Source organism: Heterodontus francisci, unplaced genomic scaffold (genome assembly GCF_036365525.1).
Source record: "Heterodontus francisci isolate sHetFra1 unplaced genomic scaffold, sHetFra1.hap1 HAP1_SCAFFOLD_323, whole genome shotgun sequence".
Taxonomy (NCBI): Eukaryota; Metazoa; Chordata; class Chondrichthyes; order Heterodontiformes; family Heterodontidae; genus Heterodontus; species Heterodontus francisci.
This window is the reverse complement of record NW_027141078.1, coordinates 1,325,875-1,397,963: the sequence shown is the minus strand read 5'-3', so window position 1 is coordinate 1,397,963 and position 72,089 is coordinate 1,325,875.

Below are 72,089 nucleotides of genomic sequence, written 5' to 3'. Positions count from 1 at the left end.
GACCCCAGTGAGAGTCAGTGTGTGTGAATGTCCCGTACCCCAGTGAGAGTCAGTGTGTGTAAATGTCCCGTACCCCAGTGACAGTCAGTGTGTGTAAATGTCCCGTACACCAGTGAGAGTCAGTGTGTTTAAATGTCCCGTACTCCAGTGAGAGTCAGTGTGAGTAAATGTCCCGTACCCCAGTGAGAGTCAGTGTGTGTAAATGTCCCGTACCCCAGTTAGAGTCAGTGTGTGTAAATGTCCCGTACCCCAGTGAGAGTCAGTGTGTGTGAATGTCCCGTACCCCAGTGAGAGTCAGTGTGTGTAAATGTCCCGTACCCCAGTGAGAGTCAGTGTGTGTAAATGTCCCGTACCCCAGTGAGAGTCAGTGTGTGTAAATGTCCCGTACCCCAGTGAGAGTCAGTGTGTGTAAATGTCCCGTACTCCAGTGAGAGTCAGTGTGTGTAAATGTCCCGTACCCCAGTGAGAGTCAGTGTGTGTGAATGTCCCGTACCCCAGTGAGAGTCAGTGTGTGTAAATGTCCCGTACCCCAGTGAGAGTCAGTGTGTGTAAATGTCCCGTACCCCAGTGAGAGTCAGTGTGTGTAAATGTCCCGTACCCCAGTGAGAGTCAGTGTGTGTAAATGTCCCGTACCCCAGTGAGAGTCAGTGTGTGTAAATGTCCCGTACCCCAGTGAGAGTCAGTGTGTATAAATGTCCCGTACCCCAGTGAGAGTCAGTGTGTGTAAATGTCCCGTACTCCAGTGAGAGTCAGTGTGTGTGAATGTCCCGTACCCCAGTGAGAGTCAGTGTGTGTGAATGTCCCGGACCCCAGTGAGAGTCAGTGTGTGTGAATGTCCCGTACCCCAGTGAGAGTCAGTGTGTGTGAATGTCCCGTACCCCAGTGAGAGTCAGTGTGTGTAAATGTCCCGTACCCCAGTGAGAGTCAGTGTGTGTAAATGTCCCGTACCCCAGTGAGAGTCAGTGTGTGTAAATGTCCCGTACCCCAGTGAGAGTCAGTGTGTGTAAATGTCCCGTACCCCAGTGAGAGTCAGTGTGTGTGAATGTCCCGTACCCCAGTGAGAGTCAGTGTGTGTAAATGTCCCGTACCCCAGTGAGAGTCAGTGTGTGTAAATGTCCCGTACCCCAGTGAGAGTCAGTGTGTGTAAATGTCCCGTACCCCAGTGAGAGTCAGTGTGTGTAAATGTCCCGTACCCCAGTGTGAGTCAGTGTGTCTAAATGTCCCGTACTCCAGTGAGAGTCAGTGTGTGTAAATGTCCCGTACCCCAGTGAGAGTCAGTGTGTGTAAATGTCCCGTACCCCAGTGAGAGTCATTGTGTGTAAATGTCCCGTACCCCAGTGAGAGTCAGTGTGTGTAAATGTCCCGTACCCCAGTGAGAGTCAGTGTGTGTAAATGTCCCGTACCCCAGTGAGAGTCAGTGTGTGTAAATGTCCCGTACTCCAGTGAGAGTCAGTGAGTGTAAATGTCCCGTACCCCAGTGAGAGTCAGTGTGTGTAAATGTCCCGTACCCCAGTGAGAGTCAGTGTGTGTAAATGTCCCGTACCCCAGTGAGAGTCAGTGTGTGTGTAAATGTCCCGTACCCCAGTGAGAGTCAGTGTGTGTAAATGTCCCGTACCCCAGTGAGAGTCAGTGTGTGTAAATGTCCCGTACCCCAGTGAGAGTCTGTGTGTGTAAATGTCCCGTACCCCAGTGAGAGTCAGTGTGTGTAAATGTCCCGTATCCCAGTGAGAGTCAGTGTGTGTAAATGTCCCGTACCCCAGTGAGAGTCAGTGTGTGTAAATGTCCCGTACACCAGTGAGAGTCTGTGTGTGTAAATGTCCCGTACCCCAGTGACAGTCAGTGTGTGTAAATGTCCCGTACCCCAGTGAGAGTCAGTGTGTGTAAATGTCCCGTACCCCAGTGACAGTCAGTGTGTGTAAATGTCCCGTACCCCAGTGAGAGTCAGTGTGTGTAAATGTCCCGTACCCCAGTGAGAGTCAGTGTGTGTAAATGTCCCGTACCCCAGTGAGAGTCAGTGTGTGTAAATGTCCCGTACTCCAGTGAGAGTCAGTGTGTGTAAATGTCCCGTACCCCAGTGAGAGTCAGTGTGTGTAAATGTCCCGTACTCCAGTGAGAGTCTGTGTGTGTAAATGTTCCGTACGCCAGTGAGAGTCAGTGTGTGTAAATGTCCCGTACACCAGTGAGAGTCAGTGTGTGTAAATGTTCCGTACCCCAGTGAGAGTCAGTGTGTGTATATGTCCCGTACTCCAGTGAGAGTCAGTGTGTGTAAATGTCCCGTACCCCAGTGAGAGTGTGTGTGTGTAAATGTCCCGTACCCCAGTGAGAGTCAGTGTGTGTGGGACCCATACACCAGTGAGAGTCAGTGTGTGTAAATGTCCCGTACCCCAGTGCCAGTCAGTGTGTGTAAATGTCCCGAACACCAGTGAGAGTCAGTGTGTGTAAATGTCCCGTACTCCAGTGAGAGTCAGTGTGAGGGGGACCCGTACCCCAGTGAGAGTCAGTGTGTGTGGGACCCGTACCCCAGTGAGAGTCAGTGTGTGAACCTCCATGACCCCAGTGAGAGTCAGTGTGAGTAAATGTCCCGTACCTCAGTGAGAGTCAGTGTGTGTAAATGTCCCGTACCCCAGTGAGAGTCTGTGTGTGTGAATGTCCCGTACCCCAGTGAGAGTCAGTGTGTGTAAATGTCCCGTACCCCAGTGAGAGTCAGTGTGTGTAAATGTCCCGTACCCCAGTGCCAGTCAGTGTGTGTAAATGTCCCGAACACCAGTGAGAGTCAGTGTGTGTAAATGTCCCGTACTCCAGTGAGAGTCAGTGTGAGGGGGACCCGTACCCCAGTGAGAGTCAGTGTGTGTGGGACCCGTACCCCAGTGAGAGTCAGTGTGTGAACCTCCCGGACCCCAGTGAGAGTCAGTGTGAGTAAATGTCCCGTACCCCAGTTAGAGTCAGTGTGTGTAAATGTCCCGTACTCCAGTGAGAGTCAGTGTGTGTAAATGTCCCGTACCCCAGTGAGAGTCAGTGTGTGTGAATGTCCCGTACACCAGTGAGAGTCAGTGTGTGTAAATGTCCCGTACCCCAGTGAGAGTCAGTGTGTGTAAATGTCCCGTACCCCAGTGAGAGTCAGTGTGTGTAAATGTCCCGTACCCCAGTGAGAGTCAGTGTGAGTAAATGTCCCGTACCCCAGTGAGAGTCTGTGTGTAAATGTCCCGTACCCCAGTGAGAGTCAGTGTGTGTAAATGTCCCGTACCCCAGTGAGAGTCAGTGTGTGTAAATGTCCCGTACCCCAGAGAGAGTCAGTGTGTGTAAATGTCCCGTACCCCAGAGAGAGTCAGTGTGTGTAAATGTCCCGTACCCCAGTGACAGTCAGTGTGTGTAAATGTCCCGTACCCCAGTGAGAGTCAGTGTGTGTGAATATCCCGTACCCCAGTGAGAGTCAGTGTGTGTGAATGTCCCGTACCCCAGTGAGAGTCAGTGTGTGTAAATGTCCCGTACCCCAGTGAGAGTCAGTGTGTGTAAATGTCCCGTACCCCAGAGAGAGTCAGTGTGTGTAAATGTCCCGTACCCCAGTGAGAGTCAGTGTGTGTAAATGTCCCGTACCCCAGTGAGAGTCAGTGTGTGTGAATGTCCCGTACCCCAGTGAGAGTCTGTGTGTGTAAATGTCCCGTACCCCAGTGAGAGTCAGTGTGTGTAAATGTCCCGTACCCCAGTGAGAGTCAGTGTGTGTAAATGTCCCGTACCCCAGTGAGAGTCAGTGTGTGTAAATGTCCCGTACCCCAGTGCCAGTCAGTGTGTGTAAATGTCCCGAACACCAGTGAGAGTCAGTGTGTGTAAATGTCCCGTACTCCAGTGAGAGTCAGTGTGAGGGGCACCCGTACCCCAGTGAGAGTCAGTGTGTGTGGGACCCGTACCCCAGTGAGAGTCAGTGTGTGAACCTCCCGGACCCCAGTGAGAGTCAGTGTGAGTAAATGTCCCGTACCTCAGTGAGAGTCAGTGTGTGTAAATGTCCCGTACCCCAGTGAGAGTCTGTGTGTGTGAATGTCCCGTACCCCAGTGAGAGTCAGTGTGTGTAAATGTCCCGTACCCCAGTGAGAGTCAGTGTGTGTAAATGTCCCGTACCCCAGTGCCAGTCAGTGTGTGTAAATGTCCCGAACACCAGTGAGAGTCAGTGTGTGTAAATGTCCCGTACTCCAGTGAGAGTCAGTGTGAGGGGGACCCGTACCCCAGTGAGAGTCAGTGTGTGTGGGACCCGTACCCCAGTGAGAGTCAGTGTGTGAACCTCCCGGACCCCAGTGAGAGTCAGTGTGTGTAAATGTCCCGTACCCCAGTGAGAGTCAGTGTGTGTAAATGTCCCGTACCCCAGTGAGAGTCAGTGTGTGTAAATGTCCCGTACCCCAGTGAGAGTCAGTGTGAGTAAATGTCCCGTACCCCAGTTAGAGTCAGTGTGTGTAAATGTCCCGTACTCCAGTGAGAGTCAGTGTGTGTAAATGTCCCGTACCCCAGTGAGAGTCAGTGTGTGTGAATGTCCCGTACACCAGTGAGAGTCAGTGTGTGTAAATGTCCCGTACCCCAGTGAGAGTCAGTGTGTGTAAATGTCCCGTAACCCAGTGAGAGTCAGTGTGTGTAAATGTCCCGTACCCCAGTGAGAGTCAGTGTGAGTAAATGTCCCGTACCCCAGTGAGAGTCTGTGTGTAAATGTCCCGTACCCCAGTGAGAGTCAGTGTGTGTAAATGTCCCGTACCCCAGTGAGAGTCAGTGTGTGTAAATGTCCCGTACCCCAGAGAGAGTCAGTGTGTGTAAATGTCCCGTACCCCAGAGAGCGTCAGTGTGTGTAAATGTCCCGTACCCCAGTGACAGTCAGTGTGTGTAAATGTCCCGTACCCCAGTGAGAGTCAGTGTGTGTGAATGTCCCGTACCCCAGTGAGAGTCAGTGTGTGTGAATGTCCCGTACCCCAGTGAGAGTCAGTGTGTGTAAATGTCCCGTACCCCAGTGAGAGTCAGTGTGTGTAAATGTCCCGTACCCCAGAGAGAGTCAGTGTGTGTAAATGTCCCGTACCCCAGTGAGAGTCAGCGTGTGTAAATGTCCCGTACACCAGTGAGAGTCAGTGTGTGTAAATGTCCCGTACCCCAGTGAGAGTCAGCGTGTGTAAATGTCCCGTACTCCAGTGAGAGTCAGTGTGTGTAAATGTCCCGTACCCCAGTGAGAGTCAGTGTGTGTGAATGTCCCGTACACCAGTGAGAGTCAGTGTGTGTAAATGTCCCGTACCCCAGTGAGAGTCAGTGTGTGTAAATGTCCCGTACCCCAGTGAGAGTCAGTGTGTGTAAATGTCCCGTACCCCAGTGAGAGTCAGTGTGTGTAAATGTCCCGTCTCCCAGTGAGAGTCAGTGTGTGTAAATGTCCCGTATCCCAGTGAGAGTCAGTGTGTGTAAATGTCCCGTACCCCAGTGAGAGTCAGTGTGAGTAAATGTCCCGTATCCCAGTGAGAGTCAGTGTGTGTAAATGTCCCGTACCCCAGTGAGAGTCAGTGTGTGTAAATGTCCCGTACCCCAGTGAGAGTCAGTGTGTGTAAATGTCCCGTACCCCAGTGAGAGTCGGTGTGTGTAAATGTCCCGTACCCCAGTGAGAGTCAGTGTGTGTAAATGTCCCGTACCCCAGTGAGAGTCAGTGTGTGTAAATGTCCCGTACCCCAGTGAGAGTCAGTGTGTGTAAATGTCCCGTACCCCAGTGAGAGTCAGTGTGTGTAAATGTCCCGTACCCCAGTGAGAGTCAGTGTGTGTAAATGTCCCGTACCCCAGTGCCAGTCAGTGTGTGTAAATGTCCCGTACCCCAGTGAGAGTCAGTGTGTGAACCTCCCGGACCCCAGTGAGAGTCAGTGTGTGTAAATGTCCCGTACCCCAGTGAGAGTCAGTGTGTGTAAATGTCCCGTACCCCAGTGAGAGTCAGTGTGTGTAAATGTCCCGTACCCCAGTGAGAGTCAGTGTGTGTAAATGTCCCGTATCCCAGTGAGAGTCAGTGTGTGTAAATGTCCCGTACCCCAGTGAGAGTCTGTGTGTGTAAATGTCCCGTACCCCAGTGAGAGTCAGTGTGTGTAAATGTCCCGTATCCCAGTGAGAGTCAGTGTGTGTAAATGTCCCGTACCCCAGTGAGAGTCAGCGTGTGTAAATGTCCCGTACCCCAGTGAGAGTCAGCGTGTGTAAATGTCCCGTACCCCAGTGAGAGTCAGCGTGTGTAAATGTCCCGTACTCCAGTGAGAGTCAGTGTGTGTAAATGTCCCGTACCCCAGTGAGAGTCAGTGTGTGTGAATGTCCCGTACCCCAGTGAGAGTCAGTGTGTGTAAATGTCCCGTACCCCAGTGAGAGTCAGTGTGTGTAAATGTCCCGTACTCCAGTGAGAGTCAGTGTGTGTAAATGTCCCGTACCCCAGTGAGAGTAAGTGTGTGTAAATGTCCCGTACCCCAGTGAGAGTCTGTGTGTGTAAATGTCCCGTACCCCAGTGAGAGTCAGTGTGAGTAAATGTCCCGTACCCCAGTGAGAGTCTGTGTGTAAATGTCCCGTACCCCAGTGAGAGTCAGTGTGTGTAAATGTCCCGTACCCCAGTGAGAGTCAGTGTGTGTAAATGTCCCGTACCCCAGTGAGAGTCAGTGTGAGTAAATGTCCCGTACCCCAGTGAGAGTCTGTGTGTAAATGTCCCGTACCCCAGTGAGAGTCAGTGTGTGTAAATGTCCCGTACCCCAGTGAGAGTCAGTGTGAGTAAATGTCCCGTACCCCAGTGAGAGTCTGTGTGTAAATGTCCCGTACCCCAGTGAGAGTCAGTGTGTGTAAATGTCCCGTACCCCAGTGAGAGTCAGTGTGTGTAAATGTCCCGTACCCCAGTGAGAGTCAGTGTGTGTAAATGTCCCGTACCCCAGTGAGAGTCAGTGTGTGTAAATGTCCCGTATCCCAGTGAGAGTCAGTGTGTGTAAATGTCCCGTACCCCAGTGAGAGTCTGTGTGTGTAAATGTCCCGTACCCCAGTGAGAGTCAGTGTGTGTAAATGTCCCGTATCCCAGTGAGAGTCAGTGTGTGTAAATGTCCCGTACCCCAGTGAGAGTCAGCGTGTGTAAATGTCCCGTACCCCAGTGAGAGTCAGCGTGTGTAAATGTCCCGTACCCCAGTGAGAGTCAGCGTGTGTAAATGTCCCGTACTCCAGTGAGAGTCAGTGTGTGTAAATGTCCCGTACCCCAGTGAGAGTCAGTGTGTGTGAATGTCCCGTACCCCAGTGAGAGTCAGTGTGTGTAAATGTCCCGTACCCCAGTGAGAGTCAGTGTGTGTAAATGTCCCGTACTCCAGTGAGAGTCAGTGTGTGTAAATGTCCCGTACCCCAGTGAGAGTAAGTGTGTGTAAATGTCCCGTACCCCAGTGAGAGTCTGTGTGTGTAAATGTCCCGTACCCCAGTGAGAGTCAGTGTGAGTAAATGTCCCGTACCCCAGTGAGAGTCTGTGTGTAAATGTCCCGTACCCCAGTGAGAGTCAGTGTGTGTAAATGTCCCGTACCCCAGTGAGAGTCAGTGTGTGTAAATGTCCCGTACCCCAGAGAGAGTCAGTGTGTGTAAATGTCCCGTACCCCAGAGAGAGTCAGTGTGTGTAAATGTCCCGTACCCCAGTGACAGTCAGTGTGTGTAAATGTCCCGTACCCCAGTGAGAGTCAGTGTGTGTGAATGTCCCGTACCCCAGTGAGAGTCAGTGTGTGTGAATGTCCCGTACCCCAGTGAGAGTCAGTGTGTGTAAATGTCCCGTACCCCAGTGAGAGTCAGTGTGTGTAAATGTCCCGTACCCCAGAGAGAGTCAGTGTGTGTAAATGTCCCGTACCCCAGTGAGAGTCAGCGTGTGTAAATGTCCCGTACACCAGTGAGAGTCAGTGTGTGTAAATGTCCCGTACCCCAGTGAGAGTCAGCGTGTGTAAATGTCCCGTACTCCAGTGAGAGTCAGTGTGTGTGAATGTCCCGTACCCCAGTGAGAGTCAGTGTGCGTGAATGTCCCGTACACCAGTGAGAGTCAGTGTGTGTAAATGTCCCGTACCCCAGTGAGAGTCAGTGTGTGTAAATGTCCCGTACCCCAGTGAGAGTCAGTGTGTGTAAATGTCCCGTCTCCCAGTGAGAGTCAGTGTGTGTAAATGTCCCGTATCCCAGTGAGAGTCAGTGTGTGTAAATGTCCCGTACCCCAGTGAGAGTCAGTGAGTGTAAATGTCCCGTACCCCAGTGAGAGTCAGTGTGTGTAAATGTCCCGTTTCCCAGTGAGAGTCGGTGTGTGTAAATGTCCCGTACCCCAGTGAGAGTCAGTGTGTGTAAATGTCCCGTACCCCAGTGAGAGTCAGTGTGTGTAAATGTCCCATACCCCAGTGAGAGTCAGTGAGTGTGAATGTCCCGTACCCCAGTGAGAGTCAGTGTGTGTAAATGTCCCGTACCCCAGTGAGAGTCAGTGAGTGTGAATGTCCCATACCCCAGTGAGAGTCAGTGAGTGTGAATGTCCCGTACCCCAGTGAGAGTCAGTGTGTGTAAATGTCCCGTACCCCAGTGAGAGTAGGTGTGTGTAAATGTCCCGTACCCGTGAGAGTCAGTGTGTGTAAATGTCCCGTACCCCAGTGAGAGTCAGTGTGTGTAAATGTCCCGTACCCCAGTGAGAGTCAGTGTGTGTAAATGTCCCGTACCCCAGTGAGAGTCAGTGTGTAAATGTCCCGTACCCCAGTGAGAGTCAGTGTGTGTGAATGTCCCGTACCCCAGTGAGAGTCAGTGTGTGTAAATGTCCCGTACCCCAGTGAGAGTCAGTGTGTGTGAATGTCCCGTACCCCAGTGAGAGTCAGTGTGTGTAAATGTCCCGTACCCCAGTGAGAGTCAGTGTGTGTAAATGTCCCGTACCCCAGTGAGAGTCAGTGTGTGTGAATGTCCCGTACCCCAGTGAGAGTCAGTGTGTGTAAATGTCCCGTACCCCAGTGAGAGTCAGTGTGTGTAAATGTCCCGTACCCCAGTGAGAGTCAGTGTGTGTAAATGTCCCGTACCCCAGTGAGAGTCAGTGTGTGTAAATGTCCCGTACCCCAGTGAGAGTCAGTGTGTGTGAATGTCCCGTACCCCAGTGAGAGTCTGTGTGTGTAAATGTCCCGTACCCCAGTGAGAGTCAGTGTGTGTAAATGTCCCGTACCCCAGTGAGAGTCAGTGTGTGTAAATGTCCCGTACCCCAGTGAGAGTCAGTGTGTGTAAATGTCCCGTACCCCAGTGCCAGTCAGTGTGTGTAAATGTCCCGAACACCAGTGAGAGTCAGTGTGTGTAAATGTCCCGTACTCCAGTGAGAGTCAGTGTGAGGGGGACCCGTACCCCAGTGAGAGTCAGTGTGTGTGGGACCCGTACCCCAGTGAGAGTCAGTGTGTGAACCTCCCGGACCCCAGTGAGAGTCAGTGTGAGTAAATGTCCCGTACCTCAGTGAGAGTCAGTGTGTGTAAATGTCCCGTACCCCAGTGAGAGTCTGTGTGTGTGAATGTCCCGTACCCCAGTGAGAGTCAGTGTGTGTAAATGTCCCGTACCCCAGTGAGAGTCAGTGTGTGTAAATGTCCCGTACCCCAGTGCCAGTCAGTGTGTGTAAATGTCCCGAACACCAGTGAGAGTCAGTGTGTGTAAATGTCCCGTACTCCAGTGAGAGTCAGTGTGAGGGGGACCCATACCCCAGTGAGAGTCAGTGTGTGTGGGACCCGTACCCCAGTGAGAGTCAGTGTGTGAACCTCCCGGACCCCAGTGAGAGTCAGTGTGAGTAAATGTCCCGTACCTCAGTGAGAGTCAGTGTGTGTAAATGTCCCGTACCCCAGTGAGAGTCAGTGTGAGTAAATGTCCCGTACCCCAGTTAGAGTCAGTGTGTGTAAATGTCCCGTACCCCAGTGAGAGTCAGTGTGTGTAAATGTCCCGTACCCCAGTGAGAGGCAGTGTGTGTAAATGTCCCTTTTCCCAGTGAGAGTCAGTGTGTGTAAATGTCCCGTACCCCAGTGAGAGTCAGTGTGTGTAAATGTCCCGTACCCCAGTGAGAGTCAGTGTGTGTGAATGTCCCGTACCCCAGTGAGAGTCAGTGTGTGTAAATGTCCCGTACCCCAGTGAGAGTCAGTGTGTGTAAATGTCCCTTTTCCCAGTGAGAGTCAGTGTGTGTAAATGTCCCGTACCCCAGTGAGAGTCAGTGTGTGTAAATGTCCCGTACACCAGTGAGAGTCAGTGTGTGTAAATGTCCCGTACCCCAGTGAGAGTCAGTGTGTGTAAATGTCCCGTACCCCAGTGAGAGTCAGTATGTGTAAATGTCCCTTTTCCCAGTGAGAGTCAGTGTGTGTAAATGTCCCGTACCCCAGTGAGAGTCAGTGTGTGTAAATGTCCCGTACCCCAGTGAGAGTCGGTGTGTGTAAATGTCCCGTACCCCAGTGAGAGTCAGTGTGTGTAAATGTCCCGTACCCCAGTGAGAGTCAGTGTGTGTAAATGTCCCGTACCCCAGTGAGAGTCAGTGTGAGTAAATGTCCCGTACCCCAGTGAGAGTCAGTGTGTGTAAATGTCCCGTACCCCAGTGAGAGTCAGTGTGTGTAAATGTCCCGTACCCCAGTGAGAGTCAGTGTGTGTAAATGTCCCGTACCCCAGTGAGAGTCAGTGTGTGTAAATGTCCCGTACCCCAGTGAGAGTCAGTGTGTGTAAATGTCCCGTACCCCAGTGAGAGTCAGTGTGTGTGAATGTCCCGTACCCCAGTGAGAGTCAGTGTGTGTAAATGTCCCGTACCCCAGTGAGAGTCAGTGTGTGTAAATGTCCCTTTTCCCAGTGAGAGTCAGTGTGTGTAAATGTCCCGTACCCCAGTGAGAGTCAGTGTGTGTGAATGTCCCGTACCCCAGTGAGAGTCAGTGTGTGTAAATGTCCCGTACCCCAGTGAGAGTCAGTGTGTGTAAATATCCCGTACCCCAGTGAGAGTCAGTGTGTGTAAATGTCCCGTACCCCAGTGAGAGTCAGTGTGTGTGAATGTCCCGTACTCCAGTGAGAGTCAGTGTGTGTGAATGTCCCGTACTCCAGTGAGAGTCAGTGTGTGTAAATGTCCCGTACCCCAGTGAGAGTCAGTGTGTGTGAATGTCCCGTACTCCAGTGAGAGTCAGTGTGTGTAAATGTCCCGTACCCCAGTGAGAGTCAGTGTGTGTAAATGTCCCGTACTCCAGTGAGAGTCAGTGTGTGTAAATGTCCCGTACCCCAGTGAGAGTCAGTGTGTGTAAATGTCCCGTACCCCAGTGAGAGTCAGTGTGTAAATGTCCCGTACCACAGTGAGAGTCAGTGTGTGTAAATGTCCCGTACCCCAGTGAGAGTCAGTGTGTGTAAATGTCCCGTACCCCAGTGAGAGTCAGTGTGTGTAAATGTCCCGTACCCCAGTGAGAGTCAGTGTGTGTGAATGTCCCGTATCCCAGTGAGAGTCAGTGTGTGTAAATGTCCCGTACCCCAGTGAGAGTCAGTGTGTGTGAATGTCCCGTACCCCAGTGAGAGTCAGTGTGTGTAAATGTCCCGTACCCCAGTGAGAGTCAGTGTGTGTAAATGTCCCGTACCCCAGTGAGAGTCAGTGTGTAAATGTCCCGTATCCCAGTTAGAGTCAGTGTGAGTAAATGTTCCGTACCCCAGTGAGAGTCAGTGTGTGTGAATGTCCCGTACCTCAGTGAGAGTCAGTGTGTGTAAATGTCCCGTATCCCAGTGAGAGTCAGTGTGTGTAAATGTCCCGTACTCCAGTGAGAGTCAGTGTGTGTGAATGTCCCGTACCCCAGTGAGAGTCAGTGTGTGTAAATGTCCCGTACCCCAGTGAGAGTCAGTGTGTGTAAATGTCCCGTACCCCAGTGAGAGTCTGTGTGTAAATGTCCCGTACCCCAGTGAGAGTCAGTGTGTGTAAATGTCCCGTACTCCAGTGAGAGTCAGTGTGTGTAAATGTCCCGTACCCCAGTGAGAGTCAGTGTGTGTAAATGTCCCGTACCCCAGTGAGAGTCAGTGTGTGTAAATGTCCCGTACTCCAGTGAGAGTCAGTGTGTGTAAATGTCCCGTACCCCAGTGAGAGTCAGTGTGTGTAAATGTCCCGTACCCCAGTGAGAGTCAGTGTGTGTAAATGTCCCGTACTCCAGTGAGAGTCAGTGTGTGTAAATGTCCCGTACCCCAGTGAGAGTCAGTGTGTGTAAATGTCCCGTACTCCAGTGAGAGTCAGTGTGTGTAAATGTCCCGTACCCCAGTGAGAGTCTGTGTGTGTAAATGTCCCGTACACCAGTGAGAGTCAGTGTGTGTAAATGTCCCGTACCCCAGTGAGAGTCAGTGTGTGTAAATGTCCCGTACCCCAGTGAGAGTCAGTGTGTGTGAATGTCCCGGACCCCAGTGAGAGTCAGTGTGTGTAAATGTCCCGTACCCCAGTGAGAGTCAGTGTGTGTGAATGTCCCGTACCCCAGTGAGAGTCAGTGTGTGTAAATGTCCCGTACCCCAGTGAGAGTCAGTGTGTGTGAATGTCCCGTACCCCAGTGAGAGTCAGTGTGTAAATGTCCCGTATCCCAGTTAGAGTCAGTGTGAGTAAATGTTCCGTACCCCAGTGAGAGTCAGTGTGTGTGAATGTCCCGTACCTCAGTGAGAGTTAGTGTGTGTAAATGTCCCGTACCCCAGTGAGAGTCAGTGTGTGTGAATGTCCCGTACCTCAGTGAGAGTCAGTGTGTGTAAATGTCCCGTACCCCAGTGAGAGTCAGTGTGTGTAAATGTCCCGGACCCCAGTGAGAGTCAGTGTGTGTAAATGTCCCGTACCCCAGTGAGAGTCAGTGTGTGTAAATGTCCCGTACCTCAGTGAGAGTCAGTGTGTGTAAATGTCCCGGACCCCAGTGAGAGTCAGTGTGTGTAAATGTCCCGTACCCCAGTGAGAGTCTGTGTGTGTAAATGTCCTGTACCCCAGTGAGAGTCAGTGTGTGTAAATGTCCCGTTTTACCTGAACAGATCTGCATCACCTGCAGCAATAGGAAACATCTGCACAGCATGTTTTCACCGTCTGAGTCGGACTGTGACTGCCTGTTCCCTCTCAGCCAGCTTTATGTCAGTGTCTGGGCAGCTCGTCAGCCTTTTGATTGGACAGATACCCGAGTCCTGATAGCGAGCACTCTCTTTGATTCTGGGTCGGGACTGTTTGTTACCAAGCTTGAACAAAACAACGGGATGTGCTCTAAACAGTAATGTTGTGAGTTCCACTGGCTAGTTCCTGATGCTGGTCAGAATGATGATGTCAAGACTGTGGAAATGAACTGTTTGTATCGAATTGGGAATGTGGGAGAGAATTACCCCTGATCGCATTGTCCTTCACACCAAGGACCCTGAACAGCAGCAGTATGTCAGATTAATGTACACTGAACAGAGAGACAGCACCTCGGGTAAACACAGACTGAACAGAGAGACAGCACCTCGAGTTAACACAGACTGAACAGAGAGACAGCACCTCGAGTTAACACAGACTGAACAGAGAGACAGCACCTCGGGTTAACCCAGACTGAACAGAGAGACAGCACCCCGGGTAAACCCAGACTGAACAGAGAGACAGCACCCCGGGTAAACACAGACTGAACAGAGAGACAGCACCCCGGGTAAACCCAGACTGAACAGAGAGACAGCACCTCGAGTAAACCCAGACTGAACAGAGAGACAGCACCTCGGGTAAACCCAGACTGAACAGAGAGACAGCACCTCGGGTTAACCCAGACTGAACAGAGAGACAGCACCCCGGGTTAACACAGACTGAACAGAGAGACAGCACCTCGGGTTAACACAGACTGAACAGAGAGACAGCACCCCGGGTAAACACAGACTGAACAGAGAGACAGCACCCCGGGTTAACACAGACTGAACAGAGAGACAGTACCTCGGGTTAACCCAGACTGAACAGAGAGACAGCACCCCGGGTAAACCCAGACTGAACAGAGAGACAGCACCCTGGGTAAACCCAGACTGAACAGAGAGACAGCACCCCGGGTAAACCCAGACTGAACAGAGAGACAGCACCTCGAGTAAACCCAGACTGAACAGAGAGACAGCACCCCGGGTTAACACAGACTGAACAGAGAGACAGCACCCCGGGTAAACTCAGACTGAACAGAGAGACAGCACCCCGGGTTAACACAGACTGAACAGAGAGACAGCACCCCGGGTTAACCCAGACTGAACAGAGAGACAGCACCCCGGGTTAACCCAGACTGAACAGAGAGACAGCACCCCGGGTTAACCCAGACTGAACAGAGAGACAGCACCCCGGGTTAACCCAGACTGAACAGAGAGACAGCACCCCGGGTTAACACAGACTGAACAGAGAGACAGCACCCCGGGTTAACCCAGACTGAACAGAGAGACAGCACCCCGGGTAAACCCAGACTGAACAGAGAGACAGTACCTCGGGTTAACACAGACTGAACAGAGAGACAGCACCCCGGGTTAACACAGACTGAACAGAGAGACAGCACCACGGGTAAACCCAGACTGAACAGAGAGACAGCACCCCGGGTTAACACAGACTGAACAGAGAGACAGCACCCCGGGTTAACACAGACTGAACAGAGAGACAGCACCTCGGGTAAACACAGACTGAACAGAGAGACAGCACCTCGGGTAAACCCAGACTGAACAGAGAGACAGCACCCCGGGTTAACACAGACTGAACAGAGAGACAGCACCCCGGGTTAACACAGACTGAACAGAGAGACAGCACCCCGGGTTAACACAGACTGAACAGAGAGACAGCACCCCGGGTTAACACAGACTGAACAGAGAGACAGCACCTCGAGTTAACCCAGACTGAACAGAGAGACAGCACCCCGGGTTAACCCAGACTGAACAGAGAGACAGCACCTCGGGTAAACCCAGACTGAACAGAGAGACAGCACCTCGGGTAAACCCAGACTGAACAGAGAGACAGCACCCCGGGTTAACACAGACTGAACAGAGAGACAGCACCTCGGGTAAACCCAGACTGAACAGAGAGACAGCACCTCGGGTAAACCCAGACTGAACAGAGAGACAGCACCCCGGGTTAACACAGACTGAACAGAGAGACAGCACCTCGGGTAAACCCAGACTGAACAGAGAGACAGCACCCCGGGTTAACCCAGACTGAACAGAGAGACAGCACCTCGGGTAAACCCAGACTGAACAGAGAGACAGCACCCCGGGTTAACACAGACTGAACAGAGAGACAGCACCTCGGGTAAACCCAGACTGAACAGAGAGACAGCACCCCGGGTTAACCCAGACTGAACAGAGAGACAGCACCCCGGGTTAACACAGACTGAACAGAGAGACAGCACCCCGGGTAAACACAGACTGAACAGAGAGACAGTACCTCGGGTAAACACAGACTGAACAGAGAGACAGCACCTCGAGTTAACACAGACTGAACAGAGAGACAGCACCTCGGGTAAACCCAGACTGAACAGAGAGACAGCACCTCGGGTTAACCCAGACTGAACAGAGAGACAGCACCTCGGGTTAACACAGACTGAACAGAGAGACAGCACCTCGGGTAAACCCAGACTGAACAGAGAGACAGCACCTCGGGTAAACCCAGACTGAACAGAGAGACAGCACCTCGGGTTAACCCAGACTGAACAGAGAGACAGCACCTCGGGTTAACACAGACTGAACAGAGAGACAGCACCTCGGGTAAACCCAGACTGAACAGAGAGACAGCACCCCGGGTTAACACAGACTGAACAGAGAGACAGCACCTCGGGTAAACCCAGACTGAACAGAGAGACAGCACCCCGGGTTAACACAGACTGAACAGAGAGACAGCACCCCGGGTTAACACAGACTGAACAGAGAGACAGCACCCCGGGTTAACACAGACTGAACAGAGAGACAGCACCCCGGGTTAACACAGACTGAACAGAGAGACAGCACCCCGGGTTAACACAGACTGAACAGAGAGACAGTACCCCGGGTTAACACAGACTGAACAGAGAGACAGCACCCCGGGTTAACACAGACTGAACAGAGAGACAGCACCCCGGGTTAACACAGACTGAACAGAGAGACAGCACCTCGGGTTAACACAGACTGAACAGAGAGACAGCACCTCGGGTAAACACAGACTGAACAGAGAGACAGTACCCCGGGTTAACACAGACTGAACAGAGAGACAGCACCTCGGGTAAACACAGACTGAACAGAGAGACAGCACCTCGGGTTAACCCAGACTGAACAGAGAGACAGCACCCCGGGTTAACCCAGACTGAACAGAGAGACAGCACCCCGGGTTAACCCAGACTGAACAGAGAGACAGCACCTCGAGTTAACACAGACTGAACAGAGAGACAGCACCCCGGGTTAACACAGACTGAACAGAGAGACAGCACCCCGGGTTAACCCAGACTGAACAGAGAGACAGCACCCCGGGTTAACCCAGACTGAACAGAGAGACAGCACCTCGAGTTAACCCAGACTGAACAGAGAGACAGTACCTCGGGTAAACACAGACTGAACAGAGAGACAGCACCCTGGGTTAACACAGACTGAACAGAGAGACAGTACCTCGGGTTAACACAGACTGAACAGAGAGACAGCACCCCGGGTTAACACAGACTGAACAGAGAGACAGCACCCCGGGTTAACCCAGACTGAACAGAGAGACAGCACCCCGGGTTAACACAGACTGAACAGAGAGACAGCACCTCGGGTAAACCCAGACTGAACAGAGAGACAGCACCCCGGGTAAACCCAGACTGAACAGAGAGACAGCACCTCGAGTAAACCCAGACTGAACAGAGAGACAGCACCTCGGGTAAACCCAGACTGAACAGAGAGACAGCACCCCGGGTTAACACAGACTGAACAGGGAGACAGCACCCCGGGTTAACACAGACTGAACAGAGAGACAGGACCCCGGGTTAACCCAGACTGAACAGAGAGACAGCACCCCGGGTTAACCCAGACTGAACAGAGAGACAGCACCCTGGGTTAACACAGACTGAACAGAGAGACAGCACCCCGGGTTAACACAGACTGAACAGAGAGACAGTACCTCGGGTTAACCCAGACTGAACAGAGAGACAGCACCCCGGGTAAACCCAGACTGAACAGAGAGACAGCACCCTGGGTAAACCCAGACTGAACAGAGAGACAGCACCCCGGGTAAACCCAGACTGAACAGAGAGACAGCACCTCGAGTAAACCCAGACTGAACAGAGAGACAGCACCCCGGGTTAACACAGACTGAACAGAGAGACAGCACCCCGGGTAAACTCAGACTGAACAGAGAGACAGCACCCCGGGTTAACACAGACTGAACAGAGAGACAGCACCCCGGGTTAACCCAGACTGAACAGAGAGACAGCACCCCGGGTTAACCCAGACTGAACAGAGAGACAGCACCCCGGGTTAACCCAGACTGAACAGAGAGACAGCACCCCGGGTTAACCCAGACTGAACAGAGAGACAGCACCCCGGGTTAACACAGACTGAACAGAGAGACAGCACCCCGGGTTAACCCAGACTGAACAGAGAGACAGCACCCCGGGTTAACACAGACTGAACAGAGAGACAGCACCCCGGGTAAACCCAGACTGAACAGAGAGACAGCACCCCGGGTTAACACAGACTGAACAGAGAGACAGCACCCCGGGTTAACCCAGACTGAACAGAGAGACAGCACCTCGGGTAAACACAGACTGAACAGAGAGACAGCACCTCGGGTAAACCCAGACTGAACAGAGAGACAGCACCCCGGGTTAACACAGACTGAACAGAGAGACAGCACCCCGGGTTAACACAGACTGAACAGAGAGACAGCACCCCGGGTTAACCCAGACTGAACAGAGAGACAGCACCTCGGGTAAACCCAGACTGAACAGAGAGACAGCACCTCGGGTAAACCCAGACTGAACAGAGAGACAGCACCCCGGGTTAACACAGACTGAACAGAGAGACAGCACCTCGGGTAAACCCAGACTGAACAGAGAGACAGCACCCCGGGTTAACCCAGACTGAACAGAGAGACAGCACCTCGGGTAAACCCAGACTGAACAGAGAGACAGCACCTCGGGTAAACCCAGACTGAACAGAGAGACAGCACCCCGGGTTAACACAGACTGAACAGAGAGACAGCACCTCGGGTAAACCCAGACTGAACAGAGAGACAGCACCCCGGGTTAACCCAGACTGAACAGAGAGACAGCACCTCGGGTAAACCCAGACTGAACAGAGAGACAGCACCCCGGGTTAACACAGACTGAACAGAGAGACAGCACCTCGGGTAAACCCAGACTGAACAGAGAGACAGCACCCCGGGTTAACCCAGACTGAACAGAGAGACAGCACCCCGGGTTAACACAGACTGAACAGAGAGACAGCACCCCGGGTAAACACAGACTGAACAGAGAGACAGTACCTCGGGTAAACACAGACTGAACAGAGAGACAGCACCTCGAGTTAACACAGACTGAACAGAGAGACAGCACCTCGGGTAAACCCAGACTGAACAGAGAGACAGCACCTCGGGTTAACCCAGACTGAACAGAGAGACAGCACCTCGGGTTAACACAGACTGAACAGAGAGACAGCACCTCGGGTAAACCCAGACTGAACAGAGAGACAGCACCTCGGGTAAACCCAGACTGAACAGAGAGACAGCACCTCGGGTTAACCCAGACTGAACAGAGAGACAGCACCTCGGGTTAACACAGACTGAACAGAGAGACAGCACCTCGGGTAAACCCAGACTGAACAGAGAGACAGCACCCCGGGTTAACACAGACTGAACAGAGAGACAGCACCTCGGGTAAACCCAGACTGAACAGAGAGACAGCACCCCGGGTTAACACAGACTGAACAGAGAGACAGCACCCCGGGTTAACACAGACTGAACAGAGAGACAGCACCCCGGGTTAACACAGACTGAACAGAGAGACAGCACCCCGGGTTAACACAGACTGAACAGAGAGACAGCACCCCGGGTTAACACAGACTGAACAGAGAGACAGTACCCCGGGTTAACACAGACTGAACAGAGAGACAGCACCCCGGGTTAACACAGACTGAACAGAGAGACAGCACCCCGGGTTAACACAGACTGAACAGAGAGACAGCACCTCGGGTTAACACAGACTGAACAGAGAGACAGCACCTCGGGTAAACACAGACTGAACAGAGAGACAGTACCCCGGGTTAACACAGACTGAACAGAGAGACAGCACCTCGGGTAAACACAGACTGAACAGAGAGACAGCACCTCGGGTTAACCCAGACTGAACAGAGAGACAGCACCCCGGGTTAACCCAGACTGAACAGAGAGACAGCACCCCGGGTTAACCCAGACTGAACAGAGAGACAGCACCTCGAGTTAACACAGACTGAACAGAGAGACAGCACCCCGGGTTAACACAGACTGAACAGAGAGACAGCACCCCGGGTTAACCCAGACTGAACAGAGAGACAGCACCCCGGGTTAACCCAGACTGAACAGAGAGACAGCACCTCGAGTTAACCCAGACTGAACAGAGAGACAGTACCTCGGGTAAACACAGACTGAACAGAGAGACAGCACCCTGGGTTAACACAGACTGAACAGAGAGACAGTACCTCGGGTTAACACAGACTGAACAGAGAGACAGCACCCCGGGTTAACACAGACTGAACAGAGAGACAGCACCCCGGGTTAACCCAGACTGAACAGAGAGACAGCACCCCGGGTTAACACAGACTGAACAGAGAGACAGCACCTCGGGTAAACCCAGACTGAACAGAGAGACAGCACCCCGGGTAAACCCAGACTGAACAGAGAGACAGCACCTCGAGTAAACCCAGACTGAACAGAGAGACAGCACCTCGGGTAAACCCAGACTGAACAGAGAGACAGCACCCCGGGTTAACACAGACTGAACAGGGAGACAGCACCCCGGGTTAACACAGACTGAACAGAGAGACAGCACCCCGGGTTAACCCAGACTGAACAGAGAGACAGCACCCCGGGTTAACCCAGACTGAACAGAGAGACAGCACCCCGGGTTAACCCAGACTGAACAGAGAGACAGCACCCCGGGTTAACACAGACTGAACAGAGAGACAGCACCCCGGGTAAACACAGACTGAACAGAGAGACAGTACCTCGGGTAAACACAGACTGAACAGAGAGACAGCACCTCGAGTTAACACAGACTGAACAGAGAGACAGCACCTCGGGTAAACCCAGACTGAACAGAGAGACAGCACCTCGGGTTAACCCAGACTGAACAGAGAGACAGCACCTCGGGTTAACACAGACTGAACAGAGAGACAGCACCTCGGGTAAACCCAGACTGAACAGAGAGACAGCACCTCGGGTAAACCCAGACTGAACAGAGAGACAGCACCTCGGGTTAACCCAGACTGAACAGAGAGACAGCACCTCGGGTTAACACAGACTGAACAGAGAGACAGCACCTCGGGTAAACCCAGACTGAACAGAGAGACAGCACCCCGGGTTAACACAGACTGAACAGAGAGACAGCACCTCGGGTAAACCCAGACTGAACAGAGAGACAGCACCCCGGGTTAACACAGACTGAACAGAGAGACAGCACCCCGGGTTAACACAGACTGAACAGAGAGACAGCACCCCGGGTTAACACAGACTGAACAGAGAGACAGCACCCCGGGTTAACACAGACTGAACAGAGAGACAGCACCCCGGGTTAACACAGACTGAACAGAGAGACAGTACCCCGGGTTAACACAGACTGAACAGAGAGACAGCACCCCGGGTTAACACAGACTGAACAGAGAGACAGCACCCCGGGTTAACACAGACTGAACAGAGAGACAGCACCTCGGGTTAACACAGACTGAACAGAGAGACAGCACCTCGGGTAAACACAGACTGAACAGAGAGACAGTACCCCGGGTTAACACAGACTGAACAGAGAGACAGCACCTCGGGTAAACACAGACTGAACAGAGAGACAGCACCTCGGGTTAACCCAGACTGAACAGAGAGACAGCACCCCGGGTTAACCCAGACTGAACAGAGAGACAGCACCCCGGGTTAACCCAGACTGAACAGAGAGACAGCACCTCGAGTTAACACAGACTGAACAGAGAGACAGCACCCCGGGTTAACACAGACTGAACAGAGAGACAGCACCCCGGGTTAACCCAGACTGAACAGAGAGACAGCACCCCGGGTTAACCCAGACTGAACAGAGAGACAGCACCTCGAGTTAACCCAGACTGAACAGAGAGACAGTACCTCGGGTAAACACAGACTGAACAGAGAGACAGCACCCTGGGTTAACACAGACTGAACAGAGAGACAGTACCTCGGGTTAACACAGACTGAACAGAGAGACAGCACCCCGGGTTAACACAGACTGAACAGAGAGACAGCACCCCGGGTTAACCCAGACTGAACAGAGAGACAGCACCCCGGGTTAACACAGACTGAACAGAGAGACAGCACCTCGGGTAAACCCAGACTGAACAGAGAGACAGCACCCCGGGTAAACCCAGACTGAACAGAGAGACAGCACCTCGAGTAAACCCAGACTGAACAGAGAGACAGCACCTCGGGTAAACCCAGACTGAACAGAGAGACAGCACCCCGGGTTAACACAGACTGAACAGGGAGACAGCACCCCGGGTTAACACAGACTGAACAGAGAGACAGCACCCCGGGTTAACCCAGACTGAACAGAGAGACAGCACCCCGGGTTAACCCAGACTGAACAGAGAGACAGCACCCTGGGTTAACACAGACTGAACAGAGAGACAGCACCCTGGGTTAACACAGACTGAACAGAGAGACAGCACCCCGGGTTAACACAGACTGAACAGAGAGACAGCACCCCGGGTTAACCCAGACTGAACAGAGAGACAGCACCCCGGGTTAACCCAGACTGAACAGAGAGACAGCACCCCGGGTTAACCCAGACTGAACAGAGAGACAGCACCCCGGGTTAACACAGACTGAACAGGGAGACAGCACCTCGGGTTAACACAGACTGAACAGGGAGACAGCACCCCGGGTTAACCCAGACTGAACAGAGAGACAGCACCCTGGGTTAACACAGACTGAACAGAGAGACAGTACCTCGGGTTAACACAGACTGAACAGAGAGACAGCACCTCGGGTAAACCCAGACTGAACAGAGAGACAGTACCTCGGGTTAACACAGACTGAACAGAGAGACAGTACCTCGGGTAAACCCAGACTGAACAGAGAGACAGCACCTCGGGTAAACCCAGACTGAACAGAGAGACAGCACCTCGAGTAAACCCAGACTGAACAGAGAGACAGCACCCCGGGTTAACACAGACTGAACAGAGAGACAGCACCCCGGGTTAACCCAGACTGAACAGAGAGACAGCACCCCGGGTTAACACAGACTGAACAGAGAGACAGCACCCCGGGTTAACACAGACTGAACAGAGAGACAGCACCCCGGGTTAACCCAGACTGAACAGAGAGACAGCACCCCAGGTTAACCCAGACTGAACAGAGAGGCAGTACCTCGAGTTAACCCAGACTGAACAGAGAGACAGTACCTCGGGTAAACACAGACTGAACAGAGAGACAGCACCCTGGGTTAACACAGACTGAACAGAGAGACAGCACCCCGGGTTAACACAGACTGAACAGAGAGACAGCACCCCGGGTTAACCCAGACTGAACAGAGAGACAGTACCTCGGGTTAACACAGACTGAACAGAGAGACAGCACCTCGGGTAAACCCAGACTGAACAGAGAGACAGCACCCCGGGTAAACCCAGACTGAACAGAGAGACAGTACCTCGGGTTAACACAGACTGAACAGAGAGACAGCACCCCGGGTTAACACAGACTGAACAGAGAGACAGTACCTCGGGTTAACACAGACTGAACAGAGAGACAGTACCTCGGGTTAACCCAGACTGAACAGAGAGACAGCACCCTGGGTTAACCCAGACTGAACAGAGAGACAGTACCTCGGGTTTACCCAGACTGAACAGAGAGACAGTACCCCGGGTTAACACAGACTGAACAGAGAGACAGCACCCCGGGTTAACCCAGACTGAACAGAGAGACAGCACCTCGGGTTAACCCAGACTGAACAGAGAGACAGCACCCCGGGTTAACCCAGACTGAACAGAGAGACAGCACCCCGGGTTAACACAGACTGAACAGAGAGACAGTACCCCGGGTTAACACAGACTGAACAGAGAGACAGCACCCCGGGTTAACACAGACTGAACAGAGAGACAGCACCCCGGGTTAACACAGACTGAACAGAGAGACAGCACCCCGGGTTAACCCAGACTGAACAGAGAGACAGCACCTCGAGTTAACCCAGACTGAACAGAGAGACAGCACCCCGGGTTAACACAGACTGAACAGAGAGACAGCACCCCGGGTTAACACAGACTGAACAGAGAGACAGCACCCCGGGTTAACACAGACTGAAAAGAGAGACAGCACCACGGGTTAACCCAGACTGAACAGAGAGACAGCACCTCGAGTTAACCCAGACTGAACAGAGAGACAGCACCCCGGGTAAACCCAGACTGAACAGAGAGACAGTACCTCGGGTAAACCCAGACTGAACAGAGAGACAGTACCTCGGGTTAACACAGACTGAACAGAGAGACAGTACCTCGGGTAAACCCAGACTGAACAGAGAGACAGCACCTCGGGTAAACCCAGACTGAACAGAGAGACAGCACCTCGAGTAAACCCAGACTGAACAGAGAGACAGCACCCCGGGTTAACACAGACTGAACAGAGAGACAGCACCCCGGGTTAACCCAGACTGAACAGAGAGACAGCACCCCGGGTTAACACAGACTGAACAGAGAGACAGCACCCCGGGTTAACACAGACTGAACAGAGAGACAGCACCCCGGGTTAACCCAGACTGAACAGAGAGACAGCACCCCAGGTTAACCCAGACTGAACAGAGAGGCAGTACCTCGAGTTAACCCAGACTGAACAGAGAGACAGTACCTCGGGTAAACACAGACTGAACAGAGAGACAGCACCCTGGGTTAACACAGACTGAACAGAGAGACAGCACCCCGGGTTAACACAGACTGAACAGAGAGACAGCACCCCGGGTTAACCCAGACTGAACAGAGAGACAGTACCTCGGGTTAACACAGACTGAACAGAGAGACAGCACCTCGGGTAAACCCAGACTGAACAGAGAGACAGCACCCCGGGTAAACCCAGACTGAACAGAGAGACAGTACCTCGGGTTAACACAGACTGAACAGAGAGACAGCACCCCGGGTTAACACAGACTGAACAGAGAGACAGTACCTCGGGTTAACACAGACTGAACAGAGAGACAGTACCTCGGGTTAACCCAGACTGAACAGAGAGACAGCACCCTGGGTTAACCCAGACTGAACAGAGAGACAGTACCTCGGGTTTACCCAGACTGAACAGAGAGACAGTACCCCGGGTTAACACAGACTGAACAGAGAGACAGCACCCCGGGTTAACCCAGACTGAACAGAGAGACAGCACCTCGGGTTAACCCAGACTGAACAGAGAGACAGCACCCCGGGTTAACCCAGACTGAACAGAGAGACAGCACCCCGGGTTAACACAGACTGAACAGAGAGACAGTACCCCGGGTTAACACAGACTGAACAGAGAGACAGCACCCCGGGTTAACACAGACTGAACAGAGAGACAGCACCCCGGGTTAACACAGACTGAACAGAGAGACAGCACCCCGGGTTAACCCAGACTGAACAGAGAGACAGCACCTCGAGTTAACCCAGACTGAACAGAGAGACAGCACCCCGGGTTAACACAGACTGAACAGAGAGACAGCACCCCGGGTTAACACAGACTGAACAGAGAGACAGCACCCCGGGTTAACACAGACTGAAAAGAGAGACAGCACCACGGGTTAACCCAGACTGAACAGAGAGACAGCACCTCGAGTTAACCCAGACTGAACAGAGAGACAGCACCCCGGGTAAACCCAGACTGAACAGAGAGACAGCACCCCGGGTTAACACAGACTGAACAGAGAGACAGCACCTCGGGTTAACACAGACTGAACAGAGAGACAGCACCCCGGGTTAACCCAGACTGAACAGAGAGACAGTACCCCGGGTTAACACAGACTGAACAGAGAGACAGCACCCCGGGTTAACCCAGACTGAACGGGGAGACAGCACCCCGGGTTAACCCAGACTGAACAGAGAGACAGCACCCCGGGTTAACACAGACTGAACAGAGAGACAGCACCCTGGGTTAACACAGACTGAACAGAGAGACAGTACCTCGGGTAAACACAGACTGAACAGAGAGACAGTACCTCGGGTAAACCCAGACTGAACAGAGAGACAGCACCCCGGGTTAACACAGACTGAACAGAGAGACAGCACCCTGGGTTAACACAGACTGAACAGAGAGACAGTACCTCGGGTAAACACAGACTGAACAGAGAGACAGCACCTCGGGTTAACACAGACTGAACAGAGAGACAGCACCCCGGGTTAACCCAGACTGAACAGAGAGACAGCACCTCGAGTTAACCCAGACTGAACAGAGAGACAGCACCCCGGGTTAACCCAGACTGAACAGAGAGACAGCACCCCGGGTTAACCCAGACTGAACAGAGTGACAGTACCCCAGGTTAACCCAGACTGAACAGAGAGACAACACCCCGGGTTAACACAGACTGAACAGAGAGACAGCACCCCGGGTTAACCCAGACTGAACAGAGAGACAGCACCCCGGGTTAACACAGACTGAACAGAGAGACAGTACCCCGGGTTAACCCAGACTGAACAGAGAGACAACACCCCGGGTTAACCCAGACTGAACAGAGAGACAGCACCCCGGGTTAACACAGACTGAACAGAGAGACAGCACCCCGGGTTAACCAGACTGAACAGAGAGACAGCACCCCGGGTAAACACAGACTGAACAGAGAGACAGCACCCCGGGTTAACCCAGACTGAACAGAGAGACAGCACCTCGGGTTAACACAGACTGAACAGAGAGACAGCACCCCGGGTTAACCCAGACTGAACAGAGAGACAGCACCCCGGGTTAACACAGACTGAACAGAGAGACAGTACCTCGGGTTAACACAGACTGAACAGAGAGACAGCACCCCGGGTTAACACAGACTGAACAGAGAGACAGTACCCCGGGTAAACCCAGACTGAACAGGGAGACAGCACCTCGGGTTAACACAGACTGAACAGAGAGACAGTACCCCGGGTAAACACAGACTGAACAGAGAGACAGCACCTCGAGTTAACACAGACTGAACAGAGAGACAGCACCCCGGGTTAACACAGACTGAACAGAGAGACAGCACCCCGGGTTAACCCAGACTGAACAGAGAGACAGCACCCCGGGTAAACCCAGACTGAACAGAGAGACAGCACCCCGGGTAAACCCAGACTGAACAGAGAGACAGCACCCCGGGTTAACCCAGACTGAACAGAGAGACAGCACCTCGGGTTAACACAGACTGAACAGAGAGACAGCACCCCGGGTTAACCCAGACTGAACAGAGAGACAGCACCCCGGGTTAACACAGACTGAACAGAGAGACAGCACCCCGGGTTAACCAGACTGAACAGAGAGACAGCACCCCGGGTAAACACAGACTGAACAGAGAGACAGCACCCCGGGTAAACACAGACTGAACAGAGAGACAGTACCTCGGGTAAACCCAGACTGAACAGAGAGACAGCACCCCGGGTTAACACAGACTGAACAGAGAGACAGCACCTCGGGTAAACCCAGACTGAACAGAGAGACAGCACCTCGGGTTAACACAGACTGAACAGAGAGACAGCACCTCGGGTAAACCCAGACTGAACAGAGAGACAGCACCCCGGGTTAACACAGACTGAACAGAGAGACAGCACCTCGGGTTAACACAGACTGAACAGAGAGACAGCACCTCGGGTAAACACAGACTGAACAGAGAGACAGCACCCCGGGTTAACCCAGACTGAACAGAGAGACAGCACCCTGGGTTAACACAGACTGAACAGAGAGACAGCACCCCGGGTTAACACAGACTGAACAGAGAGACAGCACCTCGGGTAAACACAGACTGAACAGAGAGACAGCACCTCGGGTTAACACAGACTGAACAGAGAGACAGTACCTCGGGTTAACCCAGACTGAACAGAGAGACAGTACCTCGGGTTAACCCAGACTGAACAGAGAGACAGCACCCTGGGTAAACACAGACTGAACAGAGAGACAGCACCTCGAGTTAACACAGACTGAACAGAGAGACAGCACCCTGGGTAAACACAGACTGAACAGAGAGACAGCACCCCGGGTTAACCCAGACTGAACAGAGAGACAGCACCCCGGGTTAACACAGACTGAACAGAGAGACAGCACCTCGGGTTAACCCAGACTGAACAGAGAGACAGCACCTCGGGTAAACACAGACTGAACAGAGAGACAGCACCTCGGGTTAACCCAGACTGAACAGAGAGACAGCACCCCGGGTAAACCCAGACTGAACGGGGAGACAGCACCCTGGGTTAACACAGACTGAACAGAGAGACAGTACCTCGGGTTAACACAGACTGAACAGAGAGACAGCACCTCGGGTTAACCCAGACTGAACAGAGAGACAGCACCTCGGGTAAACACAGACTGAACAGAGAGACAGCACCTCGGGTTAACCCAGACTGAACAGAGAGACAGCACCCCGGGTAAACCCAGACTGAACGGGGAGACAGCACCCTGGGTTAACACAGACTGAACAGAGAGACAGCACCTCGAGTTAACACAGACTGAACAGAGAGACAGCACCCCGGGTTAACCCAGACTGAACAGAGAGACAGCACCCCGGGTTAACACAGACTGAACAGAGAGACAGCACCTCGGGTAAACACAGACTGAACAGAGAGACAGCACCCCGGGTTAACACAGACTGAACAGAGAGACAGTACCTCGGGTTAACCCAGACTGAACAGAGAGACAGCACCCCGGGTTAACACAGACTGAACAGAGAGACAGCACCCCGGGTTAACCCAGACTGAACAGAGAGACAGTACCTCGGGTTAACACAGACTGAACAGAGAGACAGCACCCCGGGTTAACACAGACTGAACAGAGAGACAGCACCTCGGGTTAACACAGACTGAACAGAGAGACAGCACCCTGGGTAAACACAGACTGAACAGAGAGACAGCACCTCGGGTTAACACAGACTGAACAGAGAGACAGCACCTCGGGTTAACACAGACTGAACAGAGAGACAGCACCCCGGGTTAACACAGACTGAACGGGGAGACAGCACCCCGGGTTAACACAGACTGAACAGAGAGACAGCACCCCGGGTAAACCCAGACTGAACAGAGAGACAGCACCCCGGGTTAACACAGACTGAACAGAGAGACAGCACCCCGGGTAAACACAGACTGAACAGAGAGACAGCACCCCGGGTTAACCCAGACTGAACAGAGAGACAGCACCCCGGGTTAACACAGACTGAACAGAGAGACAGCACCCCGGGTTAACACAGACTGAACAGAGAGACAGCACCCCGGGTTAACCCAGACTGAACAGAGAGACAGCACCCCGGGTTAACACAGACTGAACAGAGAGACAGCACCCCGGGTTAACACAGACTGAACAGAGAGACAGCACCCCGGGTAAACACAGACTGAACAGAGAGACAGCACCCCGGGTTAACACAGACTGAACAGAGAGACAGCACCCCGGGTTAACCCAGACTGAACAGAGAGACAGCACCTCGGGTAAACCCAGACTGAACAGAGAGACAGCACCCCGGGTTAACACAGACTGAACAGAGAGACAGCACCCCGGGTTAACACAGACTGAACAGAGAGACAGCACCTCGGGTAAACCCAGACTGAACAGAGAGACAGCACCTCGGGTAAACCCAGACTGAACAGAGAGACAGCACCCCGGGTTAACACAGACTGAACAGAGAGACAGCACCCCGGGTTAACACAGACTGAACAGAGAGACAGCACCTCGGGTTAACACAGACTGAACAGAGAGACAGCACCTCGGGTTAACACAGACTGAACAGAGAGACAGCACCCCGGGTTAACACAGACTGAACAGAGAGACAGCACCCCGGGTTAACCCAGACTGAACAGAGAGACAGCACCCCGGGTTAACCCAGACTGAACGGGGAGACAGCACCCTGGGTTAACACAGACTGAACAGAGAGACAGTACCTCGAGTTAACACAGACTGAACAGAGAGACAGCACCCTGGGTTAACACAGACTGAACAGAGAGACAGTACCTCGAGTTAACACAGACTGAACAGAGAGACAGCACCTCGGGTTAACACAGACTGAACAGAGAGACAGCACCCCGGGTTAACACAGACTGAACAGAGAGACAGCACCCCGGGTTAACACAGACTGAACAGAGAGACAGCACCTCGGGTAAACCCAGACTGAACAGAGAGACAGCACCCCGGGTTAACACAGACTGAACAGAGAGACAGCACCTCGAGTTAACCCAGACTGAACAGAGAGACAGTACCTCGGGTAAACCCAGACTGAACAGAGAGACAGCACCCCGGGTTAACACAGACTGAACAGAGAGACAGTACCCCGGGTTAACCCAGACTGAACAGAGAGACAGCACCCCGGGTTAACCCAGACTGAACAGAGAGACAGCACCTCGGGTAAACCCAGACTGAACAGAGAGACAGCACCCCGGGTTAACACAGACTGAACAGAGAGACAGCACCTCGGGTAAACACAGACTGAACAGAGAGACAGCACCCCGGGTTAACACAGACTGAACAGAGAGACAGCACCTCGAGTTAACACAGACTGAACAGAGAGACAACACCCTGGGTTAACCCAGACTGAACAGAGACAGTACCCCGGGTTAACCCAGACTGAACAGAGAGACAGCACCCCGGGTTAACACAGACTGAACAGAGAGACAGCACCCCGGGTAAACACAGACTGAACAGAGAGACAACACCTCGAGTTAACCCAGACTGAACAGAGAGACAGTACCTCGGGTAAACACAGACTGAACAGAGAGACAGCACCCCGGGTAAACACAGACTGAACAGAGAGACAGCACCCCGGGTTAACCCAGACTGAACAGAGAGACAGCACCTCGAGTTAACCCAGACTGAACAGAGAGACAGTACCTCGGGTTAACCCAGACTGAACAGAGAGACAGTACCTCGGGTAAACACAGACTGAACAGAGAGACAGCACCTCGAGTTAACACAGACTGAACAGAGAGACAACACCCCGGGTTAACCCAGACTGAACAGAGAGACAGCACCCCGGGTTAACACAGACTGAACAGAGAGACAGCACCTCGAGTTAACCCAGACTGAACAGAGAGACAGTACCTCGGGTAAACACAGACTGAACAGAGAGACAGCACCCCGGGTTAACCCAGACTGAACAGAGAGACAACACCCTGGGTTAACCCAGACTGAACAGAGACAGTACCCCGGGTTAACCCAGACTGAACAGAGAGACAGTACCTCGGGTAAACACAGACTGAACAGAGAGACAGCACCTCGAGTTAACCCAGACTGAACAGAGAGACAGCACCTCGAGTTAACCCAGACTGAACAGAGAGACAGCACCCCGGGTTAACCCAGACTGAACAGAGAGACAGCACCTCGGGTTAACCCAGACTGAACAGAGAGACAGTACCCCGGGTTAACCCAGACTGAACAGAGAGACAGCACCTCGAGTTAACCCAGACTGAACAGAGAGACAGCACCCCGGGTTAACCCAGACTGAACAGAGAGACAGCACCTCGGGTTAACCCAGACTGAACAGAGAGACAGCACCTCGGGTAAACACAGACTGAACAGAGAGACAGCACCCCGGGTTAACCCAGACTGAACAGAGAGACAGCACCTCGGGTAAACACAGACTGAACAGAGAGACAGCACCCCGGGTTAACCCAGACTGAACAGAGAGACAGCACCTCGGGTTAACCCAGACTGAACAGAGAGACAGCACCTCGAGTTAACCCAGACTGAACAGAGAGACAGCACCCCGGGTTAACACAGACTGAACAGAGAGACAGCACCCCGGGTTAACACAGACTGAACAGAGAGACAGCACCCCGGGTAAACCCAGACTGAACAGAGAGACAGCACCCCGGGTTAACCCAGACTGAACAGAGAGACAGCACCCCGGGTTAACCCAGACTGAACGGGGAGACAGCACCCCGGGTTAACCCAGACTGAACAGAGAGACAGCACCCCGGGTAAACCCAGACTGAACAGAGAGACAGCACCCCGGGTGAACACAGACTGAACAGAGAGACAGCACCTCGAGTTAACCCATACTGAACAGAGAGACAGCATCCCGGGTTAACCCAGACTGAACAGAGAGACAGCACCTCGAGTTAACCCATACTGAACAGAGAGACAGCATCCCGGGTTAACCCAGACTGAACAGAGAGACAGCACCCCGGGTTAACCCAGACTGAACGGGGAGACAGCACCCCGGGTTAACCCAGACTGAACGGGGAGACAGCACCCCGGGTTAACCCAGACTGAATAAGGAGTTGAATTTTGCCTTTAGCCTGCAGTTCCCACCCTTCTCTCTCACGGATTCCGGATCTTGTTTTTTACAAGCACTAAACTTTCTTTTTGAAAGTCTACGTCTAATCTGCCAGTGGGGATCTCCTCTGCTTTGCAAAGATATCTGATCAGCCGAATAAAAAAGATTGCTAGCTGTTCCAATCAAACAGGGCACCATGCACCACTGGGCTGAACAGAGAAACACTGAGAACAGTTCCATACTACCAGCAACATCACTAGGACCGGACCCATCGAGAGGGAGGGAGAGAGAGAGTGAGAGAGAGAGAGAGAGAGAGAGCCAGAACGAGATAGTAATAGAGTGTGAGAGAGATGGAGGGAGAGTGAGACAGGGAAGTAGTCAGAGAGAGTGAGTCAGAGAGAGACAAAGACAGAGAGAGAAAGAGACAGCAGGAGGGAGAATGCCGGCTGTCCGGGCGGCCGACTCCGGGGACGGTCCGGCGGGCGGAGGAGTAGCGGAAACCCCCGGGACGCCCCTCACTGCGGGTGGCGAGGGGCTCGGGAGTGCGGAGCGATCCCGGCCGAGCTGACCCCCGCTCGGCCGGAACTGCTCATCGGACCCAGGCCCCGAAACCCTCCTCGGGAGCCGGTCCCGCACAACCCGAGCCGCCTCTCGGAAATGCCCTCCGTGCCATTCCAATCGGCGCGGAGGGGTTTCCTGTACGGGCTGCTCCTGCACACTCTCCACTTCCTCGCCCTCGTCAGCCGGCCGGACATGCCCTGGCGTTCCGCGTTGCCATCTGGCGGCGAGGGGAAACCCCGATGGAGGTCTCTCTACGCGGGAGTCTTCCCCCTTTACATCGGGGACCTGGGGTGGAGGGTGCTGCACAGAGCAGTCCCGTGCAATAGGCTTTTAAGTAGGTTCACGGACTCCCAGGCCAGCTGTACTTTCTGCGGCCTGGACGAGTCCGTGTTCCACATTTATACGGAGTGTGCGAGGTTGCAGCCCCTATTTGAGTATCTGAAGGGGCTGCTCCTCAAATTCTGGCTGCACTTCAGTCCCACGCTCCTGATCTTTGGGCACCCGGTGCGGAGGGGCTTGGGCCGGGAGGAGGATCTCCTCGTCGGTCTGCTCCTGGGCCTGGCCAAGGTGGCAATTCACAGGTCCAGGTTGCGGGCCGTCGGGGGGTCCGTCCTCCCCGATTGCCTGCCCCTCTTCCGCGGTTACGTTCGCGCCCGGGTGTCCCTGGAAAAGGAGCATGCGGTGTCCGCGGGTACGCTTGAGGCCTTCCGCGACCGGTGGGCACCGCAGGGACTGGAGTGCATCGTCGACGCCGAGAATGGCATTTTAATTTGAGTTTTTTTGTTTATTTATCTGGTTTTAATAAAGTTATTTTAAAAATATAAGTGTGTATATAAAGGGGGCCTGAGGAATAAAGGCCCCCTCGACATAAAATATATAAAAGGGGCCTGGGGTATAAAGGCCACCTTATATAAAAAAGAAAAAAGAAAAAAAAAAGGAGGGAGAATGCAAGAGGGGATGAAGATGAAGGATGAGCTGTGAACCATGGGGGCTTCACTGAGGGCTCCCCACCAACGCGCATGTTAGTCTGTCGGACCGCCCGTGACCACAGCTGGGGTAGGGGTGCTGAAGGACAAGATGGCGACTGCCCTTGGGGAACCAGTGACCAGCAGAATGGGTCATGACCCAGATACAGTTCACCGATCGATCGCTGACTGGTAACACCTTGTGTTGTCGGGGGGCTGGAGGAGGTTACAGAGACAGGGAGGGTTGTACGGGACTGGAGGAGTTTACAGAGTTAGGGAGGGTTGTTGGGGCTGGAGGAGGTTACAGAGATAGGGAGGGTTGTCGGGGGCTGGAGGAGTTTACAGAGTTAGGGAGGGTTCTCGGGGGCTGCAGGGAGGTTACAGAGATAGGGAGGGTTGTAGGAGACTGGAGGAGGTTACAGAGATAGGGAGGGTCATGGGGGCTGGAGGAGGTTACAGAGATAGGGAGGGTTGTTGGGGCTGGAGGAGGTTACAGAGATAGGGAGGTTCATGGGGACTGGAGGAGGTTACAGAGATAGGGAGGGTTGTAGGGGACTGGAGGAGGTTACAGAGATAGGGAGGGTTCTCGGGGGCTGCAGGGAGGTTACAGAGATAGGGAGGGTTGTCGGGGCTGGAGGAGGTTACAGAGATGGGGAGAGTTGTAGGGGCCTGGAGGAGGTTACAGAGATAGGGAGGGTCATGGGGGCTGGAGGAGGTTACAGAGATAAGGAGGCTCATGTGGGCTGTAGGAGGTTACCGAGATAGGGAGGGTTGTAGGGACTGGAGGTGGTTACAGAGATAGGGAGGGTTGTAGGGGGCTGGAGGAGATTACAGAGATAGGGAGGGTTGTAGGGGGCTGGAGGAGGTTACAGAGATAGGGAGTGTTGGAGGGGGCCGGAGGAGGTTACAGAGATAGGGAAGGATTGTCGGGGCTGGAGGAGGTTACAGAGATAGGGAGGGTTGTCGGGGCTGGAGGAGGTTACAGAGATAGGGAGGGTTGTAGGGGTCTGGAGGAGGTTACAAAGATAGGGAGTGTTGGAGGGGGCCGGAGGAGGTTACAGAGATAGGGAAGGATTGTCGGGGCTGGAGGAGGTTACAGAGATAGGGAGGGTTGTCGGGGCAGGAGGAGGTTACAGAGATAGGGAGGGTCGTAGGGGGCTGGAGGATGTTACAGAGATAGGGAGGGTTGTGGGGGCTGGAGGAGGTTACAGAGATAGGGAGGGTTGTAGAGGGCTGGAGGATGTTACAGAGATAGGGAGGGTTGTAGGGGCTGGAGGAGGTTACAGAGATAGGGAGGGCTGAGGGGGCTGGGGGAGGGTTCAGAGCTAGGGAGGGTTGTCGGGGGCTTGAGGAGGTTACAGAGATAGGCAGGGTTGCAGGGGACTGGAGGAGATTACAGAGATAGGGAGGGTTGTAGGTGGCTGGAGGAGGTTACAGAGATAGGGAGGGTTGGAGGTGGCTGGGGGAGGTTACAGAGATAGGCAGGGTTGTAGGGACTGGAGGAAGTTACAGAGATAGGGAGGAGTTGTTGGGGGCTGGAGGATGTTGCAGAGATAGGGAGGGCTGTCGGGGCTGGAGGAGGTTACAGAGATAAGGAGGGTTGTAGAGGGCTGGAGGATGTTACAGAGATAGGGAGGGTTGTAGGGGCTGGAGGAGGTTACAGAGATAGGGAGGGCTGAGGGGGCTGGGGGAGGGTTCAGAGCTAGGGAGGGTTGTCGGGGGCTGGAGGAGGTTACAGAGATAGGCAGGGTTGGAGGGGACTGGAGGAGATTACAGAGATAGGGAGGGTTGTAGGTGGCTGGAGGAGGTTACAGAGATAGGGAGGGTTGGAGGTGGCTGGGGGAGGTTACAGAGATAGGCAGGGTTGTAGGGACTGGAGGAAGTTACAGAGATAGGGAGGAGTTGTTGGGGGCCGGAGGATGTTGCAGAGATAGGGAGGGCTGTCGGGGCTGGAGGAGGTTACAGAGATAAGGAGGGTTGTAGAGGGCTGGAGGATGTTACAGAGATAGGGAGGGTTGTAGGGGCTGGAGGAGGTTACAGAGATAGGGAGGGCTGAGGGGGCTGGGGGAGGGTTCAGAGCTAGGGAGGGTTGTCGGGGGCTGGAGGAGGTTACAGAGATAGGCAGGGTTGTAGGGGACTGGAGGAGATTCCAGAGATAGGGAGGGTTGTAGGTGGCTGGAGGAGGTTACAGAGATAGGGAGGGTTGGAGGTGGCTGGGGGAGGTTACAGAGATAGGCAGGGTTGTAGGGACTGGAGGAAGTTACAGAGATAGGGAGGAGTTGTTGGGGGCCGGAGGATGTTGCAGAGATAGGGAGGGCTGTCGGGGCTGGAGGAGGTTACAGAGATAAGGAGGGTTGTAGAGGGCTGGAGGATGTTACAGAGATAGGGAGGGTTGTAGGGGCTGGAGGAGGTTACAGAGATAGGGAGGGCTGAGGGGGCTGGGGGAGGGTTCAGAGCTAGGGAGGGTTGTCGGGGGCTGGAGGAGGTTACTGAGATAGGGAGGGTTGGAGGGGACTGGAGGAGATTACAGAGATAGGGAGGGTTGTAGGTGGCTGGAGGAGGTTACAGAGTTAGGGAGGGTTGGAGGTGGCTGGGGGAGGTTACAGAGATAGGCAGGGTTGTAGGGACTGGAGGAAGTTACAGAGATAGGGAGGAGTTGTTGGGGGCCGGAGGATGTTGCAGAGATAGGGAGGGTTGTAGAGGGCTGGAGGATGTTACAGAGATAGGGAGGGTTGTGGCGGCTGGAGGTGGTTACAGAGATAGGGAGGGTTGTGGGGGCTGGAGGTGGTTACAGAGATAGGGAGGGATTGTCGGGGCTGGAGGAGGTTACTGAGATAGGGAGGGTGGTAGGGGACTGGAGGAGTTTACAGAGATAGGGAGGGTTGTAGGGAACTGGAGGAGGTTACAGAGATAGGGAGGGTTGTGGGGGCTGGAGGAGGTTACAGAGATAGGGAGGGTTGTAGGGGGCTGGAGGAGGTTACAGAGATAGGGAGGGGTTGTCGGGGTCCGGAGGAGGTTCCAGAGTTAGGGTAGGTTGTAGGGGCTGGAGGAGGTTACAGAGATAGGGAGGGTCGTGGGGTCTGCAGGGATGTTACAGAGATAGGGAGGGTTGTAGGGGACTGGAGGAGGTTACAGAGATAGGGAGGGTCGTGGGGGCTGGAGGAGGTTACAGAGATAGGGAGGGTTGTAGGGGACTGGAGGAGTTTACAGAGATAGGGAGGGTTGTAGGTGGCTGGGGTAGGTTACAGAGATAGGGAGGGTCGTGGGGGCTGGAGGAGGTTACAGAGATAGGGAGGGTTGTAGGGGACTGGAGGAGTTTACAGAGATAGGTAGGGTTGTAGGGGACTGGAGGAGATTACAGAGATAGGGAGGGTTCTAGGGCGCTGGAGGAGGTTACAGGGATAGGCAGGGTTGTAGGGGCTGGAGGAGGTTACAGAGATAGGTAGGGTCGTGGGGGCTGGAGGAGGTTACAGAGATAGGGAGGGATGTCGGGGCTGGAGGAGGTTACAGAGATAGGTAGGGTTGTAGGAGGCTGGGGGAGGTTACAGAGTTAGGGATGGTTGTAGGGGACTGGAGGAGGTTACAGAGATAGGCAGGGTTGTAGGGGACAGGAGGAGGTTTCAGAGATAGGGAAGGTTGTAGGGGCTGGAGTAGGTTCAGAGATAGGGAGGGTTGTAGGGGCTGGAGGAGGTTACAGAGATAGGGAGGGCTGAGGGGACTGGAGGAAGTTACAGAGATAGGGAGGAGTTGTTGGGGGCCGGAGGATGTTGCAGAGATAGGGAGGGCTGTCGGGGCTGGAGGAGGTTACAGAGATAAGGAGGGTTGTAGAGGGCTGGAGGATGTTACAGAGATAGGGAGGGTTGTGGGGGCTGGAGGTGGTTACAGAGATAGGGAGGGTTGTGGGGGCTGGAGGTGGTTACAGAGATAGGTAGGGATTGTCGGGGCTGGAGGAGGTTACTGAGATAGGGAGGGTGGTAGGGGACTGGAGGAGTTTACAGAGATAGGGAGGGTTGTAGGGAACTGGAGGAGGTTACAGAGATAGGGAGGGTTGTGGGGGCTGGAGGAGGTTACAGAGATAGGGAGGGTTGTAGGGGGCTGGAGGAGGTTACAGAGATAGGGAGGGTTGTAGGGGGCTGGAGGAGGTTACAGAGATAGGGAGGGTTGTAGGGGGCTGGAGGAGGTTACAGAGATAGGGAGGGTTGTAGGGGGCTGGAGGAGGTTACAGAGATAGGGAGGGTTGTAGGGGGCTGGAGGAGGTTACAGAGATAGGGAGGGTTGTCGGGGGCTGGAGGAGGTTTCAGAGATAGGGAGGGTTGTAGGGGGACTGGAGATTACAGAGATAGGGAGTGTCTTCGGGGCCCGCGGGGAGGTTACAGAGATAGGGAGGGTTGTAGGGGCTGGAGAAGGTTACACAGATAGGGAGGGGTTGTCGGGGTCCGGAGGAGGTTCCAGAGTTAGGGTGGGTTGTAGGGGCTGGAGGAGGTTACAGAGATAGGGAGGGTCGTGGGGTCTGCAGGGATGTTACAGAGATAGGGAGGGTTGTAGGGGACTGGAGGAGGTTACAGAGATAGGGAGGGTCGTGGGGGCTGGAGGAGGTTACAGAGATAGGGAGGGTTGTAGGGGACTGGATGAGTTTACAGAGATAGGGAGGGTTGTAGGTGGCTGGGGTAGGTTACAGAGATAGGGAGGGTCGTGGGGGCTGGAGGAGGTTACAGAGATAGGGAGGGTTGTAGGGGACTGGAGGAGTTTACAGAGATAGGTAGGGTTGTAGGGGACTGGAGGAGATTACAGAGATAGGGAGGGTTCTAGGGCGCTGGAGGAGGTTACAGGGATAGGCAGGGTTGTAGGGGCTGGAGGAGGTTACAGAGATAGGTAGGGTCGTGGGGGCTGGAGGAGGTTACAGAGATAGGGAGGTATGTCGGGGCTGGAGGAGGTTACAGAGATAGGTAGGGTTGTAGGAGGCTGGGGGAGGTTACAGAGTTAGGGATGGTTGTAGGGGACTGGAGGAGGTTACAGAGATAGGCAGGGTTGTAGGGGACAGGAGGAGGTTTCAGAGATAGGGAGGGTTGTAGGGGCTGGAGTAGGTTCAGAGATAGGGAGGGGTTGTCGGGGCTGGGGGAGGTTACAGAGATAGGGAGGGTTGTAGGGGCTGGAGGAGGTTACAGAGATAGGGAGGGCTGAGGGGGCTGGGGGAGGGTTCAGAGCTAGGGAGGGTTGTCGGGGGCTTGAGGAGGTTACAGAGATAGGCAGGGTTGCAGGGGACTGGAGGAGATTACAGAGATAGGGAGGGTTGTAGGTGGCTGGAGGAGGTTACAGAGATAGGGAGGGTTGGAGGTGGCTGGGGGAGGTTACAGAGATAGGGAGGGTTGTAGGTGGCTGGAGGAGGTTACAGAGATAGGGAGGGTTGGAGGTGGCTGGGGGAGGTTACAGAGATAGGCAGGGTTGTAGGGACTGGAGGAAGTTACAGAGATAGGGAGGAGTTGTTGGGGGCTGGAGGATGTTGCAGAGATAGGGAGGGCTGTCGGGGCTGGAGGAGGTTACAGAGATAAGGAGGGTTGTAGAGGGCTGGAGGATGTTACAGAGATAGGGAGGGTTGTAGGGGCTGGAGGAGGTTACAGAGATAGGGAGGGCTGAGGGGGCTGGGGGAGGGTTCAGAGCTAGGGAGGGTTGTCGGGGGCTGGAGGAGGTTACTGAGATAGGGAGGGTTGGAGGGGACTGGAGGAGATTACAGAGATAGGGAGGGTTGTAGGTGGCTGGAGGAGGTTACAGAGTTAGGGAGGGTTGGAGGTGGCTGGGGGAGGTTACAGAGATAGGCAGGGTTGTAGGGACTGGAGGAAGTTACAGAGATAGGGAGGAGTTGTTGGGGGCCGGAGGATGTTGCAGAGATAGGGAGGGTTGTAGAGGGCTGGAGGATGTTACAGAGATAGGGAGGGTTGTGGGGGCTGGAGGTGGTTACAGAGATAGGGAGGGATTGTCGGGGCTGGAGGAGGTTACTGAGATAGGGAGGGTGGTAGGGGACTGGAGGAGTTTACAGAGATAGGGAGGGTTGTAGGGAACTGGAGGAGGTTACAGAGATAGGGAGGGTTGTGGGGGCTGGAGGAGGTTACAGAGATAGGGAGGGTTGTAGGGGGCTGGAGGAGGTTACAGAGATAGGGAGGGTTGTAGGGGGCTGGAGGAGGTTACAGAGATAGGGAGGGTTGTAGGGGGCTGGAGGAGGTTACAGAGATAGGGAGGGTTGTAGGGGGCTGGAGGAGGTTACAGAGATAGGGAGGGTTGTAGGGGGCTGGAGGAGGTTACAGAGATAGGGAGGGTTGTAGGGGGCTGGAGGAGGTTACAGAGATAGGGAGGGTTGTAGGGGGCTGGAGGAGGTTACAGAGATAGGGAGGGTTGTCGGGGGCTGGAGGAGGTTTCAGAGATAGGGAGAGTTGTAGGGGGACTGGAGATTACAGAGATAGGGAGTGTCTTCGGGGCCCGCGGGGAGGTTACAGAGATAGGGAGGGTTGTAGGGGGCTGGAGGAGGTTACAGAGATAGGTAGGGTTGTAGGAGGCTGGGGGAGGTTACAGAGTTAGGGATGGTTGTAGGGGACTGGAGGAGGTTACAGAGATAGGCAGGGTTGTAGGGGACAGGAGGAGGTTTCAGAGATAGGGAGGGTTGTAGGGGCTGGAGTAGGTTCAGAGATAGGGAGGGGTTGTCGGGGCTGGGGGAGGTTACAGAGATAGGGAGGGTTGTAGGGGCTGGAGGAGGTTACAGAGATAGGGAGGGCTGAGGGGGCTGGGGGAGGGTTCAGAGCTAGGGAGGGTTGTCGGGGGCTTGAGGAGGTTACAGAGATAGGCAGGGTTGCAGGGGACTGGAGGAGATTACAGAGATAGGGAGGGTTGTAGGTGGCTGGAGGAGGTTACAGAGATAGGGAGGGTTGGAGGTGGCTGGGGGAGGTTACAGAGATAGCGAGGGTTGTAGGTGGCTGGAGGAGGTTACAGAGATAGGGAGGGTTGGAGGTGGCTGGGGGAGGTTACAGAGATAGGCAGGGTTGTAGGGACTGGAGGAAGTTACAGAGATAGGGAGGAGTTGTTGGGGGCTGGAGGATGTTGCAGAGATAGGGAGGGCTGTCGGGGCTGGAGGAGGTTACAGAGATAAGGAGGGTTGTAGAGGGCTGGAGGATGTTACAGAGATAGGGAGGGTTGTAGGGGCTGGAGGAGGTTACAGAGATAGGGAGGGCTGAGGGGGCTGGGGGAGGGTTCAGAGCTAGGGAGGGTTGTCGGGGGCTGGAGGAGGTTACAGAGATAGGCAGGGTTGGAGGGGACTGGAGGAGATTACAGAGATAGGGAGGGTTGTAGGTGGCTGGAGGAGGTTACAGAGATAGGGAGGGTTGGAGGTGGCTGGGGGAGGTTACAGAGATAGGCAGGGTTGTAGGGACTGGAGGAAGTTACAGAGATAGGGAGGAGTTGTTGGGGGCCGGAGGATGTTGCAGAGATAGGGAGGGCTGTCGGGGCTGGAGGAGGTTACAGAGATAAGGAGGGTTGTAGAGGGCTGGAGGATGTTACAGAGATAGGGAGGGTTGTAGGGGCTGGAGGAGGTTACAGAGATAGGGAGGGCTGAGGGGGCTGGGGGAGGGTTCAGAGCTAGGGAGGGTTGTCGGGGGCTGGAGGAGGTTACAGAGATAGGCAGGGTTGTAGGGGACTGGAGGAGATTACAGAGATAGGGAGGGTTGTAGGTGGCTGGAGGAGGTTACAGAGATAGGGAGGGTTGGAGGTGGCTGGGGGAGGTTACAGAGATAGGCAGGGTTGTAGGGACTGGAGGAAGTTACAGAGATAGGGAGGAGTTGTTGGGGGCCGGAGGATGTTGCAGAGATAGGGAGGGCTGTCGGGGCTGGAGGAGGTTACAGAGATAAGGAGGGTTGTAGAGGGCTGGAGGATGTTACAGAGATAGGGAGGGTTGTAGGGGCTGGAGGAGGTTACAGAGATAGGGAGGGCTGAGGGGGCTGGGGGAGGGTTCAGAGCTAGGGAGGGTTGTCGGGGGCTGGAGGAGGTTACTGAGATAGGGAGGGTTGGAGGGGACTGGAGGAGATTACAGAGATAGGGAGGGTTGTAGGTGGCTGGAGGAGGTTACAGAGTTAGGGAGGGTTGGAGGTGGCTGGGGGAGGTTACAGAGATAGGCAGGGTTGTAGGGACTGGAGGAAGTTACAGAGATAGGGAGGAGTTGTTGGGGGCCGGAATATGTTGCAGAGATAGGGAGGGTTGTAGAGGGCTGGAGGATGTTACAGAGATAGGGAGGGTTGTGGGGGCTGGAGGTGGTTACAGAGATAGGGAGGGATTGTCGGGGCTGGAGGAGGTTACTGAGATAGGGAGGGTGGTAGGGGACTGGAGGAGTTTACAGAGATAGGGAGGGTTGTAGGGAACTGGAGGAGGTTACAGAGATAGGGAGGGTTGTGGGGGCTGGAGGAGGTTACAGAGATAGGGAGGGTTGTAGGGGGCTGGAGGAGGTTACAGAGATAGGGAGGGTTGTAGGGGGCTGGAGGAGGTTACAGAGATAGGGAGGGTTGTAGGGGGCTGGAGGAGGTTACAGAGATAGGGAGGGTTGTAGGGGGCTGGAGGAGGTTACAGAGATAGGGAGGGTTGTAGGGGGCTGGAGGAGGTTACAGAGATAGGGAGGGTTGTAGGGGGCTGGAGGAGGTTACAGAGATAGGGAGGGTTGTAGGGGGCTGGAGGAGGTTACAGAGATAGGGAGGGTTGTCGGGGGCTGGAGGAGGTTTCAGAGATAGGGAGAGTTGTAGGGGGACTGGAGATTACAGAGATAGGGAGTGTCTTCGGGGCCCGCGGGGAGGTTACAGAGATAGGGAGGGTTGTAGGGGCTGGAGAAGGTTACACAGATAGGGAGGGGTTGTCGGGGTCCGGAGGAGGTTCCAGAGTTAGGGTGGGTTGTAGGGGCTGGAGGAGGTTACAGAGATAGGGAGGGTCGTGGGGTCTGCAGGGATGTTACAGAGATAGGGAGGGTTGTAGGGGACTGGAGGAGGTTACAGAGATAGGGAGGGTCGTGGGGGCTGGAGGAGGTTACAGAGATAGGGAGGGTTGTAGGGGACTGGAGGAGTTTACAGAGATAGGGAGGGTTGTAGGTGGCTGGGGTAGGTTACAGAGATAGGGAGGGTCGTGGGGGCTGGAGGAGGTTACAGAGATAGGGAGGGTTGTAGGGGACTGGAGGAGTTTACAGAGATAGGTAGGGTTGTAGGGGACTGGAGGAGATTACAGAGATAGGGAGGGTTCTAGGGCGCTGGAGGAGGTTACAGGGATAGGCAGGGTTGTAGGGGCTGGAGGAGGTTACAGAGATAGGGAGGGTCGTGGGGGCTGGAGGAGGTTACAGAGATAGGGAGGGATGTCGGGGCTGGAGGAGGTTACAGAGATAGGTAGGGTTGTAGGAGGCTGGGGGAGGTTACAGAGTTAGGGATGGTTGTAGGGGACTGGAGGAGGTTACAGAGATAGGCAGGGTTGTAGGGGACAGGAGGAGGTTTCAGAGATAGGGAGGGTTGTAGGGGCTGGAGTAGGTTCAGAGATAGGGAGGGGTTGTCGGGGCTGGGGGAGGTTACAGAGATAGGGAGGGTTGTAGGGGCTGGAGGAGGTTACAGAGATAGGGAGGGCTGAGGGGGCTGGGGGAGGGTTCAGAGCTAGGGAGGGTTGTCGGGGGCTTGAGGAGGTTACAGAGATAGGCAGGGTTGCAGGGGACTGGAGGAGATTACAGAGATAGGGAGGGTTGTAGGTGGCTGGAGGAGGTTACAGAGATAGGGAGGGTTGGAGGTGGCTGGGGGAGGTTACAGAGATAGGGAGGGTTGGAGGTGGCTGGGGGAGGTTACAGAGATAGGCAGGGTTGTAGGGACTGGAGGAAGTTACAGAGATAGGGAGGAGTTGTTGGGGGCTGGAGGATGTTGCAGAGATAGGGAGGGCTGTCGGGGCTGGAGGAGGTTACAGAGATAAGGAGGGTTGTAGAGGGCTGGAGGATGTTACAGAGATAGGGAGGGTTGTAGGGGCTGGAGGAGGTTACTGAGATAGGGAGGGTTGTCGGGGGCTGGAGGAGGTTACAGAGATAGGCAGGGTTGGAGGGGACTGGAGGAGATTACAGAGATAGGGAGGGTTGTAGGTGGCTGGAGGAGGTTACAGAGATAGGGAGGGTTGGAGGTGGCTGGGGGAGGTTACAGAGATAGGCAGGGTTGTAGGGACTGGAGGAAGTTACAGAGATAGGGAGGAGTTGTTGGGGGCCGGAGGATGTTGCAGAGATAGGGAGGGCTGTCGGGGCTGGAGGAGGTTACAGAGATAAGGAGGGTTGTAGAGGGCTGGAGGATGTTACAGAGATAGGGAGGGTTGTGGGGGCTGGAGGTGGTTACAGAGATAGGGAGGGTTGTGGGGGCTGGAGGTGGTTACAGAGATAGGGAGGGATTGTCGGGGCTGGAGGAGGTTACTGAGATAGGGAGGGTGGTAGGGGACTGGAGGAGTTTACAGAGATAGGGAGGGTTGTAGGGAACTGGAGGAGGTTACAGAGATAGGGAGGGTTGTGGGGGCTGGAGGAGGTTACAGAGATAGGGAGGGTTGTAGGGGGCTGGAGGAGGTTACAGAGATAGGGAGGGTTGTAGGGGGCTGGAGGAGGTTACAGAGATAGGGAGGGTTGTAGGGGGCTGGAGGAGGTTACAGAGATAGGGAGGGTTGTAGGGGGCTGGAGGAGGTTACAGAGATAGGGAGGGTTGTAGGGGGCTGGAGGAGGTTACAGAGATAGGGAGGGTTGTCGGGGGCTGGAGGAGGTTTCAGAGATAGGGAGGGTTGTAGGGGGACTGGAGATTACAGAGATAGGGAGTGTCTTCGGGGCCCGCGGGGAGGTTACAGAGATAGGGAGGGTTGTAGGGGCTGGAGAAGGTTACACAGATAGGGAGGGGTTGTCGGGGTCCGGAGGAGGTTCCAGAGTTAGGGTGGGTTGTAGGGGCTGGAGGAGGTTACAGAGATAGGGAGGGTCGTGGGGTCTGCAGGGATGTTACAGAGATAGGGAGGGTTGTAGGGGACTGGAGGAGGTTACAGAGATAGGGAGGGTCGTGGGGGCTGGAGGAGGTTACAGAGATAGGGAGGGTTGTAGGGGACTGGAGGAGTTTACAGAGATAGGGAGGGTTGTAGGTGGCTGGGGTAGGTTACAGAGATAGGGAGGGTCGTGGGGGCTGGAGGAGGTTACAGAGATAGGGAGGGTTGTAGGGGACTGGAGGAGTTTACAGAGATAGGTAGGGTTGTAGGGGACTGGAGGAGATTACAGAGATAGGGAGGGTTCTAGGGCGCTGGAGGAGGTTACAGGGATAGGCAGGGTTGTAGGGGCTGGAGGAGGTTACAGAGATAGGGAGGGTCGTGGGGGCTGGAGGAGGTTACAGAGATAGGGAGGGATGTCGGGGCTGGAGGAGGTTACAGAGATAGGTAGGGTTGTAGGAGGCTGGGGGAGGTTACAGAGTTAGGGATGGTTGTAGGGGACTGGAGGAGGTTACAGAGATAGGCAGGGTTGTAGGGGACAGGAGGAGGTTTCAGAGATAGGGAGGGTTGTAGGGGCTGGAGTAGGTTCAGAGATAGGGAGGGGTTGTCGGGGCTGGGGGAGGTTACAGAGATAGGGAGGGTTGTAGGGGCTGGAGGAGGTTACAGAGATAGGGAGGGCTGAGGGGGCTGGGGGAGGGTTCAGAGCTAGGGAGGGTTGTCGGGGGCTTGAGGAGGTTACAGAGATAGGCAGGGTTGCAGGGGACTGGAGGAGATTACAGAGATAGGGAGGGTTGTAGGTGGCTGGAGGAGGTTACAGAGATAGGGAGGGTTGGAGGTGGCTGGGGGAGGTTACAGAGATAGGCAGGGTTGTAGGGACTGGAGGAAGTTACAGAGATAGGGAGGAGTTGTTGGGGGCCGGAGGATGTTGCAGAGATAGGGAGGGCTGTCGGGGCTGGAGGAGGTTACAGAGATAAGGAGGGTTGTAGAGGGCTGGAGGATGTTACAGAGATAGGGAGGGTTGTAGGGGCTGGAGGAGGTTACAGAGATAGGGAGGGCTGAGGGGGCTGGGGGAGGGTTCAGAGCTAGGGAGGGTTGTCGGGGGCTGGAGGAGGTTACAGAGATAGGCAGGGTTGGAGGGGACTGGAGGAGATTACAGAGATAGGGAGGGTTGTAGGTGGCTGGAGGAGGTTACAGAGATAGGGAGGGTTGGAGGTGGCTGGGGGAGGTTACAGAGATAGGCAGGGTTGTAGGGACTGGAGGAAGTTACAGAGATAGGGAGGAGTTGTTGGGGGCCGGAGGATGTTGCAGAGATAGGGAGGGCTGTCGGGGCTGGAGGAGGTTACAGAGATAAGGAGGGTTGTAGAGGGCTGGAGGATGTTACAGAGATAGGGAGGGTTGTAGGGGCTGGAGGAGGTTACAGAGATAGGGAGGGCTGAGGGGGCTGGGGGAGGGTTCAGAGCTAGGGAGGGTTGTCGGGGGCTGGAGGAGGTTACAGAGATAGGCAGGGTTGTAGGGGACTGGAGGAGATTACAGAGATAGGGAGGGTTGTAGGTGGCTGGAGGAGGTTACAGAGATAGGGAGGGTTGGAGGTGGCTGGGGGAGGTTACAGAGATAGGCAGGGTTGTAGGGACTGGAGGAAGTTACAGAGATAGGGAGGAGTTGTTGGGGGCCGGAGGATGTTGCAGAGATAGGGAGGGCTGTCGGGGCTGGAGGAGGTTACAGAGATAAGGAGGGTTGTAGAGGGCTGGAGGATGTTACAGAGATAGGGAGGGTTGTAGGGGCTGGAGGTGGTTACAGAGATAGGGAGGGTTGTGGGGGCTGGAGGTGGTTACAGAGATAGGGAGGGATTGTCGGGGCTGGAGGAGGTTACTGAGATAGGGAGGGTGGTAGGGGACTGGAGGAGATTACAGAGATAGGGAGGGTTGTAGGGAACTGGAGGAGGTTACAGAGATAGGGAGGGTTGTGGGGGCTGGAGGAGGTTACAGAGATAGGGAGGGTTGTAGGGGGCTGGAGGAGGTTACAGAGATAGGGAGGGTTGTAGGGGGCTGGAGGAGGTTACAGAGATAGGGAGGGTTGTAGGGGGCTGGAGGAGGTTACAGAGATAGGGAGGGTTGTAGGGGGCTGGAGGAGGTTACAGAGATAGGGAGGGTTGTAGGGGGCTGGAGGAGGTTACAGAGATAGGGAGGGTTGTCGGGGGCTGGAGGAGGTTTCAGAGATAGGGAGGGTTGTAGGGGGACTGGAGATTACAGAGATAGGGAGTGTCTTCGGGGCCCGCGGGGAGGTTACAGAGATAGGGAGGCTTGTAGGGGACTGGAGGAGGTTACAGAGATAGGGAGGGTCGTGGGGGCTGGAGGAGGTTACAGAGATAGGGAGGGTTGTAGGGGACTGGAGGAGTTTACAGAGATAGGGAGGGTTGTAGGTGGCTGGAGGAGGTTACAGAGATAGGGAGGGTTGTAGGGGACTGGAGGAGTTTACAGAGATAGGGAGGGTTGTAGGTGGCTGGGGTAGGTTACAGAGATAGGGAGGGTCGTGGGGGCTGGAGGAGGTTACAGAGATAGGGAGGGTTGTAGGGGACTGGAGGAGTTTACAGAGATAGGTAGGGTTGTAGGGGACTGGAGGAGATTACAGAGATAGGGAGGGTTCTAGGGCGCTGGAGGAGGTTACAGGGATAGGCAGGGTTGTAGGGGCTGGAGGAGGTTACAGAGATAGGGAGGGTCGTGGGGGCTGGAGGAGGTTACAGAGATAGGGAGGGATGTCGGGGCTGGAGGAGGTTACAGAGATAGGTAGGGTTGTAGGAGGCTGGGGGAGGTTACAGAGTTAGGGATGGTTGTAGGGGACTGGAGGAGGTTACAGAGATAGGCAGGGTTGTAGGGGACAGGAGGAGGTTTCAGAGATAGGGAGGGTTGTAGGGGCTGGAGTAGGTTCAGAGATAGGGAGGGGTTGTCGGGGCTGGGGGAGGTTACAGAGATAGGGAGGGTTGTAGGGGGCTGGAGGAGGTTACAGAGATAGGCAGGGTTGTAGGGGACTGGAGGAGATTACAGAGATAGCGAGGGTTGCAGTGGGCTGGAGGAGGTTACAGAGATAGGGAGGTTTGTAGGTGGCTTGGGAAGGTTACAGAGTTAGGGAGGGTTGTGGGTGGCTGGGGGAGGTTACAGAGATAGGCAGGGTTGTCGGGGCTGGAGGAGGTTACAGAGATAGGGAGGGTTGTAGAGGGCTGGAGGATGTTACAGAGATAGGGAGGGTTGTGGGGGCTGGAGGTGGTTACAGAGATAGGGAGGGTGGTAGGGGACTGGAGGAGTTTACAGAGATAGTGAGGTTTGTAGGGGACTGGAGGAGTTTACAGAGATAGGGAGGTTTGTCGGGGACTGGAGGAGGTTACAGAGATAGGGAGGGTTGTTGGGACTGGAGGAGGTTACAGATATAGGGAGGGTTGTAGGGGACTGGAGGAGGTTACAGAGATAGGGAGGGTTGTGGGGGCTGGAGGTGGTTACAGAGATAGGGAGGGATTGTCGGGGCTGGAGGAGGTTACAGAGATAGGGAGGGTGGTAGGGGACTGGAGGAGTTTACAGAGATAGGGAGGGTTGTAGGTGGCCGGGGGAGGTTACAGAGTTAGGGAGTATGGTAGGGGCTGGAGGTGGTTACAGAGATAGGGAGGGATTGTCGGGGCTGGAGGAGGTTACTGAGATAGGGAGGGTTGTAGGGGGCTGGAGGAGGTTACAGATATAGGGAGGGTTGTAGGGGACTGGAGGAGGTTACAGATATAGGGAGGGTTGTAGGGGACTGGAGGAGGTTACCGAGATAGGGAGGGTTGTGGGGGCTGGAGGTGGTTCCAGAGATAGGGAGGGATTGTCGGAGCTGGAGGAGGTTACAGAGATAGGGAGGGTCGTGGGGGCTGGAGGAGGTTGCAGAGATAGGGAGGGTTGTTGGGACTGGAGGAGTTTACAAAGATAGGGAGGGTTGTAGGTGGCCGGGGGAGGTTACAGAGATAGGTAGGGTTGTGGGGGCTGGAGGTGGTTACAGAGATAGGGAGGAATTGCCGGGGCTGGAGGAGGTTACTGAGATAGGGAGGGTTGTAGGGGGCTGGAGGAGGTTACAGATATAGGAGGGTTGTAGGGGACTGGAGGAGGTTACAGAGATAGGGAAGGATTGTCGGGGCTGGAGGAGGTTACAGAGATAGGGAGGGTGGTAGGGGACTGGAGGAGGTTACAGAGATAGGGAGGGTTGTAGGGGACTGGAGGAGGTTACAGAGATAGGGAGGGTTGGAGGTGGCTGGGGGAGGTTACAGAGATAGGCAGGGTTGTAGGTGGCTGGAGGAGGTTACAGAGATAGGTAGGGTTGGAGGTGGCTGGGGGAGGTTACAGAGATAGGCAGGGTTGTAGGGACTGGAGGAAGTTACAGAGATAGGGAGGAGTTGTTGGGGGCCGGAGGATGTTGCAGAGATAGGGAGGGCTGTCGGGGCTGGAGGAGGTTACAGAGATAAGGAGGGTTGTAGAGGGCTGGAGGATGTTACAGAGATAGGGAGGGTTGTAGGGGCTGGAGGAGGTTACAGAGATAGGGAGGGCTGAGGGGGCTGGGGGAGGGTTCAGAGCTAGGGAGGGTTGTCGGGGGCTGGAGGAGGTTACAGAGATAGGCAGGGTTGGAGGGGACTGGAGGAGATTACAGAGATAGGGAGGGTTGCAGGTGGCTGGAGGAGGTTACAGAGATAGGGAGGGTTGGAGGTGGCTGGGGGAGGTTACAGAGATAGGCAGGGTTGTAGGGACTGGAGGAAGTTACAGAGATAGGGAGGAGTTGTTGGGGGCCGGAGGATGTTGCAGAGATAGGGAGGGCTGTCGGGGCTGGAGGAGGTTACAGAGATAAGGAGGGTTGTAGAGGGCTGGAGGATGTTACAGAGATAGGGAGGGTTGTAGGGGCTGGAGGAGGTTACAGAGATAGGGAGGGCTGAGGGGGCTGGGGGAGGGTTCAGAGCTAGGGAGGGTTGTCGGGGGCTGGAGGAGGTTACAGAGATAGGCAGGGTTGTAGGGGACTGGAGGAGATTACAGAGATAGGGAGGGTTGTAGGTGGCTGGAGGAGGTTACAGAGATAGGGAGGGTTGGAGGTGGCTGGGGGAGGTTACAGAGATAGGCAGGGTTGTAGGGACTGGAGGAAGTTACAGAGATAGGGAGGAGTTGTTGGGGGCCGGAGGATGTTGCAGAGATAGGGAGGGCTGTCGGGGCTGGAGGAGGTTACAGAGATAAGGAGGGTTGTAGAGGGCTGGAGGATGTTACAGAGATAGGGAGGGTTGTAGGGGCTGGAGGAGGTTACAGAGATAGGGAGGGCTGAGGGGGCTGGGGGAGGGTTTAGAGCTAGGGAGGGTTGTCGGGGGCTGGAGGAGGTTACTGAGATAGGGAGGGTTGGAGGGGACTGGAGGAGATTACAGAGATAGGGAGGGTTGTAGGTGGCTGGAGGAGGTTACAGAATTAGGGAGGGTCGGAGGTTGCTGGGGGAGGTTACAGAGATAGGCAGGGTTGTAGGGACTGGAGGAAGTTACAGAGATAAGGAGGAGTTGTTGGGGGCCGGAGGATGTTGCAGAGATAGGGAGGGCTGTCGGGGCTGGAGGAGGTTACAGAGATAAGGAGGGTTGTAGAGGGCTGGAGGATGTTACAGAGATAGGGAGGGTTGTCGGGGGCTGGAGGAGGTTACAGAGATAGGGAGGGTTGTCGGGGGCTGGAGGAGGTTACAGAGATAGGCAGGGTTGTAGGGACTGGAGGAAGTTACAGAGATAGGGAGGAGTTGTTGGGGGCCGGAGGATGTTGCAGAGATAGGGAGGGCTGTCGGGGCTGGAGGATGTTACAGAGATAAGGAGGGTTGTAGAGGGCTGGAGGATGTTACAGAGATAAGGAGGGTTGTCGGGGGCTGGAGGAGGTTACAGAGATAGGCAGGGTTGTAGGGACTGGAGGAAGTTACAGAGATAGGGAGGAGTTGTTGGGGGCCGGAGGATGTTGCAGAGATAGGGAGGGTTGTGGGGGCTGGAGGTGGTTACAGAGATAGGGAGGGTTGTGGGGGCTGGAGGTGGTTACAGAGATAGGGAGGGATTGTCGGGGCTGGAGGAGGTTACTGAGATAGGGAGGGTGGTAGGGGACTGGAGGAGATTACAGAGATAGGGAGGGTTGTAGGGAACTGGAGGAGGTTACAGAGATAGGGAGGGTTGTGGGGGCTGGAGGAGGTTACAGAGATAGGGAGGGTTGTAGGGGGCTGGAGGAGGTTACAGAGATAGGGAGGGTTGTAGGGGGCTGGAGGAGGTTACAGAGATAGGGAGGGTTGTAGGGGGCTGGAGGAGGTTACAGAGATAGGGAGGGTTGTAGGGGGCTGGAGGAGGTTACAGAGATAGGGAGGGTTGTAGGGGGCTGGAGGAGGTTACAGAGATAGGGAGGGTTGTCGGGGGCTGGAGGAGGTTTCAGAGATAGGGAGGGTTGTAGGGGGACTGGAGATTACAGAGATAGGGAGTGTCTTCGGGGCCCGCGGGGAGGTTACAGAGATAGGGAGGGTTGTAGGGGCTGGAGAAGGTTACACAGATAGGGAGGGGTTGTCGGGGTCCGGAGGAGGTTCCAGAGTTAGGGTGGGTTGTAGGGGCTGGAGGAGGTTACAGAGATAGGGAGGGTCGTGGGGTCTGCAGGGATGTTACAGAGATAGGGAGGGTTGTAGGGGACTGGAGGAGGTTACAGAGATAGGGAGGGTCGTGGGGGCTGGAGGAGGTTACAGAGATAGGGAGGGTTGTAGGGGACTGGAGGAGTTTACAGAGATAGGGAGGGTTGTAGGTGGCTGGGGTAGGTTACAGAGATAGGGAGGGTCGTGGGGGCTGGAGGAGGTGACAGAGATAGGGAGGGTTGTAGGGGACTGGAGGAGTTTACAGAGATAGGTAGGGTTGTAGGGGACTGGAGGAGATTACAGAGATAGGGAGGGTTCTAGGGCGCTGGAGGAGGTTACAGGGATAGGCAGGGTTGTAGGGGCTGGAGGAGGTTACAGAGATAGGGAGGGTCGTGGGGGCTGGAGGAGGTTACAGAGATAGGGAGGGATGTCGGGGCTGGAGGAGGTTACAGAGATAGGTAGGGTTGTAGGAGGCTGGGGGAGGTTACAGAGTTAGGGATGGTTGTAGGGGACTGGAGGAGGTTACAGAGATAGGCAGGGTTGTAGGGGACAGGAGGAGGTTTCAGAGATAGGGAGGGTTGTAGGGGCTGGAGTAGGTTCAGAGATAGGGAGGGGTTGTCGGGGCTGGGGGAGGTTACAGAGATAGGGAGGGTTGTAGGGGGCTGGAGGAGGTTACAGAGATAGGCAGGGTTGTAGGGGACTGGAGGAGATTACAGAGATAGCGAGGGTTGCAGTGGGCTGGAGGAGGTTACAGAGATAGGGAGGTTTGTAGGTGGCTTGTGAAGGTTACAGAGTTAGGGAGGGTTGTGGGTGGCTGGGGGAGGTTACAGAGATAGGCAGGGTTGTCGGGGCTGGAGGAGGTTACAGAGATAGGGAGGGTTGTAGAGGGCTGGAGGATGTTACAGAGATAGGGAGGGTGGTAGGGGACTGGAGGAGTTTCCAGAGATAGTGAGGTTTGTAGGGGACTGGAGGAGTTTACAGAGATAGGGAGGTTTGTCGGGGACTGGAGGAGGTTACAGAGATAGGGAGGGTTGTTGGGACTGGAGGAGGTTACAGATATAGGGAGGGTTGTTGGGACTGGAGGAGGTTACAGATATAGGGAGGGTTGTAGGGGACTGGAGGAGGTTACAGAGATAGGGAGGGATTGTCGGGGCTGGAGGAGGTTACAGAGATAGGGAGGGTGGTAGGGGACTGGAGGAGTTTACAGAGATAGGGAGGGTTGTAGGTGGCCGGGGGAGGTTACAGAGTTAGGGAGGATGGTAGGGGCTGGAGGTGGTTACAGAGATAGGGAGGGATTGTCGGGGCTGGAGGAGGTTACTGAGATAGGGAGGGTTGTAGGGGGCTGGAGGAGGTTACAGATATAGGGAGGGTTGTAGGGGACTGGAGGAGGTTACAGATATAGGGAGGGTTGTAGGGGACTGGAGGAGGTTACAGAGATAGGGAGGGTTGTGGGGGCTGGAGGTGGTTCCAGAGATAGGGAGGGATTGTCGGAGCTGGAGGAGGTTACAGAGATAGGGAGGGTCGTGGGGGCTGGAGGAGGTTGCAGAGATAGGGAGGGTTGTTGGGACTGGAGGAGTTTACAAAGATAGGGAGGGTTGTAGGTGGCCGGGGGAGGTTACAGAGAGAGGTAGGGTTGTGGGGGCTGGAGGTGGTTACAGAGATAGGGAGGAATTGCCGGGGCTGGAGGAGGTTACTGAGATAGGGAGGGTTGTAGGGGACTGGAGGAGGTTACAGAGATAGGGAGGGTTGTAGGTGGCCGGGGGAGGTTACAGAGAGAGGTAGGGTTGTGGGGGCTGGAGGTGGTTACAGAGATAGGGAGGAATTGCCGGGGCTGGAGGAGGTTACTGAGATAGTGAGGTTTGTAGGGGACTGGAGGAGTTTACAGAGATAGGGAGGTTTGTCGGGGACTGGAGGAGGTTACAGAGATAGGGAGGGTTGTTGGGACTGGAGGAGGTTACAGATATAGGGAGGGTTGTTGGGACTGGAGGAGGTTACAGATATACGGAGGGTTGTAGGGGACTGGAGGAGGTTACAGAGATAGGGAGGGATTGTCGGGGCTGGAGGAGGTTACAGAGATAGGGAGGGTGGTAGGGGACTGGAGGAGTTTACAGAGATAGGGAGGGTTGTAGGTGGCCGGGGGAGGTTACAGAGTTAGGGAGGATGGTAGGGGCTGGAGGTGGTTACAGAGATAGGGAGGGATTGTCGGGGCTGGAGGAGGTTACTGAGATAGGGAGGGTTGTAGGGGGCTGGAGGAGGTTACAGATATAGGGAGGGTTGTAGGGGACTGGAGGAGGTTACAGATATAGGGAGGGTTGTAGGGGACTGGAGGAGGTTACAGAGATAGGGAGGGTTGTGGGGGCTGGAGGTGGTTCCAGAGATAGGGAGGGATTGTCGGAGCTGGAGGAGGTTACAGAGATAGGGAGGGTCGTGGGGGCTGGAGGAGGTTGCAGAGATAGGGAGGGTTGTTGGGACTGGAGGAGTTTACAAAGATAGGGAGGGTTGTAGGTGGCCGGGGGAGGTTACAGAGATAGGTAGGGTTGTGGGGGCTGGAGGTGGTTACAGAGATAGGGAGGAATTGCCGGGGCTGGAGGAGGTTACTGAGATAGGGAGGGTTGTAGGGGGCTGGAGGAGGTTACAGATATAGGGAGGGTTGTTGGAGACTGGAGGAGGTTACAGAGATAGGCAGGGTTTTAGGGGACTGGAGGAGGTTACAGAGATAGGGAGGGTTGTTGCGAACTTGAGGAGGTTACAGAGATAGGCAGGGTTGTCGGGGCCGCAAGAGGTTACAGAGATATGGAAGTTTGTACGGGGCTGGAGAAGGTTACAGAGATAGGGAGGGTTGTAGAGGACTGGAGGAGGTTACAGAGATAGGGAGAGTTGTCGGGGGCTGGAGGAGGTTACAGAGATAGGGAGGGTTGTCGGGGGCTGGAGGAGGTTTCAGAGATAGGGAGGGTTGTAGGGGACTGGTGGAGATTACAGAGATAGGGAGGGTTGTAGGGGCTGGAGGAGGTAACAGAGATAGGGAGGGGTTGTCGGGGGCCGGAGGAGGTTACAGAGATAGGGAGGGTTGTTGGGGCTGGGGGAGGGTACAGAGATAGGGAGGGTTGTAGGGGGCTGGAGGTGGTTACAGAGATAGGGAGGAATTGTCGGGGCTGGAGGAGGTTACAGAGATCGAGAGGGTGGTTGGCGACTGGAAGAGTTTACAGAGATAGGGAGGGTTGTCGGTGGCTGGGGGAGGTTACAGAGATAGGGAGGGTCGTGGGGGCTGGAGGAGGTTATAGAGATAGGGAGGGTTGTTGGGGCTGGGGGAGGGTTCAGAGATAGGGAGGGTTGGAGGGGGCTGGAGGAGATTCCAGAGATAGGCAGGGTTGTCGGGGGCTGGAGGAGGTTACAGAGATAGGGAGGGTTGTAGAGGACTGGAGGAGGTTACAGAGATAGGGAGAGTTGTCGGGGGCTGGAGGAGGTTACAGAGATAGGGAGGGTTGTCGGGGGCTGGAGGAGGTTTCAGAGATAGGGAGGGTTGTAGGGGACTGGTGGAGATTACAGAGATAGGGAGGGTTGTAGGGGCTGGAGGAGGTAACAGAGATAGGGAGGGGTTGTCGGGGGCCGGAGGAGGTTACAGAGATAGGGAGGGTTGTTGGGGCTGGGGGAGGGTACAGAGATAGGGAGGGTTGAAGGGGGCTGGAGGTGGTTACAGAGATAGGGAGGAATTGTCGGGGCTGGAGGAGGTTACAGAGATCGAGAGGGTGGTTGGCGACTGGAAGAGTTTACAGAGATAGGGAGGGTTGTCGGTGGCTGGGGGAGGTTACAGAGATAGGGAGGGTCGTGGGGGCTGGAGGAGGTTATAGAGATAGGGAGGGTTGTTGGGGCTGGGGGAGGGTTCAGAGATAGGGAGGGTTGGAGGGGGCTGGAGGAGATTCCAGAGATAGGCAGGGTTGTCGGGGGCTGGAGGAGGTTACAGAGATAGGGAGGGTCGTGGGGGCTGGAGGAGGTTATAGAGATAGGGAGGGTTGTTGGGGCTGGGGGAGGGTTCAGAGATAGGGAGGTTTGGAGGGGGCTGGAGGAGATTCCAGAGATAGGCAGGGTTGTAGGGGGCTGGAGGAGGTTTCAGAGATAGGGACGGTTGTCGGGGCTGGAGGAGGTTACAGAGATAGGGAGTGTTGTCGGGGGCTGCAGGGAGGTTTCAGAGATAGGGAGGGTTGTCGGGGCTGGAGGAGGTTACAGAGATAGGGAGGGTTGTAGGGGCTAGAGGAGGTTACAGTGATAGGGAGGGTTGTAGGGGGCTGGAGGAGGTTACAGAGATAGGGAGGGTTGTAGGGGCATGGAGGAGTTTACTGAGATAGTGAGGGTTGTCGTGGCTGGAGGAGGTTTCAGAGATAGGGAGGGTTGTAGGGGACTGGAGGAGGTTCCGGAGATAGGGAGGGTTGGAGGGGCCGGTGGAGGTTACAGTGATAGGGAGGGTTGTAGGGGCTGGAGGAGGTTACAGAGATAGGGAGGGTTTTAGGGGGCTGGAGGAGGTTACAGAGATAGGGAGGGTTGTAGGGGCATGGAGGAGGTTACAGAGATAGGGAGGGTTGTCGGGGCCTGAGGAGGTTACAGAGAAAGGGTGGGTTGTAGGGGGTGGTGGAGGTTACAGAGATGGGGAGGGTTGAAAGGGGCTGGAGGAGGTTATACAGATCGGGAGGGTTGTCGGGGCTGGAGGAGGTTACAGAGATGGGGAGGGTTGTCGGGGCCGGAGGGGGTTACAGAGATAGGGAGGTTTGTAGGGGCCTGGAGTATGTTACAGAGATAGGGAGGGTTGCAGGGGACTGGAGGAGGTTTCAGAGATCGGGAGGGTTGCAGGGGGACTGGAGGAGGTTACAGAGAAAGGGTGGGTTGTAGGGGGTGGTGGAGGTTACAGAGATGGGGAGGGTTGAAAGGGGCTGGAGGAGGTTATACAGATCGGGAGGGTTGTCGGGGCTGGAGGAGGTTACAGAGATAGGGAGGTTTGTAGGGGCCTGGAGTATGTTACAGAGATAGGGAGGGTTGCAGGGGACTGGAGGAGGTTACAGAGATCGGGAGGGTTGCAGGGGGACTGGAGGAGGTTACAGAGATAGGGAGGGTTGTAGGGGCTGGTGGATGTTACTGAGATAGGGAGGATTGTCGGGGGATTGGAGGTGGTTGCAGAGGTAGCGAGGTTTGTAGAGGGCTGGAGTATGTTCCAGAGATGGGGGCGTTGTCGGAGGCTGGTGGATGTTACAGAGATAGGAATGGTTGTAGAGGGACTGGAGGAGGTTACAGAGGTAGGGAGGGTTGTCGGGGCTGGAGGATGTTACAGAGATAGGGAGGGTTGTCGGGGCCGGAGGAGGTTACAGAGATAGGGAGGGTTGTAGAGGGACTGGAGGAGGTTACAGAGAGAGGGAGGTTTGTAGGGGGCTGGAGTATGTTACAGAGATAGGGAGGGTTAGATTAGATTAGATTAGATTAGAGATACAGCACTGAAACAGGCCCTTCGGCCCACCGCGTCTGTGCCGAACATCAACCACCCATTTATACTAATCCTACACTAATCCCATATTCCTACCAAACATCCCCACCTGTCCCTATATATCCCTGCCACCTACCGATACTGGTGACAATTTATAATGGTCAATTTACCTGTCAACCTGCAAGTCTTTTGGCTTGTGGGAGGAAACCGGAGCACCCGGAGAAAACCCACGCAGACACAGGGAGAACTTGCAAACTCCACACAGGCAGAACCCGGAATCGAACCCGGGTCCCTGGAGCTGTGAAGCTGCGGTGCTAACCACTGCGCCAATATAGAGAGGGGTCAGACTGGGAACAGTGAGATATAGAGAGGGGTCAGACTGGGGAACAGTGGGATATAGAGAGGGGACAGACTGGGGAACAGTGGGATATAGAGAGGGGACAGACTGGGGAACAGTGGGACATAGAGAGGGGACAGACTGGGAAACAGTGGGATATAGAGTGGGGACAGACTGGGAAACAGTGGGACATAGAGAGGGGACAGACTGGGAAACAGTGGGATATAGAGTGGGGACAGACTGGGAAACAGTGGGATATAGAGAGGGGACAGACTGGGAAACAGTGGGATATAGAGAGGGGACAGACTGGGGAACAGTGGGACATAGAGAGGGGACAGACTGGGAAACAGTGGGATATAGAGTGGGGACAGACTGGGGAACAGTGGGATATAGAGAGGGGACAGGCTGGGGAACAGTGGGATATAGAGTGGGGACAGACTGGGGAACAGTGGGACATAGAGAGGGGACAGACTGGGAAACAGTGGGATATAGAGTGGGGACAGACTGGGGAACAGTGGGATATAGAGAGGGGACAGGCTGGGGAACAGTGGGACATAGAGAGGGGACAGACTGGGAAACAGTGGGATATAGAGTGGGGACAGACTGGGGAACAGTGGGATATAGAGAGGGGACAGGCTGGGGAACAGTGGGACATAGAGAGGGGACAGACTGGGAAACAGTGGGATATAGAGTGGGGACAGACTGGGGAACAGTGGGACATAGAGAGGGGACAGACTGGGGAACAGTGGGATATAGAGAGGGGACAGACTGGGAAACAGTGGGATATAGAGAGGGGACAGACTGGGGAACAGTGGGATATAGAGAGGGGACAGACTGGGGAACAGTGGGATACAGAGAGGGGACCGACTGGGGAACAGTGGGATATAGAAAGGGGACACACAGGGGAACAGTGGGATATAGAGAGGGGACAAACTGGGGAACAGTGGGATATAGAGAGGGAACAAACTGGGGAAAAGTGGGATATAGAGAGGGCACAGACTGGGGAACAGTGGGATATAGAGAGGGGGCACACTGGGGAACAGTGGGATATAGAAAGGGGACACACAGGGGAACAGTGGGATATAGAGAATGGACAAACTGGGGAACAGTGGGATATAGAGAGGGACAGACTGGGGAACAGTGGGATATAGAGAGGGGACAGACTGGGGAACAGTGGGATATAGAGAGGGGACAGACTGGGGAACAGTGGGATATAGAGAGGGGACAGACTGGGGAACAGTGGGATATAGAGAGGGGACAGACTGGGGAACAGTGGGATATAGAGAGGGGACAGAATGGGGAACAGTGTGATATGGAGAGGGGACAGACTGGGGAACAGTGGGATATAGAGAGGGGACAGAATGGGGAACAGTGGGATATAGAGAGGGGACAAACTGGGGAACAGTGGGATATAGAGAGGGGACAGACTGGGAACAGTGTGATATAGAGAGGGGACAGACTGGGGAACAGTGGGATATAGAGAGGGGACAGACTGGGGAACAGTGGGATATAGAGAGGGGACAGACTGGGGAACAGTGGGATATAGAGAGGGGACAGAATGGGGAACAGTGTGATATGGAGAGGGGACAGACTGGGGAACAGTGGGATATAGAGAGGGGACAGAATGGGGAACAGTGGGATATAGAGAGGGGACAAACTGGGGAACAGTGGGATATAGAGAGGGGACAGACTGGGAACAGTGTGATATAGCGAGGGGACAGAATGGGGAACAGTGGGATATAGAGAGGGGACAGACTGGGGAACAGTGGGATATAGAGAGGGGACAGAATGGGGAACAGTGGGATATAGAGAGGGGACAGACTGGGGAACAGTGGGATATAGAGAGGGGACCGACTGGGGAACAGTGTGATATAGCGAGGGGACAGACTGGGGAACAGTGGGATATAGAGTGGGGACAGACTGGGGAACAGTGTGATATAGAGAGGGGACAGACTGGGGAAAAGTGGGATTTAGAGAGGGGACACACTGGGGACAGTGGGATATAGAGAGGGGACAGACTGGGGAAAAGTGGGATATAGAGAGGGGACAGACTGAGGAAAAGTGGGATATAGAGAGGGGACAGACTGGGGAACAGTGGGATATAGAGAGGGGACAGACTGGGGAACAGTGGGATATAGAGAGGGGACAGACTGGGGAAAAGTGGGATATAGAGAGGGGACAGACTGGGGAACAGTGGGATATAGAGAGGGGACAGACTGGGGAACAGTGGGATATAGAGAGGGGACAGACTGGGGAACAGTGGGATATAGAGAGGGGACAGACTGGGGAACAGTGGGATATAGAGAGGGGACAGACTGGGAAACAGTGGGATACAGAGTGGGGACAGACTGGGGAACAGTGGGATACAGAGAGGGGACAGACTGGGGAACAGTGGGATACAGAGAGGGGACAGACTGGGGAACAGTGGATTAGAGAGCGGACACATTGGGGAACTGTGGGATATAGAGAGGGGACAGACTGGGGAACAGTGGGATATAGAGAGGGGACAGACTGGGGAACAGTGGGATATAGAGAGGGGACAGAATGGGGAACAGTGTGATATGGAGAGGGGACAGACTGGGGAACAGTGGGATATAGAGAGGGGACAGAATGGGGAACAGTGGGATATAGAGAGGGGACAGACTGGGGAACAGTGGGATATAGAGAGGGGACAGACTGGGGAAAAGTGGGATATAGAGAGGGGACAGACTGGGGAACAGTGGGATATAGAGAGGGGACAGACTGGGGAACAGTGGGATATAGAGAGGGGACAGACTGGGGAACAGTGGGATATAGAGAGGGGACAGACTGGGGAACAGTGGGATATAGAGAGGGGACAGACTGGGAAACAGTGGGATATAGAGTGGGGACAGACTGGGGAACAGTGGGATACAGAGAGGGGACAGACTGGGGAACAGTGGGATACAGAGAGGGGACAGACTGGGGAACAGTGGGATATAGAGAGGGGACAGACTGGGGAACAGTGGGATATAGAGAGGGGACAGAATGGGGAACAGTGTGATATGGAGAGGGGACAGACTGGGGAACAGTGGGATATAGAGAGGGGACAGAATGGGGAACAGTGGGATATAGAGAGGGGACAGACTGGGGAACAGTGGGATATAGAGAGGGGACAGACTGGGGAAAAGTGGGATATAGAGAGGGGACAGACTGGGGAACAGTGGGATATAGAGAGGGGACAGACTGGGGAACAGTGGGATATAGAGAGGGGACAGACTGGGGAACAGTGGGATATAGAGAGGGGACAGACTGGGGAACAGTGGGATATAGAGAGGGGACAGACTGGGGAACAGTGGGATATAGAGAGGGGACAGAATGGGGAACAGTGTGATATGGAGAGGGGACAGACTGGGGAACAGTGGGATATAGAGAGGGGACAGAATGGGGAACAGTGGGATATAGAGAGGGGACAGACTGGGGAACAGTGGCATATAGAGAGGGGACAGACTGGGGAACAGTGGGATATAGAGAGGGGACAAACTGGGGAACAGTGGGATATAGAGAGGGGACAGAATGGGGAACAGTGGGATATAGAGAGGGGACAGACTGGGGAACAGTGGGATATAGAGAGGGGACAAACTGGGGAACAGTGGGATATAGAGAGGGGACAGACTGGGAACAGTGTGATATAGCGAGGGGACAGAATGGGGAACAGTGGGATATAGAGAGGGGACAGACTGGGGATCAGTGGGATATAGAGAGGGGACAGAATGGGGAACAGTGGGATATAGAGAGGGGACAGACTGGGGAACAGTGTGATATAGCGAGGGGACAGACTGGGGAACAGTGGGATATAGAGAGGGGACAGACTGGGGAACAGTGGGATATAGAGAGGGGACAGACTGGGGAACAGTGGGATATAGAGAGGGGACAGACTGGGGAACAGTGGGATTTCGAGAGGGGACAGACTGGGGAACAGTGTGATATAGAGAGGGGACAGACTGGGGAAAAGTGGGATATAGAGAGGGGACAGACTGGGGAACAGTGGGATATAGAGAGGGGACAGACTGGGGAACAGTGTGATATAGCGAGGGGACAGACTGGGGAACAGTGTGATATAGCGAGGGGACAGACTGGGGAACAGTGTGATATAGCGAGGGGACAGACTGGGGAACAGTGTGATATAGAGAGGGGACAGACTGGGGAACAGTGTGATATAGCGAGGGGACAGACTGGGGAACAGTGGGATATAGAGAGGGGACAGACTGGGGAACAGTGGGATATAGAGAGGGGACAGACTGGGAAACAGTGGGATATAGAGTGGGGACAGACTGGGGAACAGTGGGATACAGAGAGGGGACAGACTGGGGAACAGTGGGATACAGAGAGGGGACAGACTGGGGAACAGTGGGATATAGAGAGGGGACAGACTGGGGAACAGTGGGATATAGAGAGGGGACAGAATGGGGAACAGTGTGATATGGAGAGGGGACAGACTGGGGAACAGTGGGATATAGAGAGGGGACAGAATGGGGAACAGTGGGATATAGAGAGGGGACAGACTGGGGAACAGTGGGATATAGAGAGGGGACAGACTGGGGAAAAGTGGGATATAGAGAGGGGACAGACTGGGGAACAGTGGGATATAGAGAGGGGACAGACTGGGGAACAGTGGGATATAGAGAGGGGACAGACTGGGGAACAGTGGGATATAGAGAGGGGACAGACTGGGGAACAGTGGGATATAGAGAGGGGACAGACTGGGGAACAGTGGGATATAGAGAGGGGACAGAATGGGGAACAGTGTGATATGGAGAGGGGACAGACTGGGGAACAGTGGGATATAGAGAGGGGACAGAATGGGGAACAGTGGGATATAGAGAGGGGACAGACTGGGGAACAGTGGCATATAGAGAGGGGACAGACTGGGGAACAGTGGGATATAGAGAGGGGACAAACTGGGGAACAGTGGGATATAGAGAGGGGACAGAATGGGGAACAGTGGGATATAGAGAGGGGACAGACTGGGGAACAGTGGGATATAGAGAGGGGACAAACTGGGGAACAGTGGGATATAGAGAGGGGACAGACTGGGAACAGTGTGATATAGCGAGGGGACAGAATGGGGAACAGTGGGATATAGAGAGGGGACAGACTGGGGATCAGTGGGATATAGAGAGGGGACAGAATGGGGAACAGTGGGATATAGAGAGGGGACAGACTGGGGAACAGTGTGATATAGCGAGGGGACAGACTGGGGAACAGTGGGATATAGAGAGGGGACAGACTGGGGAACAGTGGGATATAGAGAGGGGACAGACTGGGGAACAGTGGGATATAGAGAGGGGACAGACTGGGGAACAGTGGGATTTAGAGAGGGGACAGACTGGGGAACAGTGTGATATAGAGAGGGGACAGACTGGGGAAAAGTGGGATATAGAGAGGGGACAGACTGGGGAACAGTGTGATATAGCGAGGGGACAGACTGGGGAACAGTGTGATATAGCGAGGGGACAGACTGGGGAACAGTGTGATATAGAGAGGGGACAGACTGGGGAACAGTGTGATATAGCGAGGGGACAGACTGGGGAACAGTGTGATATAGCGAGGGGACAGACTGGGGAACAGTGTGATATAGCAAGGGGACAGACTGAGGAACAGTGGGATATAGAGAGGGGACAGACTGGGGAACAGTGTGATATAGCGAGGGGACAGACTGGGGAACAGTGTGATATAGCGAGGGGACAGACTGGGGAACAGTGTGATATAGCGAGGGGACAGACTGGGGAACAGTGTGATACAGAGAGGGGACAGACTGGGGAAAAGTGGGATATAGAGAGGGGACAGACTGGGGAACAGTGTGATATAGCGAGGGGACAGACTGGGGAACAGTGGGATATAGAGAGGGGACACACTGGGGAACAGTGCGATATAGAGAGGGGACAGACTGGGGAAAAGTGGGATATGGAGAGGGGACAGAATGGGGAAAAGTGGGATATAGAGAGGGGACAGACTGGGGAACAGTGGGATACAGAGAGGGGACAGACTGGGCAACAGTGGGATATAGAGAGGGGACAGACTGGGGAACAGTGTGATATAGCGAGGGGACAGACTGGGGAACAGTGTGATATAGCGAGGGGACAGACTGGGGAACAGTGTGATATAGAGAGGGGACAGACTGGGGAACAGTGTGATATAGCGAGGGGACAGACTGGGGAACAGTGTGATATAGCGAGGGGACAGACTGGGGAACAGTGTGATATAGCAAGGGGACAGACTGAGGAACAGTGGGATATAGAGAGGGGACAGACTGGGGAACAGTGTGATATAGCGAGGGGACAGACTGGGGAACAGTGTGATATAGCGAGGGGACAGACTGGGGAACAGTGTGATATAGCGAGGGGACAGACTGGGGAACAGTGTGATACAGAGAGGGGACAGACTGGGGAAAAGTGGGATATAGAGAGGGGACAGACTGGGGAACAGTGTGATATAGCGAGGGGACAGACTGGGGAACAGTGGGATATAGAGAGGGGACACACTGGGGAACAGTGCGATATAGAGAGGGGACAGACTGGGGAAAAGTGGGATATGGAGAGGGGACAGAATGGGGAAAAGTGGGATATAGAGAGGGGACAGACTGGGGAACAGTGGGATACAGAGAGGGGACAGACTGGGCAACAGTGGGATACAGAGAGGGGACAGACTGGGCAACAGTGGGATACAGAGAGGGGACAGACTGGGGAACAGTGTGATATAGCGAGGGGACAGACTGGGGAACAGTGTGATATAGCGAGGGGACAGACTGGGGAACAGTGTGATATAGAGAGGGGACAGACTGGGGAACAGTGTGATATAGCGAGGGGACAGACTGGGGAACAGTGTGATATAGCGAGGGGACAGACTGGGGAACAGTGTGATATAGCGAGGGGACAGACTGGGGAACAGTGTGATATAGAGAGGGGACAGACTGGGGAACAGTGTGATATAGCGAGGGGACAGACTGGGGAACAGTGTGATATAGCGAGGGGACAGACTGGGGAACAGTGTGATATAGCGAGGGGACAGACTGGGGAACAGTGTGATATAGCGAGGGGACAGACTGGGGAACAGTGTGATATAGCAAGGGGACAGACTGAGGAACAGTGGGATATAGAGAGGGGACAGACTGGGGAACAGTGTGATATAGCGAGGGGACAGACTGGGGAACAGTGTGATATAGCGAGGGGACAGACTGGGGAACAGTGTGATATAGCGAGGGGACAGACTGGGGAACAGTGTGATACAGAGAGGGGACAGACTGGGGAAAAGTGGGATATAGAGAGGGGACAGACTGGGGAACAGTGTGATATAGAGAGGGGACAGACTGGGGAACAGTGTGATATAGAGAGGGGACAGACTGGGGAACAGTGGGATATAGAGAGGGGACACACTGGGGAACAGTGCGATATAGAGAGGGGACAGACTGGGGAAAAGTGGGATATGGAGAGGGGACAGAATGGGGAAAAGTGGGATATAGAGAGGGGACAGACTGGGGAACAGTGGGATACAGAGAGGGGACAGACTGGGCAACAGTGGGATACAGAGAGGGGACAGACTGGGCAACAGTGGGATACAGAGAGGGGACAGACTGGGGAACAGTGTGATATAGAGAGGGGACAGACTGGGCAACAGTGGGATACAGAGAGGGGACAGACTGGGCAACAGTGGGATACAGAGAGGGGACAGACTGGGCAACAGTGGGATATAGAGAGCGGACACATTGGGGAACTGTGGGATATAGAGAGGGGACAGACTGGGGAACAGTGGGATATAGAGAGGGGACAGACTGGGGAACAGTGGGATATGGAGAGGGGACAGAATGGGGAACAGTGTGATATAGAGAGGGGACAGAATGGGGAACAGTGGGATATAGAGAGGGGACAGACTGGTGAACAGTGGCATACAGAGAGGGGACAAACTGGGGAACAGTGGGATATGGAGAGGGGACAAACTGGGGAACAGTGGGATATAGAGAGGGGACAAACTGGTGAACAGTGGGATATAGAGAGGGGATAGACTGGGGAAAAGTGGGATATAGAGAGGGGACAGAATGGGGCACAGTGGGATATAGAGAGGGGACAGACTGGGGAACATTGTGATATAGAGAGGGGACAGACTCGGGAACAGTGTGATATAGCGAGGGGACAGACTGGGGAACAGTGTGATATAGAGAGGGGACAGACTGGGGAACAGTGGGATTTAGAGAGGGGACAGACTGGGGAACAGTGGGATATAGAGAGGGGACAGACTGGGGAACAGTGTGATATAGCGAGGGGACAGACTGGGGAACAGTGTGATATAGAGAGGGGACAGACTGGGGAAAAGTGGGATATAGAGAGGGGACAGACTGGGGAACAGTGTGATATAGAGAGGGGACAGACTGGGGAACAGTGGGATATAGAGAGGGGACAGACTGGGGAACAGTGGGATATAGAGAGGGGACAGACTGGGGAACAGTGTGATATAGCGAGGGGACAGACTGGGAACAGTGGGATATAGAGAGGGGACAGACTGGGGAACAGTGTGATATAGAGAGGGGACAGAATGGGGAACAGTGGGATATAGAGAGGGGACAGACTGGGGAACAGTGGGATATAGAGAGGGGACAGACTGGGGAACAGTGGGATATAGAGAGGGGACAGACTGGGGAACAGTGGGATATAGAGAGGGGACAGACTGGGGAACAGTGGGATATAGAGAGGGGACAGACTGGGGAACAGTGGGATATAGAGAGGGGACAGACTGGGGAACAGTGGGATATAGAGAGGGGACAGAATGGGGAACAGTGTGATATGGAGAGGGGACAGACTGGGGAACAGTGGGATATAGAGAGGGGACAGAATGGGGAACAGTGGGATATAGAGAGGGGACAGACTGGGGAACAGTGGCATATAGAGAGGGGACAGACTGGGGAACAGTGGGATATAGAGAGGGGACAAACTGGGGAACAGTGGGATATAGAGAGGGGACAGAATGGGGAACAGTGGGATATAGAGAGGGGACAGACTGGGGAACAGTGGGATATAGAGAGGGGACAAACTGGGGAACAGTGGGATATAGAGAGGGGACAGACTGGGAACAGTGTGATATAGCGAGGGGACAGAATGGGGAACAGTGGGATATAGAGAGGGGACAGACTGGGGATCAGTGGGATATAGAGAGGGGACAGAATGGGGAACAGTGGGATATAGAGAGGGGACAGACTGGGGAACAGTGTGATATAGCGAGGGGACAGACTGGGGAACAGTGGGATATAGAGAGGGGACAGACTGGGGAACAGTGGGATATAGAGAGGGGACAGACTGGGGAACAGTGGGATATAGAGAGGGGACAGACTGGGGAACAGTGGGATTTAGAGAGGGGACAGACTGGGGAACAGTGTGATATAGAGAGGGGACAGACTGGGGAAAAGTGGGATATAGAGAGGGGACAGACTGGGGAACAGTGGGATATAGAGAGGGGACAGACTGGGGAACAGTGTGATATAGCGAGGGGACAGACTGGGGAACAGTGTGATATAGCGAGGGGACAGACTGGGGAACAGTGTGATATAGCGAGGGGACAGACTGGGGAACAGTGTGATATAGAGAGGGGACAGACTGGGGAACAGTGTGATATAGCGAGGGGACAGACTGGGGAACAGTGTGATATAGCGAGGGGACAGACTGGGGAACAGTGTGATATAGCAAGGGGACAGACTGAGGAACAGTGGGATATAGAGAGGGGACAGACTGGGGAACAGTGTGATATAGCGAGGGGACAGACTGGGGAACAGTGTGATATAGCGAGGGGACAGACTGGGGAACAGTGTGATATAGCGAGGGGACAGACTGGGGAACAGTGTGATACAGAGAGGGGACAGACTGGGGAAAAGTGGGATATAGAGAGGGGACAGACTGGGGAACAGTGTGATATAGCGAGGGGACAGACTGGGGAACAGTGGGATATAGAGAGGGGACACACTGGGGAACAGTGCGATATAGAGAGGGGACAGACTGGGGAAAAGTGGGATATGGAGAGGGGACAGAATGGGGAAAAGTGGGATATAGAGAGGGGACAGACTGGGGAACAGTGGGATACAGAGAGGGGACAGACTGGGCAACAGTGGGATACAGAGAGGGGACAGACTGGGCAACAGTGGGATACAGAGAGGGGACAGACTGGGGAACAGTGGGATATAGAGAGGGGACAGACTGGGGAACAGTGGGATATAGAGAGGGGACACATTGGGGAACTGTGGGATATAGAGAGGGGACAGACTGGGGAACAGTGGGATATAGAGAGGGGACAGACTGGGGAAAAGTGGGATATAGAGAGGGGACAGACTGGGGAAAAGTGGGATATGGAGAGGGGACAGAATGGGGAAAAGTGGGATATAGAGAGGGGACAGACTGGGGAACAGTGGGATACAGAGAGGGGACAGACTGGGCAACAGTGGGATACAGAGAGGGGACAGACTGGGCAACAGTGGGATACAGAGAGGGGACAGACTGGGGAACAGTGTGATATAGAGAGGGGACAGACTGGGGAACAGTGGGATATAGAGAGGGGACACATTGGGGAACTGTGGGATATAGAGAGGGGACAGACTGGGGAACAGTGGGATATAGAGAGGGGACAGACTGGGGAACAGTGGGATATGGAGAGGGGACAGAATGGGGAACAGTGTGATATAGAGAGGGGACAGAATGGGGAACAGTGGGATATAGAGAGGGGACAGACTGGTGAACAGTGGCATACAGAGAGGGGACAAACTGGGGAACAGTGGGATATGGAGAGGGGACAAACTGGGGAACAGTGGGATATAGAGAGGGGACAAACTGGTGAACAGTGGGATATAGAGAGGGGATAGACTGGGGAAAAGTGGGATATAGAGAGGGGACAGAATGGGGCACAGTGGGATATAGAGAGGGGACAGACTGGGGAACATTGTGATATAGAGAGGGGACAGACTCGGGAACAGTGTGATATAGCGAGGGGACAGACTGGGGAACAGTGTGATATAGAGAGGGGACAGACTGGGGAACAGTGGGATTTAGAGAGGGGACAGACTGGGGAACAGTGGGATATAGAGAGGGGACAGACTGGGGAACAGTGTGATATAGCGAGGGGACAGACTGGGGAACAGTGTGATATAGAGAGGGGACAGACTGGGGAAAAGTGGGATATAGAGAGGGGACAGACTGGGGAACAGTGTGATATAGAGAGGGGACAGACTGGGGAACAGTGGGATATAGAGAGGGGACAGACTGGGGAACAGTGGGATATAGAGAGGGGACAGACTGGGGAACAATGGGATATAGAGAGGGGACAGACTGGGGAACAGTGGGATATAGAGAGGGGACAGACTGGGAACAGTGTGATATAGAGAGGGGACAGACTGGGGAACAGTGGGATATAGAGAGGGGACAGACTGGGGAACAGTGGGATATAGAGAGGGGACAGACTGGGGAACAATGGGATATAGAGAGGGGACAGACTGGGGAACAGTGGGATATAGAGAGGGGACAGACTGGGGAACAGTGTGATATAGCGAGGGGACAGACTGGGAACAGTGGGATATAGAGAGGGGACAGACTGGGGAACAGTGTGATATAGAGAGGGGACAGACTGGGGAAAAGTGGGATATGGAGAGGGGACAGAATGGGGAAAAGTGGGATATAGAGAGGGGACAGACTGGGGAACAGTGGGATACAGAGAGGGGACAGACTGGGGAAAAGTGGGATATGGAGAGGGGACAGAATGGGGAAAAGTGGGATATAGAGAGGGGACAGACTGGGGAACAGTGGGATACAGAGAGGGGACAGACTGGGCAACAGTGGGATACAGAGAGGGGACAGACTGGGCAACAGTGGGATATAGAGAGGGGACAGACTGGGGAAAAGTGGGATATAGAGAGGGGACAAACTGGGGAACAGTGGGATATAGAGAGGGGACAAACTGGGGAACAGTGGGATATAGAGAGGGGACAAACTGGTGAACAGTGGGATATAGAGAGGGGATAGACTGGGGAAAAGTGGGATATAGAGAGGGGACAAACTGGGGAACAGTGGGATATGGAGAGGGGACAAACTGGGGAACAGTGGGATATAGAGAGGGGACAAACTGGTGAACAGTGGGATATAGAGAGGGGATAGACTGGGGAAAAGTGGGATATAGAGAGGGGACAGAATGGGGCACAGTGGGATATAGAGAGGGGACAGACTGGGGAACATTGTGATATAGAGAGGGGACAGACTCGGGAACAGTGTGATATAGCGAGGGGACAGACTGGGGAACAGTGTGATATAGAGAGGGGACAGACTGGGGAACAGTGGGATTTAGAGAGGGGACAGACTGGGGAACAGTGGGATATAGAGAGGGGACAGACTGGGGAACAGTGTGATATAGCGAGGGGACAGACTGGGGAACAGTGGGATATAGAGAGAGGACAGACTGGGGAACAGTGTGATATAGAGAGGGGACAGACTGGGGAAAAGTGGGATATAGAGAGGGGACAGACTGGGGAACAGTGTGATATAGAGAGGGGACAGACTGGGGAACAGTGGGATATAGAGAGGGGACAGACTGGGGAACAGTGGGATATAGAGAGGGGACAGACTGGGGAACAGTGTGATTAAGCGAGGGGACAGACTGGGGAACAGTGTGATATAGCGAGGGGACAGATTGGGGAACAGTGGGATATAGAGAGGGGACAGACTGGGGAACAGTGGGATATAGCGAGGGGACAGACTGGGGAACAGTGGGATATAGCGAGGGGACAGACTGGGGAACAGTGGGATATAGAGAGGGGACAGACTGGGGAACAGTGTGATATAGCGAGGGGACAGACTGGGGAACAGTGTGATATAGCGAGGGGACAGATTGGGGAACAGTGGGATATAGAGAGGGGACAGACTGGGGAACAGTGTGATATAGAGAGGGGACAGACTGGGGAAAAGTGGGATATAGAGAGGGGACAGACTGGGGAAGAGTGTGATATAGCGAGGGGACAGACTGGGGAACAGTGGGATATAGAGAGGGGACAGACTGGGGAACAGTGTGATATAGAGAGGGGACAGACTGGGGAAAAGTGGGATATAGAGAGGGGACAGACTGGGGAAAAGTGGGATATAGAGAGGGGACAGACTGGGGAACAGTGGGATATAGAGAGGGGACAGACTGGGGAACAGTGGGATATAGAGAGGGGACAGACTGGGGAACAGTGGGATATAGAGAGGGGACAGACTGGGGAACAGTGGGATATAGAGAGGGGACAGACTGGGGAACAGTGGGATATAGAGAGGGGACAGACTGGGGAACAGTGGGATATAGAGAGGGGACAGACTGGGGAACAGTGAGATATAGAGAGGGGACAGACTGGGGAACAGTGAGATATAGAGAGGGGACAGACTGGGGAAATGTGGGATATAGAGAGGGGACAGACTGGGGAACAGTGGGATATAGAGAGGGGACAGACTGGGGAACAGTGAGATATAGAGAGGGGACAGACTGGGGAAATGTGGGATATAGAGAGGGGACAGACTGGGGAACAGTGGGATATAGAGAGGGGACAGACTGGGGAACAGTGAGATATAGAGAGGGGACAGACTGGGGAACAGTGAGATATAGAGAGGGGACAGACTGGGGAAATGTGGGATATAGAGAGGGGACAGACTGGGGAACAGTGTGATATAGAGAGGGGACAGACTGGGGAAATGTGGGATATAGAGAGGGGACAGACTGGGGAACAGTGTGATATAGAGAGGGGACAGACTGGGGAAATGTGGGATATAGAGAGGGGACAGACTGGGGAACAGTGGGATATAGAGAGGGGACAGACTGGGGAACAGTGGGATATAGAGAGGGGACAGACTGGGGAAATGTGGGATATAGAGAGGGGACAGACTGGGGAAATGTGGGATATAGAGAGGGGACAGACTGGGGAACAGTGGGATATAGAGAGGGGACAGACTGGGGAACAGTGGGATATAGAGAGGGGACAGACTGGGGAACAGTGGGATATAGAGAGGGGACAGACTGGGGAACAGTGAGATATAGAGAGGGGACAGACTGGGGAAATGTGGGATATAGAGAGGGGACAGACTGGGGAACAGTGGGATATAGAGAGGGGACAGACTGGGGAACAGTGAGATATAGAGAGGGGACAGACTGGGGAACAGTGGGATATAGAGAGGGGACAGACTGGGGAACAGTGGGATATAGAGAGGGGACAGACTGGGGAAATGTGGGATATAGAGAGGGGACAGACTGGGGAACAGTGGGATATAGAGAGGGGACAGACTGGGGAACAGTGGGATATAGAGAGGGGACAGACTGGGGAACAGTGAGATATAGAGAGGGGACAGACTGGGGAAATGTGGGATATAGAGAGGGGACAGACTGGGGAACAGTGTGATATAGAGAGGGGACAGACTGGGGAACAGTGGGATATAGAGAGGGGACAGACTGGGGAACAGTGGGATATAGAGAGGGGACAGACTGGGGAACAGTGGGATATAGAGAGGGGACAGACTGAGGAACAGTGGGATATAGAGAGGGGACAGACTGGGGAACAGTGAGGTGTAGAGAGGGGACAGACTGGGGAAATGTGGGATATAGAGAGGGGACAGACTGGGGAACAGTGGGATATAGAGAGGGGACAGACTGGGGAAAAGTGGGATATAGAGATGGGACACACTGGGGAACAGTGGGATATAGAGAGGGGACAGACTGGGGAACAGTGGGATATAGAGAGGGGACAGACTGGGGAACAGTGGGATATAGAGAGGGGACAGATTGGGGAACAGTGGGATATAGAGAGGGGACAGACTGGGGAACAGTGAGGTGTAGAGAGGGGACAGACTGGGGAAATGTGGGATATAGAGAGGGGACAGACTGGGGAACAGTGTGATATAGAGAGGGGGCACACTGGGGAACAGTGGCATACAGAAAAGGGACAAACTGGGGAACAGAGGGAAATAGAGAGGGGACAAACTGGGGAACAGTGGGATATAGAGAGGGGACAGAATGGGGAACAGTGGGATATAGAGAGGGGACAGACTGGGGAACAGTGGGATATAGAGAGGGGACAAACTGGGGAACAGTGGGATATAGAGAGGGGACAAACTGGGGAACAGTGGCATACAGAAAAGGGACAAACTGGGGAACAGTGGGAAATAGAGAGGGGACAAACTGGGGAACAGTGGGATATAGAGAGGGGACAGACTGGGGAACAGTGGGATATAGAGAGGGGACAAACTGGGGAACAGTGGCATACAGAAAAGGGACAAACTGGGGAACAGTGGGAAATAGAGAGGGGACAGACTGGGGAACAGTGGGATATAGAGAGGGGACAAACTGGGGAACAGTGGGATATAGAGAGGGGACAGACTGGGTAACAGTGGGATATAGAGAGGGGACAAACTGGGGAACAGTGGGAAATAGAGAGGGGACAGACTGGGGAACAGTGGGATATAGAGAGGGGACAAACTGGGGAACAGTGGGATATAGAGAGGGGACAGACTGGGGAACAGTGGGATATAGAGAGGGGACAAACTGGGGAACAGTGGGATATAGAGAGGGGACAGAATGGGGAACAGTGGGATATAGAGAGGGGACAGACTGGGGAACAGTGGGATATAGAGAGGGGACAGACT